The sequence below is a fragment of the Nicotiana tabacum genome, chromosome 14, assembly GCF_000715075.1.
Source record: "Nicotiana tabacum cultivar K326 chromosome 14, ASM71507v2, whole genome shotgun sequence".
Lineage (NCBI taxonomy): Eukaryota > Viridiplantae > Streptophyta > Magnoliopsida > Solanales > Solanaceae > Nicotiana > Nicotiana tabacum.
Genome location: NC_134093.1, coordinates 113,937,380 through 114,009,468, shown reverse-complemented (window position 1 = coordinate 114,009,468; position 72,089 = coordinate 113,937,380). Strand labels below are relative to the sequence as shown.

General features: G+C 38.0%; 1 long non-coding RNA gene across 8 annotated transcripts; it reads left to right on the top strand.

Annotated features, from left to right (window-relative positions):
* The first annotated feature begins 49,676 nt into the window (after window positions 1–49,676).
* Window positions 49,677–63,659, top strand: LOC107793613 (uncharacterized). 8 transcript variants are annotated; one of them, XR_012698844.1, is made up of 9 exons: window positions 49,914–50,137; window positions 50,866–50,971; window positions 51,564–52,089; window positions 52,227–52,318; window positions 52,541–52,683; window positions 52,938–52,994; window positions 53,884–54,538; window positions 54,781–54,878; window positions 63,474–63,659. It is a non-coding gene; the product is annotated as an uncharacterized LOC107793613 (long non-coding RNA). The 8 variants fall into 8 exon arrangements; XR_012698845.1 differs by lacking the exon at window positions 53,884–54,538 and having other exon boundaries at window positions 63,474–63,645; XR_001649765.2 differs by lacking the exon at window positions 63,474–63,659 and having other exon boundaries at window positions 54,781–55,169.
* The last annotated feature ends 8,430 nt before the right edge of the window (window positions 63,660–72,089 follow it).

The following is a 72,089-nucleotide window of genomic DNA, read 5'->3' as shown; positions in this document are numbered from 1 at the left end:
TCAAGAAAACTGTCTAGGAGATCAATCGTCGGGAAAAGTCTAATTTTTCTAATTTTTCATTTTTTTTTCCTTCACAAAAGCTACTACACTTAAGAATGAGTACTACAACTAAGCTAAAATAGCACAGAAACTTATCCAAACGATCTCCACACCCCACACTTAAAATTTTGCAATGTCCTCAATGCACATTATAAATAATAAGAGGGTAAACGAGACTCCCTGGTAGGCCAAAGGCCGAAGCAATAGCGGCTCACGAGGTACTCAGACTTCCCCCAGGCATCGTCCTTTGTGTGGGCACCCCACACTTAGTCCTCACCATCTAGCTCGCTTTTGCACTCTTCTAATGGCTTTGCTTCCTATGCTCATAATCCTACAAAACAAAAATAAATACTACAAAATAATAAAAATAAAATAAAATAAAAAGTAAACAAAAATAAAAGAAAGCAGTAACGCTGGGTTGCCTCCCAACAAGCGCCTGATTTAACGTAGCGGCACGACGTGAACCACTTTTTGCCTCCACCTCGAACTTATGAATTGAGCCCCTAACATGGCATCCAGTTTGCGGCTATGCTCCAGTGGTGGGGCTACAAAGATAACCAGGCCAAGTAATAAATTTTTCACTCTACACTTCTCGGCCTTTAGATGAGGAATGTATTTTTTGCTTTTTGGCATGACAAATTCAAAAATATAGGCATCATGTTCCTCTTCCATTGACTCCTCCAAAGGCTTAGATGACTCGATTTCCATGTCATCATCCAAATACAATGTCGAAAAATGTTTAGAATGAGGACCAACACGCCCCAACTTTAGAATTGTATTACTATTTATATCCTCATATGTGCACACATTAGAGTCTTCAAATATAACATTATCTGCTACCTCGCATGGCTCTAGTGTACTTTTCTCAACATGGGCATCATCAACAGAAATATGCTCGAATGATTGGCTCTCCACTTTTAGCTCCTCAATTTGGCGTATAAGCTCCTTTTCAGCTTCTGACAACTCATTACTATTTTGTTGGGCGATAGACGCAACAACCTTTGCATTTAATTTATCTTGCAAGTCGTGAATAGTAGTGACAAATTTATAGATCCCTTGTCCCAGTTTAGATCTTCCCTCTATAAAGTGTCTCATCCCATCAGTAAGTTCCTCATGTTGAGCTTCATATATTTCTAACTTTTCAGCCTGTTCTGCCAGCCAAGTTTGGCTCAAAATCTCCTCTTTTTCAAAAATTTTCTCTTGCTGGTACTCGCTCTCTTCATTCAATTCTTCCATATTGGCCTTCATTCTTGTGATTGCTGCCCTCATTCTTTTCATATCTTTTTTGAGTTCATCCTGTTGCTCTGCTACTTGCCTCAGAATATCCCTAATATATGCATCAGGCTCCATATCCTGCACTTCATTGCCCCTATCAAACTCAGAAATATCATTAGAAAGATCATAATAAGGGCTCAGAGAAGGATGAACAAAATTAGGACAACCATCCCAATGGCCATCTTGACCACCACACATATTACAAATATTCCACTCAAAGGATTGAGATTGTGCGCACAACTCGCTCCTGGGAACATTCTGACAATTTTTCCACCAGTGGGGTCCTCCACAATATGGACAAGGATCATCAAAATAAGAATAACCATCATTCGAATAATTTTTATTCCAAGATGCCATGCTAAAATAAATAAAAAATACTAACTAAAATAAAATAATAAAAAAAACATGAATAGATAAAAAAAATGTCTAATCTAGAAAAATAGCAAATTTCTAAGTCTCCGGCAACGGCGCCAAAAACTTGTTGCGACCAAACACACTCACGCAAGTATACGCGGTCGTCAAGTAATAAAGTGACTAAAAGTCGGATGTCGAACCCACGAGGACTTATGATTAACTATTAACTAAATTAGACTATCCCAATTATCTAAACAAGAATTAAATCCAAAAATATTTTATTCTAAACTAATTAAATAAGAAAAATATAAATAATAAACTTTGAACAGAGAAAGAGCAGATTTTAATGATATCAATGTAATGAAAACGATCTAGGGTTATGGGCTATCTAACAATCCTATTGTATTCTTCAATTGAATTGACCGACTAATTTATCTAGCTTATTGGTTGACAGGGTTAATGCTCATAAGAATCTGTCGAGTTCTTACTCGCCTATTCAAGCTAACCTAACGCCTATATGTCTATGGAGTTAGAATCAACAAGAACGCATTTATAATTCCTGTAAATCAACCAAGCAAGGCAATTAGGTATATGTCTATCCTAACCACGAATCCGTTCCCCGATGCCCGAGTTCAAGAACTTGCCCTACTCAATCCTATATGCAATATAGAATTCCCACTTTCGAGTTCAATTCTAGATTCGTAGATAATATTCAATTGGTGATCAAGCAATTAAATAATTAAGTGCAAGATTGAATAAATACACTAATATGATAAATCAAGAAGTCAAAATCAATATCCGAATAACAATAGTCATGAAAGAACCACAACCCTAGAACGTGAAGTTTAGCTCCATATAGACATGGTAGCCAAACAACAAATCATACAAAGAAACATAAAAATTACTAAGTTTGGTGGGAGAAAGATGAAACTTGATGAATTCCGGCCTCCACAGCTTTGTCGTTACTTTTTCCCTCTTCCCAATATGTTAGATGACCTAAAAGAGGCGTTTTTGGCTTATATATTGCGTACAAAAGTCGTGGGCCAAAGCTCTCCTATTCCTAGTCCAAATCGGCTTCAGGGGTTGATGCTAAGGTGGATGCGACGCATCCACCTTGTCCTCCATTTCAATTTTTTGCCTGCGAAGGTGGATGCGACGCATCCACCTTGTCCTCTATTTCTCAGCTTGCATGCGATGGTGGACGCGACGCATCCAGCTTCACTTCTACTTCCCAGTTTCGCACGCGATGGCAGACGCGATGGCCCAACTTCACTGCTAAGGTTGCATGCATGATGATGTTTTCCTAGGTTGGATGCGACGCATCCAACCCTTCTTCCTCTAGCTAAACCACCTTTTCTTCATATTTTGCACTCCGAACACCTTAAATCGTCACACATAACTTAATTAGTCATCAAACCAATAATTACACCATGTTGGGTGTTTTAAAGATTAAATAACATCAAAAAGTGGTTAAAGCATGGGCAAAGTAACATCAACACATATCGAAATATGCCAAACATCACGGATTATCCGTTAAGAAAATTGAATAATCCGCCCCCAAACCGATAAGTCGTTAATAAAAAAATTTCAATCCGTTCCCCGTCCGTTAAACCGTTAACCCGATACCAATAAGCCATTAAGTTTCGGTTTCGGTTCGGTTTTCGATTTCGGTTTGGTTTTGAACACCCCTAGACTTTCAACCATGCGCTGAGCCTTCAAATATGAAAATCACCCTACTTGGTACATAATCTACAGAACTGCTCCACTCAACCCTCTGAATTCCCGGCATAGCCAACGTCACCGTCTTAGCGTGACAATCTAGAACAACATGACATGGAGATAACCAATCCGTACCCAATATCACATCAAAGTCAACCATACTGAGCAACAATAGATCTACTCGGGTCTCCAGACCCCCAATTGTCACCACACATGACCGATATACGCGGTCCATAATAATAGTATCGCCCACAGGAGTAGATACATATACAGATAAAACTAAGGACTCACGGGGCATATCCAGAAAATGGGTGAAATACGAGGAAACAAATGAATACGTGGAACCAGGGTCAAATAATACTGAGGCATCTCTGTGGCAAACTGAGACAATACCTGTAATCACAGCATCTGAAGCAATAACATCTGGTCTGGCAGGGAGAGCATAGAAATGGGCCTGACCACCCCCTGATCTGCCTCCCCCTCTAGGGCGACCCCCTAGCTGACTAACCTCCACCCCGAGCTGATTGGGCGGATGGTGAGGTAGCTGGTGCTGTAGTCGGAGGCTGACTCCTCTGCTGAGATAGACCTCCATGACGACGAGGACACTACCTCCACATATGCCCAACCTCCCCACACTCAAAACAACTCCCTGGTGTTGGCGGCGGAAACTGAAGGGAACCCCTAGCACCGTGATGACTGGTAGAAGAACCTGGCATGGAAGAGCCCTGAACAGGTGGAGCACGGGACGAACTCTGAACTAGAAGGGCACTAAGTGATGAGTGGACCTGATGAGAACTGTGAGAAACATGGCCAGATGATGCACCCCGATGAAATGGCCGAGCTGACTGAGCCTGTCTGAAATGACGAACTCTACCGTGCTGGAACTGACCCCCAAAAGGAGCACCGCTGAATCCACCCTGACCACGAGGCCTCTTGGCCTCCCGCTCAACCCTCTCCTGATCGCGAACCATCTCAATCTGCCAAGAAATGTCGACAACCTCATCAAAGGTACTACCCGAAACCCGCTCCCTGGTCATGAGCAACTGTAGCTAATAAGTGAGGCCATCAATAAACCTCATGATCCTCTCTCTGTCAGTGGGAACCAATCAGATAGCATGACAGGCCAACTCGGAGAACCGCATCTCATACTGCATCACAGACATATCACCCTGGCGGAGCTGCTCAAACTGTCTACGCAGCTCCTCCCTGTGGGATTGAGGCACGAACTTCATCAAAAAAACCACGGAGAACTGCTGCCAAGTAAGGGGTTCTGCGCCAACAGGCCTACGCCTCTCGTAAGTCTCCCACCATCTAAGTGCAGCCCCAAAAAACTGAAAGGTAGTGAATGAGACCCCACAAGTCTCCAAAATGCCAGCAGTACGGAGTATCCTCTGACACCTGTCCAAAAAGTCCTGAGCATCCTCTCTCTCTGTGCCACTGAAAGGTTATGGCTAAAGTCTCCCAAACCTCTCCAACCTACGCTGATCATCCTCAGGCATAGAAGGAACCACATAATCCTGAGCAACAGGAACCGACTGGGCTGGTGGTGCCTATGGTGTCTGAAGTCCCTGAATAACCTGCTCGGGTGTGCGAGCGAAGGGAGTCTGAGTGCCTCCCCTGGCCAGAGAAGTAGTTGCGGCCGTCGAAATAGAGACCGCCTGAGCAAGGCCAGTACACACTGTCAGAATCTGAGCTAGGGCCTCCTGAAGGCCTGGAATCACAATAGGCACATGTGGTGCCTGAGCTGGTGCATCAACAACTGGAACTTGGTCCTGATCTGGGACCAAGTTGTACAGGCTGTTGTACAGGCTGCACCTCTACCCCTACCACAGCCGTTAACGTGGCCTCGGCCTCTCGCGGCCCTGGCTGGTGGTACTGGTGGCTGGCCCTCCTGTCCGGTAGTACAAGTCCTCACCATCTGTGAGAGAATGAAACAACAGATGTTTAGCTACTAGAATAAACAGATTCGCACGACAAGAATTCAAGAATGTGGAGTTTCCTAAAGGTTCTGAAGCCTCCTGAAGATAAGTACAGACGTCTCCGTACCGATCCGCAAGACTCTACTAAACCCGCTCATGACTCATGAGACCTATGTAACCTAGGCTCTGATACCAATCTGTCACGACCCAAAACTAACCCCTGTCGTGATGATGCCTATCGTGGAACTAGGCAAGCCGACTCATTTCCAAAACAAGATGATATTTTCATTTCAAAGATACTTTCAAGGTTATTTAACATAAAACCTCCATTTAAAGAGTTCAAATCAAAAAAAAATAAAAGTGAGGAAAAGAAAAGCCCGACATCGGGGTGTCACTAGTCATGAGCATCTGCTACAAATATGTCTAACAATATCAAGGCTAACTCAGCCTGAAAAATAGCTTAATACAACTAGAGGAAGATAAGATGGAGAAGAGTAGGGGCTGCGATCGCCAAACAGCTACCTTGCTATCTCCAAGAGAATCTGCAACCAGAACACTCAATAACCGCTACCGTGTCCAGCTATACATGGATCTGCACACAAGGTGCAGGGAGTAACGCGAGTACACCAACTCAGTAAGTAACAACAAAAAATAAAGACTGAGCAGTAAAGACGAGCAATAAAGCATATAACGTTCATATCAGAAAATCTCAGTAAAATACCCCATGCTTTAAAAATCACGATTTGAATCAAACATCTCGTTTAAACCCAGTTCCAGTAAAAATTATTTAAAGATATTTTTTCAACAGTTTTTCAAACGAAGGCTCAATGCAAAAGTGAGAAAAAATGATGAAATCATAACAACCCCTCGAGCAAAACATCATTCATATACAGCCCCTCGGGGAAACCTCATAATCACTCTTGCCACTCGGGCATACCTCATAATCACTCATGCCTCCCAGTTACTCAGCACTCGGCACTCAGAACTCAACACTCGACACTCGGCACTCGCACTCAGTAGGTACTTGCGCTCACTGGGGGTGTGTACAGACTCCGGAAGGGCTCCTTCAGCCCAAGCGATATAATCTGCACGGACAACTCACGTGCGATAATAATAAAGTATGATGCAGGCGGGCAGCCCCGATCCACACTCATCCTCACAAATCAGGCCCTCGGCCTCACTCAGTCATAAAGTATGCTGCATGCGGGCAGCCCCGATCCACACTCATCCTCACAAATCAAGCCACTCGGGCATTTCAGTAAAACAGGGCATTCGGCCCAAAACATTTATATGCATTAAAATAGAGTCATAAAACATAGTTATGTGGTAAACAAGTATAAACATGACTGAGTATAGATTTTCAATCAAAAATAGTGAGAGGATGGTAAGAAACAGCCCCTAAGGGTCCAAACAGCATTGGCGCAAGGCCCAAACATGGCATTCAGCCCAATTTACAGAAATTCTTTCTAAAACATATAAGTATCAAATGATTTCAACCAAGGATGCAACTTTACAGTTGCTACGGGACAGACCAAGTCATAAATTCCCAATAGTGCACGCTTACACGCCCGTCACCTAGCATGTGCGTCACTTCAAAATAGTAGAATGATACGAAATACGGGGTTTCATACCCTCAGGACTAGATTTACAATCGTTACTTACCTCAAACCGGTCAAATCTCTAACCCGTAATGATCTTGCCTCTGGACTCGGCCTCTAAATGCTCAGAATCTATTCACAATCAGTACAATACCATCAATACACGTTAATGGAATGAATTCCACAAGAAAAACTACAAAAATTAGACCAATACCCGAAATTGGCTCAAACTCGGACCCCCAGGCCCACGTCTCAAAATCCGACAAAATTCATAAAACTAGAAAGCTCATTCACTCACGAGTCTAACCATACCAAATTCATCAAAATCCGACATCGTTTGGTCCTTCAAATCCTTAAATTACCCTCCAAAAATTCCAAGCCCTAACCCCTCATTTTCACAAATTACCATGATTAAAACAATGGGAAATCACCATATATACAAGTATTATGACTTAAGTAACTTACCTCAATGAAATCCCCTTGATTCCCTCTTCAAACCTCTCCCAAAAGCTCCAAAAACCAAGTTGAAATTGTGAAGAATGACCAAAATTCGCGAAGGGTTCTATTTATGATTTCTGCCTAGGTTTTTCGCACCTGCGGCTATTTTCTCGCACCCGTGCGACCGCACCTGCGGTCCAAGAAGCCGCACCCGCGCAACTCACTTAATTACCTAGATTTTGCACCTGCGGACCCCTTCCTCGCACCTGTGGACTCGCATCTGCGGTCCCAGGTGCGCATCTGCGAAACCAGTCCAAACTTCTCATCTCTGCATCTTCGCTCAAAGCCTCGCACCTGCAGACTCGCAGATGCGGCCAATTCTTTGCGCCTGCATTCTTAGCCTTGGCCCATCGTCTCCCGCACCTGCGTACTCCCCACACGCACCAGCGGCCTCGCACCTGCGACCCTTTCTTCTGCAGGTGCGAAAATAGCAGAAGCAGCAGCTCCAGCTGCAATTTTCCAACTTCAACAAATCCGTTAACCACCCGGAATTACCCCGAGGCCCTCAGGACCTCAACCAAAAATACCAACAAGTCATATATCAACATACCAACTTAGTCGAACCTTCAAATTACTCAAAACAACATCAAATCATCAAATTACCGTCGGATTTAAGCCTAAGAACTTCTAAATTCCCAAATTCGGCAACCGATACCAAAACTAACCAAACCACGTCCGAATGACCTCAAATTTTGCACACACGTCACAAATGACACTACGAACCTACTCCAACTTTCGAAATTCCATTCCGACCCCGATATCAAATTTTCTACTGCCGACTGAAATCGTTAAATTTTTAATTTTGCCAATTCAAGCCTAATTCTATCACGGACCTCCAAATCACATTCCAGACGCACTCCTAAGTCCAAAATCACCTAACGGGGCTAACGGAACCATCAGAATTCAAATCCGAGATCGTTTACACATAGGTCAATATCCGAATGACTTTTCCAACTTAAGTTTCTACTTAAGAGACTAGGTGTCTCAATTCACTCCGAGTTCCTTCCGGACCCGAACCAACTAATCCGATATAACATAATATAGCTGAATAACATAAAAAGAATAGAAATGGGGAAAACGGGGCTATAACTCTCTAAACGACCGGCCGGGTCGTTACATTTTCAGTACTATTGTATACTGCTATATTACACAAATTATTTGACTAGTGAGTGTCTTGACTGTATCTCTTCACTACTCCACTGAAGTTAGTCTTGATACTTACTGGGTACCGACTGTGGTGTACTCATACTACACTTTTGCATATTTTTGTGCAGAGCCAGGTATTGAAGATATCGGATTCGGACAGAGATTAGAGTGTGATCGCAAGGATTCAAGGTAGGGCTGTTTGGTCGTCGCAGTCCCCAGAGTCTTTCCATTTTTATTGTACTGTCCGCTCTTATTCGAACAGTATTGTATATTCGATCCTTGGGGATCACTGCATGTACTCAGTTAGAGCTCGTGACTCAGTATTACCAGTCTTGAGAGGTTGTATTAAATTATATATATATATTTTTTAAAAAATTCTTGAAATGTAATTGTACTTGGCTTACCTAGTCTTAGATACTAAGTGTCATCACGACTCATGTGATGGGATTTTGGGTCTTGACATGCATCTTTACAAATAAAATGTTACAAATATCAAGTCTATCTTGTTGTCTTTTTCTTTTACTTTTTTTATTACTAAGCTCGGAGGTTCAAATCTCATGTCTTTTGTGTTTTCTAAAATTGGATCCACAAGTGGAGGATGAACACGTGTTGTGTCCCCTCTTGCCTTTATTAAAGTACTAATCTTTAGATTGTACGTGTGTCCCATATCAATATGTACAAACTTTCTAGAATGATGTAGATAATATTAAAACATATAAATAACGAGTAATTAAGAGTTTGAAAATAAAGTATAAGTTGAATCGAATAAATTAAGTATAACCTTTTTTATGTAGCTCTTACCAAATATTCATTAATTTTTGTACCAAATGATCTGGATAAAAAATTATTTAGCAATTCAAATGAGAAACATTATATTTTTTATGTGAGGATATGTTATTCATTTGTTAATTTGTTAAATAAGCATCCATAAATGAGTTCTTTCGTATTATATGCAATAATAAATTGTATTATTCCTATTTAACATGAGTTATATCACTACACCATTTTATATAAAGATGATACCAAGAAAATTTTTAGTATAACGTAACCTCTAGGCATGTACCAATTGGAAGTAATAAAGCTTTTCGTTGGCATAGAGTCCAGCACAAAGTCATGAACTATGTCAATGATGATTTCTGAATAACTTCATAGTATAAGTTATCTCATAAATACAAGTCCTTAGACAACACGTAAGCATAAATGAACTGGTCTAATAGATAAATAGATTTACCTGTTAAAATAGTGTTGAGCAAAATATACCATAGTAGTTATTTATGGGAGAGAACTTCTGACGGGGACAAGAAAAAAAAAAGATAGAAGTGATTTGACACCATATTGTGCTTTTATATAGTGCAACATAAATGTGAAAAGGCTACATTTATAATCGTTGGAAACTCAAAAGACAAAACAATTAAAGCAAAAATATGAAAAGGCCACAACGTTACTAAAAAATATTTCACCACTGCAACTTCCCTGGGAGATGAAATAATCCTCCATTAGTCCGATTCAATGTAGCCAAAATTGTCATTTAATAGAAGTCATTTTTTATGTGAAGAGGCAAAATTGTCATTCAATTTTTGACGGTTATTTTCGTCTTTCAAACTTTACTTTCGAACTTCACACTTATAATATAATATAATTTTTGTTTGGTTGGTTTATTTCTTTCAAAATCCCTAAGTGTAACATCTTGAAATCTCTATTCTCCTTCGGCCAGCATCGTTAAATTTTGAATATTAAACTGAATATATATATTTAAATTAGCAGAAGTGGAGGACGTAGCATAGAATCAATGGATTCGGATGATCAAAATATTTCCAGTACGGAGTATAAAGACATGTGAAAAATTGTTAAAATCGTGACATAAAATTAATTTTGAACCTACAACCTCAAAAGTGTGATGAGTTTATCATCAGTACCTAAAAGTTAAACCCGTCAAATATAAATTTTAGATCTACCTATTCATAATAATACATCAATCTTTTTGAAATCTTAGACATGTCTCTAGCTTAAAGGTCTATGTTGCCATAATTATAATATTCTCCATGTTACAAATATTATTTTACCTTATTAGAAATGCGTAGATTTAACACAATCAATCTTATCTTTTCAAGTTGTTTCCTCAAGTAAGTGTAGATGTAATAAAATGATTCAAAATCCTATTATATATATGCAATGTGAATACAAATCAAGATAGTGCTATCATGTCTAAGTTTGTAAAGCAAATATCTTGAAGACATCTATTTATCATAAAGATTTATCATGAGTTGGCAAGTTTTATGGCACTGCAATCCTCCTTCTTTATCCCGGCTCTGGATCGACCATGCGAGCAAGCTCACATAAGCGGAGTTATCGAAAGACTTGTGTGAGGCATCCTTTCTTCTTTATTAAGTTCTCTAAATAAAATTAATATTTCTCGTTTTTTTGAAACTTACACTTTCTTCCTTAAATTTATTTGACAACTCTAGTGCACTTTTTATTATGTTATTTTTGGAAAAAATACTCATTAATAAGTGTGTGCTTCGAGACTATTTATTCTTATAGTCATAAACTAAAAAAAATTCCTTATGTGTTGAGGAACTTTTGGTCCTTTTGTTTAATTTGCTATTGAAAAGTTCTCTTTTTGACCAAAAGTTTTCGGGGTCTTACCCCAATACAAAGTTCCAAATATTATTCTTTCTTCCTTGGTGGTGAAAAAGGATAAAAAAGGTGTGTGAGAAAAAATTCTAAAAGGAGAGAAGATCATCACCGGGCGGGATAGAGCGCTACCCCCCATAAAATATGATTAGCGAAAATTTACTATTGTTGATAGACATACACAATAGCTACTAATAGAATTTTCAAACAGTAAGGTCAAAATATAATATTGTATGTGTTTATGTAGCTATTGGGCAAAAAGCATCTTATGTAGCCCAGATAGTAGCTACTTTTCAGGCAAATATATTGTTCTCAACTTATTCTTTGAGAATATCCTTTAATGAAAGTAAAGACATTCTTTTTTTTTCCACAATAAAAAGTTTCTTGGAGAATAAATAAACGATGCAATAAAATGAAAAAGGAAAGGAACCAACATTTTTTTTGATATAATGTTTCACTTTGTATTATGCATAAAAAAAAAAGGGAGCCCATTTGAGCAATCAATAATATATTTAAAGTTAAAATTATCTAAAGAAAAAAGTATAATTGATAATTAAATTAAACAATAAGAAAAAATATATCTTCAAAATGCTAAAAATTAATATTACCAATAACAAAAAAAATCTACATCTATATAAAAGAGGGACATAAAGGAGCTATGTGGAATCTCTTATCAACGAGGAAGATAATTTATCTTTTTTGTCCTTTTTTTTTGCAGTTCCCTTCTATTTTCTTATTAAAATTAAAATTTACCTAACAGTCTCTTAAGAAACCATTCACGAAGAGTCGCAATTTGTAGACATAAGTCAGGCAACCGTTTCTAAAAACATCCGTAACAACCTCTCAGAGTTTGCAACCAACTAGGAATGGCAGGCGTTGTGTGTGCGGGACGAGTTTTGTCTAAACCCGTACAATTTCAAACCTGGTAGCATCATATATAGGCGTGCTTTGATGAACTTAAGCAGAGAAAATGTTAATATCTCAACTTTTCTGGCAATGTCTGGTATGTTATTTTCACAAGATTGTTTACCCTCAAAAGCTTATAACAATTAAATTTGTAAGTGATTTTAAGGATATGCGGGTTAATTTGATAAAAAGCGATAGATTAGGTCAAATTGAACAAACAAAAATAAAATGGATTCAAACCACACGAGGATGATAGTTCCAGCCTTAGTAAAATATTCATCCTCGATCTGGGCTCGCTATGACCAGCAATGATGAACAAGAGAAAAAGCTAATAACAGAGAAAATAATAATATATTGCTTTTGAATGCATGTTACAATGTGTTTAATGAATATTCCCGCCGCGATATTCGGCCGGTCAAGGATATAACGGCCCTCCGTTGGCCGTACTTGATTGCCCGACAATGTTCTTAGAAGTCGTTCAAGGCTAGGACCGATTTCGAACCATGACCCCGATATTCTCGAGGGCGGGCGTCATGCCCCGGGTTCTGACTCGATGAGACTTTTGCCTCGATTTCGGTCCTCTGTCATCATGTCTCGAGCTTGGCTTATTTTGTCGGAGACCGGAGTATACCATGAGCCCGGTTTTACCCGTATATAAAGATATAAAGGTTTCATGTATATATAATTAATCTTTTTGCATATTTTTCTTTCTTTTCACATAATGTATCCAGTTTCCTTCTTTTTTCCCGAGAACTAAAGAGGTTAGAACCAGCGCCATCAGAGAGAAAATTAAAATGGAATAAAAATTGTTGGCCTTTATACATTACTCGCATAAATAATATATTTATCTCTTCTCCTTTTTTTTCTTCTCTAAGGCCCTAATTGAAAATTTAAGGTACAAATTATATAAGTTCCTGCCAGGATTTGGTAAAGTAGGAACATTGAGTCCGAGCATGAGGTTTCCAATGAAGCTTCCCCACGAGCGATATGACATATAGTAAATAACCATAAGTGTGAAGATGAAGGGTGGAGAGAACTTTATTATAGAAAATATGACGGAGCACAAATAACCTACGATATTACTATTAATTAGTATGAATTTATAACTTCTGATGTTTTAACTTCAATACTACACAAAAGGGGTTATTTGTGTGGTGTCCAATTTTTCGTGTGCATAGATTATAGAAGGACCTAGTTCTTCTATGTGTTCCTTATACTACTGTTGCGGAATAATAAAATGCAGAAATTAAAGAACACAAGGATTTTTACGTGGAAAACACCTGGCTCAAAAGGTGAAAAAACCACGACCTACTTCCCAGTAGGATTTTTCCAAACTCTCTACTAAATCATAGAGACAAAAAACTGCATTTACAAAATACTTTTGTAAACCTAGGATTAACTCTAATCCCGTTGTGGCACACAGTCTCTAACTGTTGCGACAACTTCAAGTTAACTCTAACTTGAATACTCTGAGTACCTATTACAATTGTCTCTGGATAAAGATGAAAGGTACAATATGAAAATACCCACTACAATTGAACTAGAACAAAAGACAGACACTTGGAACTGGTTCTTCTATCTGATTCATGTAGCTTCAGGTTCGCACACTTGAATCACACACGGACTGCTTGCAAAATGCCTTGCTATTTTGCTCTCAATTCACGTTTAGCTTCTGCTTTTGTGTGTTGCCTGTAGAATGAGAACTTTCTACGATTTATAGAGTTAGTAGAGTAGAAAACAACTAGAGTTCTAATGCTACTCTTCCTTGGTGAAAGAGTTCTAGTTAATCTCAACTCCTAACTCCTCCCTTATCTTGGATAGTGTTCTCTTTGATTAATGAGTCATTTTCCTTATAAATTATGCAATCTTTTCGATCAGGAGATATCTATTATTATGCCAGATTTTATTTATCTCCTGCATGTGCATCTCACGTGCTTTGAATCTGCCTGTGTCTATGCCTACCAGTGATGGACTTGGCTCATCCCTGAGTTCCTTTGTCAATCTGCAAACTATCCTTTACTTGGGCTAACAAATTCCCCCTTTTTGATGATGACAAACTCTGTGCTTCCATAAGTGTCACGATCCCAACCGATGGGCCGTGACGAGTGCCCGAGTTCTACCTATCGAGCACCCCTAAGCATTCGTCTAAGATATAAACATGAAATAAGTGTAGGTCATGCATAACATATGAAAATAAACTACTAATTCATATGAATAACCTACGTGAGAAAACATGCCCAAAAGATATATATATATATATATATATATATATATATATATATATATATATATATACGAAATATGGTAGGGCGAGCCGACAAGGCCACATACTATATAACTATACATGACTGTTTACAGACCTCTATTAGAGTGTACAACTGTATAAAGGACGGGATTGTGCCCCGTCGTACCCATATATGTATGCAAACACATCGTACCAAAACTCAAAGCAGCTTCAGATCAAATGGAGCACACCAACTCTCGCTGATCAAGGATCCTAAGAAGGGGGACCGTCAGCTTCCTGTCTACCTGCACCTGCGGGCATGAAACGCAGCATCCCCAGGCAAAAAGGGACGTCAGTACGAATAATGTGCTGAGTATGTAAAGCATGAAAATCAGTACATAAAAGACATAGATGAAACATGGGGTAAAGAATTCCACCTGTGAGTCTAAATAACTTTGTGAATCCCAAAATATTTATAATGTCATGCACGTACGTGTAAATGTCGTATCATGTATAGGTATAGGTGTACATAACATTATCAAGCCTCTGAGGGCATCTCATCATATCATCTCGGCCACTGTGGAAAAAATCATCAACATATACCAGCTGATCAGGTGGTGGTGCGTATATAACGCCGTAACCTTTTTTCATATCCATATACATATAATATACGCGTATATAACGTCTTCTGGTCATGGGTCGATGTATATGTATAAATGCATGAAATGCATAAGAAATATATTAATAAGATTTCTCGACTATCATAAAATTATTAAGCCTTTCGGACAAACTTTATCAAATACGTATTTTTCTAAGACCCATGAATAGAGGATATAATAATAATTCACATAGGGAATCAAGAATATAGATACCCCTAGTATTTTTATGAATAGAGTCATTTATGAAAGTTGCGTATTTTGCTCGTTTCGTTTGTATCATTTGGATCATGCCAAAAAGAAAGAAGGGATAGCCTTAATATACCTCAAGTCGTCAATGCAACTTAACAACAAGCTTATGATAACTAGCGCGCCAACCCTATAACAAAGAAATGCGTGTACAATTTAGATGGCAGTAGTATATTACGTATCTCAAACGATAACTCGATTCTAAAATAAAACGGGTAGCATTTCCCCTGATTTTACTGCTCCCTCAAGCCTACTATAGGTGAGATACAAAAATAATACAATCAGCAACTCAAAACCAACCTAATTACAATTCGGGACCTTCAATACAACAAACCCCCCAAATATACCATAATACACCCAATCAACAAGTTATCAATTAGCCTGTGACTACAACGACGAGCGACAAACCTACTACCCTACCACATGTGGCGTTTCTCCATGCCCTTTTTATCCTTCTAAACTCCATAAATAAGCAACACAATAGACAGCCCAAAAACAATACGAAACAACCCACAAAACAGTCCACTACAAGTCAAATAACTCGAACTCACGGCTTCCGATCACCGTCCCGTGAGGTCTAACTATTAGGAAACGAATTTATCAACTTTTCTTGATATTTTAAAGCTTAAATACAGAAATTATGAATTTTTATTAACTATTAAATACATTCCAAAACTCAAACTACAAAGAAAAAGAGAGGCGATATAGCAATGCTTACGTCGTAGGGATCATTCTGATGTTATCGCTTCTCGATTTCGTACCCGGGATATTAGTATTATTTGAAGCACTATTAGAGAGCTCAAGGACTATTTTTATGGTGTTCTCTGGTCAGATTCTGTGTAAAACTGAAGAGAGAGAGAGAGAGAGAGAGAGAGAGAGAGAGAGAGAGAGAGAGAGAGAGAGAGAGAGAGAGAGAGAGACGAGTTAAAACATATATAACAACTTTTGAAAAGTCAAAAGGTGCTAGCTTGGTACCCTCTGATTCGCCAATCTTCCGATGCTTATATCTTTTTATCCGAATATCGTATGAACGAACGGTTAAGAGCGTTGGAAACTAAATTCCAAGACCTTCAATTTTGTATATAATATGTCCCAAAATACCTTATATAGCACACGAAATTTATTTCTCAAAAAGCTCTGTTATAGGGCAAATCCTTAGTTGGTTTTTCCGCAACTTTAATCCGATTTTCCCCCGAACTTTATATGTTTTATCCAAACATAATATATAGTCATATTATGACTTTAAACTCATTTAAATCATGATTAACAAGTCTCATATTCATTATACGTCACCTTGGGACGCACAGGGTGTAACAATCTTCCCCCCTTAGAAACATTTATCCTCGAATGTTAAACTCCCAGTTATTTATAGAAATTTTTGGCAGAGTCTCCTCTGTAATGGTGCCACTATCAATCTGTCAGACAAAAAACCCAACAATACAAAGCCACAGAGGGCCACAATCAACAATAACACAAATGGTCTCACAAGATCAATGATATTAACTAACATAAGAATCAAGTACCACATACTACCTAAGGCTATGATGTCTCAGTCCGATCCTCCTATGGAAGCGGAAACAAGTGAGGATACCTAGACTTCATGCCTTCTTCAGCTTCCTAAGTCACCTCCTCCATATTATTGTTCCTCCAAAGTACTTTAACTGAAGATACATCTTTAGTTCTCAATCTCCGAACCTGTTTATCTAGTATAGCAATTGGAGCTTCCTCATATGATATATGTTGTGTGACCTGAACATCGTCAACTGGAACGACTCTAGAAATATCTCCAATACACTTGCGGAGCATAGACATGTGAAAAACTGGATGTACTGACTCCAAGTTGGAAGGCAAGTCTAACTCATATGCTACCTGGCATACTCTGCGTATGATCTTATAAGGTCCGATGTACCGAGGGCTAAGCTTTCCTTTCTTACCGAATCTCATAACGCCTTTCATCGGTGATAGCTTTAGGAATACCAGTCATCTACCTGAAACTCCAAGTCCCGTCGTCGATTATCTGCATATGACTTCTGACGACTCTGAGCTGCTAATAGGCTTCCCCGTATAAGCTTAATCTTCTCAACTACCTGTTGTACCAACTCTGGTCCTACTAACTTAGTTTCCTAAACTTCAAACCATCCGATAGGTGACCTACACTTTCGTCCATAAAGAGCTTCGTATGGAGCCATCTGAATGCTGGAATGATAACTATTATTATATGCGAACTCAATAAGTGGAAGATGATCATCCCAGATACCCCTGAAGTCCATCACACAAGCCCGTAGCATATCTTCCAGTGTCTGAATAGTACGCTCAGCCTGACTGTCTGTCTGGGGATGAAATGATGTACTAAGACTCACATGAGTCCCCAATCCTTTTTGGAAGGACCTCCAAAAATTAGCTGTAAACTGAGCACCTCTATATGAGATAATAGATATAGGGACACCATGAAGTCGTACTATCTCCTTAATGTAAATCCTTGCATAATCCTCTGCTGAATACGTAGTCCTGATAGGCAAAAAATGAGCTGATTTTGTAAGTCTATCAATAATAACCCAAATAGAATCGAACTTTATGCTGGGTACGAGGTAAGACTATAATGAAATCCATGTTAATCACTTTCCATTTCCAAGTCGGAATCTCTATAGCCTGCAATAATCCACCTGGTTTCTGATGCTCAATCTTAACCTGCTGACAATTAGGGCACTGAGCAACAAACTCTGCTATATCCTTCTTCATTCTGTCCCACCAGTATATTCCCCTGATATCATGATACATCTTCGTCGCTCCTGGATGAATAGAATAACGAGAATAGTGAGCTTCTTCCATAACCTGCTGGCGCAACCCTGCTACATTAGGAACACATAATCGACCTCGATATTTGAGGACTCCATCTCTTGTAATCTCCAATGGTGTATTCTCCTTTTGAGGGGTTGTATCTCTGTAGTGAGCTAGCACAGGATCTTCATACTGGCGTTCCTTCACTTCAGTTACTAGAGAGGATGCTGCTGTGTCCTGAATGGTAACTCCAGTACCACCTGAATCTAATAATCGAACTCTAAGATTAGCTAGCCGATGAATATCACAAGATATCTCACTCTTCTATGGATGTAAATATGATAAGCTACCCATAGATCTACGGCTGAGGGCGTCGGCTACTACATTCGCCTTTCCTAGATGGTATAAAATATCAACATCATAGTCTTTTAGTAGCTCCAACCATCGCCTCTGACGTAAATTCAATTCCTTTTGCTTGAATATAGACTGAAGGCTCTTATGGTCCATATAGATATCAACATGAATGTCATACAAATAGTGTGTCCACATCTTTAGTGCATGAATCACCACGGCTAAATCTAAATCGTGGGTCGGGTAATTTTTCTCGTGGTTTCTTAATTGTCTAGAAGCATAAGCGATAACCTTACCATGTTGCATCAATACACAACCCAATCCAATGCCCAAAGCGTCACAATAGATATCATAACCATCAGTACCTTCTAGAAGTGTCAGAACCGGTGCTGAAGTCAATCTGTCCTTTAATGCCTGGAAACTCCACTCATAAGTATCAGTCCACTGAAACTTGGTTGCCTTCTGAGTCAACTTTGTCAATGGTGCTGAAAGGGAAAAAAAACCCTCTACAAACCTCCTGTAATAACCTGCCAAACCAGGAAGCTACGAACCTCTGTCAGTGTCGTGGGTCTAGGCCAAGTCTTCACTGCCTCAATCTTCTGTGTATCGACCCGGATACCCTCACCCAAAATAATATGACCAAGGAAGTCTACAGAATTCAACCAGAATTCACATTTAGAGAATTTTGCATACAACTTCCTTTCTTGTAGATCTCTGAGCACAGTACAAAAATGATCTGCATGCTCAACCTCTGAACGAGAATAAACCAAAATATCATCTATAAATACAACCACGAACAGATCTAGAAAGGTCCTGAACACACGGTTCATTTATTTGTCCTAATAACGTCAGAAGCCTATATTCTTGCAAGCATTGGAATGGCAATATGCTTATCTTGTGCTACAACACCACTATAGAAACATTAAGAAACTTTGAGTGTATTTTGCAGAAAATGCAAAAATAAAAAATAAAAAATAAATAGAATATTTGTACAAAAACTATGCAAACAAAGTTTATGTGGTGGGAATGAAAAACTTCTTGTAGAAAATGCTTTCGTTTTTATGGGTCTGACATGGTGCGAATCCGAATTAGTCAGAGCGTAATATAGATATCGAATATCGGGTGAAAAATAAATTTAAAAAAACTCCTAGCAAAGCAAATCACGCTAATATATTTGTTTACCCGAAAAATAGATAACAATTGAATTTGTACGTGTTTTAAGGATATGTGATATAGCTTGGTACGAATTGAGAAAATATAACTATAAGTATCGAAATTAGCTATAAACGAAATAAATGCAAACCGAATGAATCAATTAGCCTTGACCCTCATGTTTGATCACCCTCAAACTAAATGGAGGGTAAACTGATACAATAACAAAATGACTGAATATTGAAAACCAGAAGAAATGCAGTATATTGCTTTATATAGCATGAATGAATCCTCTCTACAAATGATTAGACTCCATTTATATAGTAGGGAAGTCCTACTCTTAATATAATTCTAAATACAATAAGGAATCCCATGATAGATTAATTAATTGGCCCCTCCTTGATGTGCACTGGAATTTTCGCCGAGATTCTCGTCCAGTTGCGGATATTCCGGCTTTCTATCTTTTGGCTCGATAAGCTTTCCTGGATCTTGGCCGATCTCGATCTTGATCGGTCTTTATTTTGTTTGATCTCGATCTTGATCGGTCTCTATTTTGCTCGATCTCGATCTCAGCCGATCTCGATCTTGATCGGTCTCTGGGTCATGAGCCCGGCAACCTAACTGTTGGCTCAAGTAAAGAATAGTTTTGAAGATTGACAAAGGAACTCACGGATGAACCAGGTCCATCACTGGTAGGCATAGACACGGGCAGATTCAAAGCACGTGAGATGCACATGCAGGAGATAAACGAAATCTGGCATAATAATAGATATCTCCTGATCGAAAAGATTGCATAATTAATAAGGAGAAGGACTCCTTACTCAACGAGAACATTATCCAAGATAAGGAAGGAGTTAGGAGTTGAGATTAACTATAACTCTTCCACCAAGGAAGAGTAGCATTAGAACTCTAGTTATTTTCTACTCTACTAATTCAATAAATCGCAGGATGTTCTCATTCCATAGGTAACACACAAAAGCAGAAGTTAAACGTGAATTGAGAGCAAAGTAGCAAGGCATTTTGCAAGCAGTTCGTGTGTGATTCAAGTGTGCGAACCTGAAGCTACTCAAGTCTATGAATATCGCTGGGGCATTGGTCAAGCCAAACGACATAACACGAAACTCAAAGTGCCCGTATCTGGCCCTGAATTCTGTCTTCAGAATATCTTTCTTTATAAACCTTACCTGATGGTACCCCGACCTCAAGTCTATCTTCGAGAAACACCTAGCACCCTGCAACTGATCAAATAAATCATCAATCCTCGGAAGCGGGTACTTATTCTTGATCGTCGCCTTATTCAACTGTCTGTAATCAATACACATCCGCAAGGAACCATATTTCTTTCTCACAAATAACACAGGTGTTCCCCACGGTGATGTACTAGGTCTGATAAAGCCCTTTTCAAGCAAATCCCTCAGTTGTTCTTTCAACTCTCTCAGTTCTACATGTGCCATTCTATAAGGAGGAATAGATATCGGCTGAGTATCTGGTAATGTGTCAATACGAAACTCAATCTCCCGCTCTGGCGGAAGGCCTGGAAGCTCATCGGGAAAAACATCGAGAAACTCATTAACCACCGGGATAGATTGAAGGGTCGATGACTCTGCTTTCACATCCTGTTTCCCGAACTAAGTGATAAATATATCTCTTTCTGATCATCTTCCTTTCCTTGAGATAGGAAATAAACTGCCTATCGGCGATGTAGTATTACCTTTCCACTCTAGAATTGGCTCCCCTGGAAACTGGAATCGAACCATCTTTGATCTACTATCAACGTTAGCATAACAAGAAGCCAATCAATCCATACCCATTATAATATCAAATTCCACCATATCTAACTCAATCAGGTATGCTACTATAGAACGACTATGAACTACTACTATACGGTCTTTATATACCTGTCTAGCTATCACTGGATCCCCAATAGGTGTAGACACCTCAAAAGGTTCAATCAACTCAGGTTCTATCCCAAACTTACTAGCAACCAACGGAGTGACGTACGATAAGGTGGAACATGGATCAATCAATGCATATACATCATATGAGGAGGTTGATAAGATACCTGTAACAACATCAGTGATGACTCATGATCCTGTCAACCCTTTAAGGCATAGATACGGTTCTGAGGATCGCTCGAGCTAGATGCTCCACTTTTGCCTCTACCAAGACCAGCCGGTGCCTGTGATCCTTGCCCAGGGGGCGTATTGATGATGACGAACCAGCTATAGATCCCGCTGGCTGAACTATACATGCACCACCTCTCGTCAGATAATCTCTCATAACGTGGCCTGGATAACCACAAGTATAACAAACACCCAACCCCACGAGGCACTGCCTGACATGCTGCTTACCACACTGAGCACATCGTGGCAAGGGTGGCCTCATCTGACTTGACTTACCCCTATACTGAGAATGAGAGGCCCTGGAACTTTGACTGGGCCCTGAATATGTGGAACGATCAAATCTCCTACCAGAAAACTGAGAGGGTGCACTAACTGATGGCTGAGCTGGATACCTCGGATACTGCTATCTCTGACCACCTCGAAACTCACCATAAGGACCTGAAGATCTTGCTCTCTTACTCTGGCCCCTATTATGCTCACGATCGGCCTTCTGCTTCTGCTTACGCTCCTCTATACCCTGAGCGTATGCCTGAATACGAGAAATATCAATGCCTGGATGAAGTGAGACCGACATACAGTCATTGAGCAGGTGTGGCTCCAATCCCATCACGAACCGGTGAACCCGATCCTCCATCTTAGCTATAATAGTGGGATCATACCTAGCCAAAGAATCAAACTGAAGGCTGTACTCTCGAACACTCATATTACCCTGTCGAAGGGTCAAGAACCTATCAACTCTGGCCTGTCTAAGCTCTGGTGGCAAATAATGACGAAGAAAAGCCTCTGTAAAATTCTGCCATACTGCTGGAAGGGCATCCTCACATCTGGACAACTCCCAAGACTCGTACCAATTAATTGCAACATCCCGAAGTCTATAGGAAGCTAGCTCAACTGACTCAGTCACAGTGGCCTTCATTACCCTTAAAGTTTTATGCATCTTATCAATAAATACCTGAGGGTCCTCATTTGGATCTGCTCCAGTGAATATCGGAGGGTCCAAATTAATGAAATCACTAACCCTCGCACTAATGGCCCTATCTGCATGACCAATACCTACCTCCTGGCGTCGAGCCTGTGCGGCCACTAATCGAGTCAATAGCTGAATATCATCTATCATCTCCTGACCCGATGCATCTGGATGAGGAGCTGGGGGTACTGGAGCGGGTGCTGGAGCTGGTGCCCCTCAGATCTCCTCTGGAAAGGGAAGGGTATATGAAGTATGAGATGGAGTCTCACTAAGCGACTATCCCCGAGACCTGGTAACTCGTGGCGCTCTACTTGTAGTCTCATCATCCACGGACTTACCCTTCTGGGTGGCTATAGCCTTCTTGGGCATCGCTGAAAACAAAACATGTCCTTAGGAAAAGGAATTCTTATATCGCACGATCTAAGATAAGAAAGAAAAGTAACCATCCTAAATATCTTGTAGCCTCCTGTCTATAAGTGTGGTGCACAACACACCGATAAACAAGACTCTACTAGACAGGGTCTGTAGACAACCCTAGGACAAAACTACTCTGATACCACTTTTGTCACGATCCAAATCGATGGGCCGTGACGAGTGCCCGAGTTCTACCTATCGAGCACCCCTAAGCATTCGTCTAAGATATAAACATGAAATAAGTGTAGGTCATGCATAACATCTGGGAATAAACTACTAATTCATATGAACAACCTATGTGAGAAAACATGCCCAAAAGACATATATATATATATATATATACAGAATACAGTAGGGCGAGCCGACAAGGCCACATATTATATAACTATACATGACTATCTACAGACCTCTATTAGAGTGTACAACTGTATAAAGGATGGGACTGGGCCCCATCGTACCCATATATGTATGCAAACAAATCGTACCAAAATTCAAAGCAGCTCCGGATCAAATGGAGCATACCAACTCTCACTGATCAAGGATCCTAAGAAGGGGGACCGTAAGCTTCCTGTCTACCTGCACCTGCGGGCATGAAACGTAGCATCCCCAGGCAAAAAGGGACATCAGTACGAATAATGTACTGAGTATGTAAAGCATAAAAATCAGTACATAAAAGTCATAAATGAAACATGGGGTAAAGAATTCCACCTGTGAGTCTAAATAACTTTGTGAATTCCGAAACATTTATAATGTCATGCATGTAAATGTCGTATCATGCATAGGTATAGGTGTACATAATATCATCAAGCCTCTGAGGGCATCCCATCATATCATCTCGGCCGTTGTGGGCAAAATCATCAACATATACCAGCTGATCAGGTGATGGTACGTATATAACGCCGTAACCTTTTCCCATATCCATATACATATAATATACGCGTATATAATGCCTTATAGTCATGGGTCAATGTACATGTATAAATGCATGAAATGCATAAGAAATACGTTAATAAGATTTCTCGACTATCATAAAATTAATAAGCCTTTCGGACAAACTTTATCAAATACGTATTTTTCTAAGACCATGAATAGATGATATAATAATAATTCACATAGGGAATCAAGAATATAGACACCCATAGTATTTTTATGAATAGAGTCATTTATGAAAGTTGCGTATTTTGCTCGTTTCGTTTGTATCATTTGGATGTCGAACAGAAAAAAGGGATAGCCTTAACATACCTCAAGTCATCACTGCAACTCAACAACAAGCTTATGACAACTAGCACGCCAACCCTATAACAAAGAAATGCGTGTATAATTTAGATGGCGGTAGTATATTACGTATCTCAAATGATAACTCGATTCTAAAATAAAACAGGCAGTATTTCCCCTGATTTTACTGCTCCCTCAAGCCTACTTTAGGTGAGATACAAACATAATACAATCAGCAACTCAAAACCAACCTAATTACAATTCTGAACCTTCAATACAACAAAACCCCCAAATATACTATAATACACCCAATCAACAAGTTATCAATTAGCTTATAACTACAACGACGAGCGACCAATCTACTACCCTACCACATGTGGCGTTTCTCCACACTCTTCTTGTCCTTCTAAACTCCATAAATCAGCATCACAATAGACAGCCCAAAAGCAATACGAAACAACCCACAAAACAGTCCACTACAAGTCAAATAACTCAAACTCACGGCTTCCGATCACCGTCCCGTGAGGTCTAACTATTAGGAAACAAATTTATCAACTTTTTTTGATATTTTAAAGCTTAAATACAGAAATTAGAAATTTTTTATTAACTATTAAATACATTCCAAAACTCAAACTACAAAAAGAAAGAGGCGATATAGCGATGTTAGTATTATTTGAAGCACTATTAGAGAGCTCAAGGACTATTTTATGGTGTTTTCTGGTCAGATTCTATATAAAACTGAAGAGAGAGAGACAAGTTAAAACATATATAACAACTTTTGAAAAGTCAAAAGGTACTAGCTTGGCACCCTCTGATTCGCCCATCTTTCGATGCTTATATCTTTTTATCGAAACAAACGGTTAAGAGCATTGGAAACTATATTCCAAGACCTTCAATTTGGTATATAATATGTCCCAAAAGACTTTATATAGCACACGGAATTTATTTCTCAAAAAGCTCTGTTATAGGGCAAATCCTTAGTTGGTTTTTCCCCAACTTTAATCCGATTTTCCCCCGAACTTTATATGTTTTATCCAAACATAATATATAGTCATATTATGACTTTAAACTCATTTAAATCATGATTAACAAGTCTCATATTCATTATAGTCACCTTGGGATGCACAAGGTGTAACAATAAGCTTAGGGCCTGTTTCAACTTAGCCCAGCATCAACATAATGTTAGAATAATTTTCACTTATCATCAAGGACCAGGTTTATCAGGTTATAAATATCACTGTTCAGAATACAAAGCACACTTTTTCCCCTTTTGACATTATCGAAAAGTTGCATAAAAATATATGAGATAACCAGATTTTAAAACTTACTCATGGCCACTGGGGCTACTTCAAATGCAATCGTGGATTAATCATCATAGATCAAGCTAAGAATTATAACCATCAAAGAAATATAAACAAACAGTTAGAGCAAAAGACAGTGAATTTCATTGATGATTGATAAGATTCTACCACGAAGCATAAGAAGAAATAAAAACACTGGAAACATGAGCAAAAGAACCAAAAAATCCCGAACTGGGTCACTTGTTAATCTACACTAGGCTAGGAGGCTTAAGGCTGGGAAGAACTAGGTGCTTGGTTTTTGGCTTAGAGGAGTTTCAGCATATCCTGAAGAATACCATCATTCTTCTCCTTTTCTCTTGCCAGCTCAGTTCTGAGAGCATCTCTCTCAGTCTCCACCTCTGCCAACCTCTTCTTTAGCCTCTCAATCTCAACATCCTTAGCCCCACTTTCTTGCACCAAGGCTCGCACCTTGTTATTCACTAGTACCTTCTTATATGAACCAGGTTCTTTAGGAGTGACATTTGCCCCAAAATGATCCTTGCTTGTACCAATCTCCCTTTCTTCTTTGGATTATAAATTTCAGTCACTCTCTTCAGTAGGTCTGCGAGGGTTTCCTGTTAAGATGAAATAGGTTCATCTATATTTTTCCCAAGTTGAACCAGTCCTTTAGCGGCTTCGCCTGACCCACTTTCCCCTATTTTCTTTACACTCTCCTCTACTCCAGCAGATTTTTCTCCCCAAACAACCATTTCACATGTGTCTTTGGCTAAACTCACAGGAGTGGGTGAAGAATCAACCACTCTTTTACCCTTTCCCCTCACAGCACTTCGAACACCCTTGCTCTCTTTTTCTTTTTCTTTTTTATTTTTACCACCAATTCTTCCAGACTCTGTAGTTTCAACAACTACTATAGACCCTACCAGCACAAACCTATTCTCCAAATTTGTATCAACTTCAGATATTGTCTCAGGAGTAATTTTAGGGCCAGAAGATACATATTCGATTTCAAAAAAACTGTTTCTTCCCCCTCAGTAGCAGATTTAAATGAGTCTTCAGATTTCCTTGGGTGGGGATGAAGGATTTTCAGGAGTGTTAGCCATTTTTGTTCTTGGGTATGGGAGAGAAGAGAATTGGATTGTGTTTGGAATATGGGAGTATTTAACGACAGCTCATGATCCAAATATTATTATTTCAAATTATGCAGAGTGTAGAAAACATATCAAGTAATCTTGATGAACCAGTGAAGCTCTTATGTAAGTCTAATATTGCCAAAATAGAGAAAATATTATTAGAGATTAATGAGTTATTTTAGCATATGGCTCAAGAGTATACTATTGAAAGTATGAGACTGAGCAAAATTTAATCTAATTACACACAATTTACAGATTTTCTAACCAATTTTTTTTTCAATAATTTTTTTTTCGTTGTGAATTCTGAACTGGTCCTGTTAGGTGATCTTATTCATCCTTAATTTTAACCTGTTCCTTTCAAAGTGATCTCTACTTAGGGCTTTTGTGAAGATGTCAGCTATTTGCTTGTCAGTAGCATAAAATTCCACAGTGATCAACCCCTTTTCATAGTTATCCCTCAAAAAGTGATGCCTAACATCTATCTGCTTAGTTCTCTTGTGATGAACCGAGTTCTTGGTCATAATAATTGCACTAGTGTTATCTCAAAAAATAAGGATACAACCAACATCAATTCCAAAGTCCATTAATTGTTGTTTGATCCACAACAATTGAGCACAACATGAAGCAACAACAACATACTCAGCTTCAGCAGTAGATAAGGCCACTGAATTTTGCATTTTGGTGGCTCAAGACACAAGACATGAACCAAGAAAGTGTGCCATACCTGAGGTGCTCTTTCTATCCACTAGAAACCTACATAATCAACATCAGCATATCCCATTAGATTGAAATAACTACCTTTTGGATATCATAGACAGAGATCAGTGGTGCTTTTTAGATATCTCAAAATTCTCTTGACAACAGTCAAGTAAGACTTCTTTGGATTTGCTTGAAATTTTACACAAAGGCCTACACTGAAAACAATGTCAGGTCTACTAACAGTGAGATACAATAATGAGCCAATCATTCCCTTACACAACTTCTGATCGACAGATGAACCAGGCTCATCTATATCTAACTTTGTAGCTATTGCAATAGGAGTGTCAATTTCTTTGGAATCTTCCATTTTAAACCTTTTAAGCAACTCTTTTACATACTTCTGTTGATGAATCATAGTTCCATTTGGATTTTGTTTAATTTGTAAGCCTAAAAATAAATTAAGCTCACCCATTATGCTCATTTCAAATTCACCCCCATTAGTTTAGCAAATTCTTTACTTAACTTATCAGTAGTTGCTCCAAAGATTATATCATCAACATATATCTGAAATACCAAGAGATCTTTACCTTTTTCTTTCAAGAACAAAGTATTGTCAATTTTACCTCTCTTGTAGCCATGCTCAAGCAAAATTTTTGATAATCTTTCATACTATGCTCTTGGAGCCTGCTTGAGCCCATAAAGTGCTTTTATCAAGTTTGTACACATGATCAAGACTCTCCTTGTTTTCAAACCCCGGAGGTTGCTTGACAAACACTTCTTTCTTTAGATAGCTATTGAGGAAGGCACTCTTGATATCTATCTGGTGAAGGGTGAATTCCATGTAAGCAGCAAAGGTTATGAGGAGTCTTATTGCTTCCAACCTTGCAACTGGAGCAAAGGTTTCATCATAGTCTGTGCCCTCTTCTTGGCTATATCCTTGAACCACCAATATTGCCTTGTTCCTTGTAACTATTCCATCCTCATCAAGCTTGTTTATGAAGACCCATTTTGTGCCAATTACTGATCTGTCCAAGGGTCTTGGTACCAGATGCCAAACTTGACTCCTTTCAAATTGGTTGAGTTCATCCTGCATTGTATTTACCCAGTCTGCATCCTGCAAAGCTTCAGCAACATTTTTAGGTTCAATAAGAGATAAGAAAGCATCAAAAGCACAAAGATTCTTTAATGAAGATCTGATTTTGATTTCAGAGGTTGGATCAGTAATTATGTTCTCAATGGGATGAGAACTTTGATACTTGTAAGGTTTCACAACTAACTAGTTTCCCCTTGATGTTCCTTCAGTGTTTTGTTATTGTGGAACAAGTTCATGGACAGGTTCCATTGAGGTTTGGGGATCTTTTCCTCTTTGTTTTGTTCCCCCTGTCATGTTGCTCTGGGTGGAAGAACCTGTTCCATCACCTGTTCCTTCTTCCAGTGCAGCTTCAGTCTGGGTTGTGGTTTTATTTAAGTTTCTTACCAGCCCAATTGCTTCATCATCATGTTCATGTCCCTCAGAAAGAATGTTAGTTTCATCAAAAATCACATGAATACTTTCTTCAACACACATAGTTCTTTTGTTATAGACTTTATAAGCTTTTCTATGTGAAGAATATCCCAATAATACTCCCTCATCGCTTCTGGGATCAAACTTGCCTAGGGAGTCTTTACCATTGTTGTGCACAAAGCACTTGCATCCGAATGCCCTAAGATGGGATATATTTGGTTTTCTCCCTTTAAGTAACTCATAGGGAGTCTTCTCTACAAGAGGTCTAGTCATGCACCTATTTATGATGTAGCATGCAGTATTTATAGCTTTTGCCTAGAAGCTATGAGGCAGTTTACTAGAAAGAAGCATAGTCCTAGCCATATCTTCAAGTGTCCTATTCTTTCTTTCAACTAATCCATTTTGTTGTGGAGTCCTAGGAGCAGAAAAATTATGATCTATGCCATGCTCATCACAAAATTTAGCAAATTTAGCATTTTCAAATTCAGTGCCATGATCAGACCTAATTGATGCAAGTTGATTACCTAGTTATTTTTGAGTTTTTCTAACAAAAGAAGTGAACATGTCAAATGCTTCATCTTTATATGTTAAAAACAATGTCCAAGTAAACCTAGAGTAATCATCAACAAGCGCCATCACGTATTTTTTTACCACATCTGCTTAATGTTCTCATTGGACCACAGAGATCCATATGGACCAGTTCCATCGTTCTGGTGGTACTTACCACTTTCTTGCATTTAAAGGAGGATCTTACCTTCTTCCCCCTTGCACAAGCCTCACAAACTTTATCTTCCTTAAACTTGATGTTAGGCAGTCCTATCATCAAGTCCTTAGAGTTTAATTTGTTGAGTTGACTCAGACTTGCATGTCCAAGTCTCTTGTGCCAAAGGAGGGGATCATTGTCCAACACACTTAAGCAAGTGAGTTCATTTTCTGACAGTATGGACAGATCTACAATATATATATTGTTCACTCTTTTTCCCTGCAAAACAATTTTATCAGTGGTAAGATTAATCACAAAGCATTTAGTTGTGGTGAATGCTATCAAGTTACCTCTATCACATAGTTATGATACACTAATTAGACTGTATTTCAGGCCGTCTATCAAATAGACATTCTCAATCGAGTGAGAGTCAGTCTTACCTACCTTACCAATCCCAATGATCTCACCTTTTTCCTATTTCCAAAGGAGACATTACCTCCTTTGAGGTCCTCAAGTGAAAGGAACTGGTTCTTGCTTCTTGTCATGTGCTTTGAGCAGCAATTGTCCACGTACCATATTTGGCTGCTCCCCTTCACTTGGACCTGCAAAAAGAAATCAGGGGTTAGTCTTAGGAACCCAAACTTGTTTGGGTCACTTTCTATAGGTAAAAGGATGAATCAAATTCTTTTTAGCCCAACTTGGCAGCCTATTTTTCCCCTGAACAAACTTTTTATTCTTTTGACTAGCCTTTTCTTTTGCAGTGCATTCACTTTTATAGTGACCAGTCTTACCACAGTGTGTGCAAATTTTGTTCTTAGGAAGTGTGAGATACTTGCTTTTGGGATCCCATTTAGGTGGCAGATTCCCAAAGCCAATTCCTCTTCTATTGCTACTATGATGTTCCTGTAGCCATGACAATGCATCTGAGGACTTGTTCCACTTACAAGTTCTGTCTAGTTCATGCTTGACCTTGCCTAGATCCTTTGTCAAAATTCTTACCTGCTCATTCTTCTTATACAACTCATCTTTTAGTTTACCTATATTTTCTTCTAGAGTGAGTTGTGTGCAATCAATTGTCTTCTTACTTGTTCCTAATTTCAGTTTTAGGTTTTCAGATCTAAGTTCTAGGACATTTGATTCAAATGCATGAACCTGGTTCTTTAGTGCAGTATTTTCACTTACAATCTTACTAACTCTAAGTTCCAGGTTTATACACTTTGCTTTTAAAATCACACATTCCTTAGACAGTTGTTTCTTTTCATTATTTATATCCTCAGTTTCATCAATGAAATCTAGAAGTAACTCAGATAGCCTTTCTTTAGACAAAAACTTAATCTTGTCTTTTATATGGATTATACTTACTTCAGATTCCTCATCAGATTCTCCAATTTCCATAAGTGCTCGTTCATCTCCATCTTCATCATCTAAGTCCTCATCTGAGCTTTCTCCCCAAGCAGCAACCATAGCCTTTGCTGATCCTTTGTTCTTCTTAGGATGAACCTGTTCCTTCTTTCTGTTTCTTCATTCAGCTCTTTCCTTCTTCCATTCAATTTCCCATTGAGGGCAGTTTTTGATGTGATGATCAGTCTTCCCACACTTGTAGCAGCCCTTATTGGTTTGTTTTTCAGGAACCCTTGGTTTGTTGTAGCCTCCACTTCTTGAAGAACCATGTCCTCTCATTAGGTACTTCTTGAAGTCCTTTGTGATCATAGCCATTTCATCATCTTCAAGATCAGAACCTTCAGTGATTCTGAGTGCCAGGTTCTTTTCCTTCTTGGGTACATATATCTTCATGGTTTGTCTTCTAAGTTCATAAGCAGTGAGATTTCCAATTAGCTTATCCAAATTAAGAGTGACAATGTTCTTTGATTCCTGAATAGCAGTGATTTTGCTCTCCCATGAGACTGGCAGAACCCTTGTCAAAATCTTCTCAACTTTGTCTTCTTCAAGAATAACCCTTCCGAGAGACTTAAGTTCATTTGTTAGTATGGTGAACCTTGTATACATCTCTTGGATGGTTTCCCCTTCCTTCATAGTGAAATTCTCATATTGAGAATATAGTAAAGTTCCTCTAGACCTCTTCACCTGAGGTGTTCCTTCATGAGCCACTTGCAAAGTGTCCCAAATTTCCTTAGCAATAGTACATCTTTGAATTCTGCTGTACTCGTCCGGACCAAGTCCACACACGAGCCATTTCTTGGCTTTAGCATTCTTCTCCCATTTTCTCAAGTCGTTAGTAGTGCAGTCAACTCTTATTTTTGGCACCTCTTCTCCTTCGACATTTATCATCATGGTAGCCAGTGGACCGTCTGTGACAATGTCCCATAGCTTATAGTTTTCTCTTATGATGTGATCTCTCATCCTGTTTTTCCACCAAGAGTAATACTGGCCATTGAAGAGTGGTGACCTAGCAGTGGATTGCCCTTCCCAGTTTCTAGGTGGTGCACTCATCTTGATCTTTTCCTCAGGTGTTAGCCTCTTCAAGGATAACCTGCTCTGATACCAATTGATGTTTTAACTTCAATACCACACGAGGGGGGGAGGTGATTTGTGTGGTGTCTAATTTTTCACGTGTACAGATTATAGAAGGACATGGTTCTTCTATGTGTTCCTTATACTACTGTTGCGGAATAATAAATGCAAAAATTAAAGAACACAAGGATTTTTACGTGGAAAATACCTGGCTCAAAAGGTGAAAAACTCACGACCTACTTCCCAGTAGGATTTTCCCAAACTCTCCACTAAATCACTGAGCCAAAAACTGCATTTACAAAACACTTTTGTAAACCTAGGATTAACTCTAATCCCGTTGTGGCACACAACCTCTAACTGTTGCGATAACTTCAAGTTAACTCTAACTTGAATACTCTGAGTACCTATTATAATTGCCTCTAGATAAAGCTGAAAGGTACAATATGAAAATATCTACTATAATTGAACTAGAATAAAAGACAGACACTTGGAACTGATTCTTCTATCTGGTTCATGTAGCTTCAGGTTCGTACACTTGAATCACACACGAACTACTTGCAAAATGCCTTGCTATTTTGCTCTCAATTCATGTTTAGCTTCTGCTTTTGTGCGTTGCCTGTAGAATGAGAACTTCCTGCGATTTATAGAGTTAGTAGAGTAGAAAACAACTAGAGTTCTAATGCTACTCTTCCTTGGTGGAAGAGTTCTAGTTAATCTCAACTCCTAACTCCTCCCTTATCTTGGATATTGTTCTCTTTGATTAAGGAGTCCTTCTCCTTATCAATTATGCAATCTTTTCGATCAAGAGATATCTATTATTATGCCAGATTTCGTTTATCTCCTGCATGTGCATCTCACGTGCTTTGAATCTGCCTGTGTCTATGCCTACCAGTGATGGACCTGGTTCATTCCTGAGTTCCTTTGTCAATCTTCAAAATTATCCTTTACTTGGGCTAACAACTTCTTTGATAGTTACTTTAGTATGCTAAATTCAGCAGTTTTGGAGTATTAATTTTGTTTTTTTCTTTTCCATCATGTCACGACCCCCGTTTTCCTCCGTAGGATGTCGTGACGGTACCTAGTCTCTAATACTAGGTAAGCCTAACACTTACTAAATTAATAGAAGAATTCAACAATCAAATGATAAACATGAAATAGAAATCTTTATACATAACTTACAATTCCCAAAATCGGTAATACAAGTCATAAGCTCTACTGAATTTGCAAGAAAAATCCCTAAAAACTACTGTTCGGAATAGAATTAAACAGTTCAAGTACAATATTAAAAGGTGACTCTGAGGCTTGCGACTGCGACGGTAGGTTTACCTTGAGTCTCCAGAACAATGCTCGACCAACTAACTAATAATCGACAATAACCGTGGCACTTGGATCTTGCCAAAAATGTGCAGAAGCGTAGTATGAGTACACCACAGTGGTACCCAGTAAGTATCAAGACTAACCTCGGTGGAGTAGTGACGAGGGACAGTCAAGACACCAACCAGACTAAACAACCTGAACAAGTGTGAATGTGAACTAACAGAGAAACAATATTAATATAAAGCTAAGCAGGATAAGGAATACAAAATAATGCTTGCAATGATACACTAGTAACAACAATATTTAACAGGAAGCAATTAGGTAATTGTGTTGTAGAATAAGCTGAACACAGCCTAAGTCCGGTGATACCAAATAAAGGAAAACCAACAACAACTCAATAAGGACAACCGCCTTCACACCAGATCTGTCAAGCATTTTCACAAGGTACCAATCCTCATAATCACAGCTCGCGGGTTCCAATTCATGAACTCTAATCACCTAGTATTTGTGCCCGCATTACAACTCATAACCGCACGAACAACTCACGTGCCAGGGGAACAACTCTCACACAAAAGGCAAGTAGACAAGAGTACATGTAATGGTTAATAGCGTCAGGATTGATCTTCTTAAATCGATATGGGTGATTCATCTATGTGTATGTTTGTGCTAGTATTCTACCACAATTCAAGTTAACAAATGAGAGTAGAGACAACGAATGAGACATAAGAAACCATGAAATGTACAGTGTAAGCAAGACAACAATGAAGTTGAAGCAACGACAAGCACAACAAGATTGGCTACATAGAACTAAGTAAATATTTCAACACGGAGGAAGACAATTAATAGTATGCTAAGGAAACAACAATAAAAAATAAGTACAAAAGAATGGGGAAATGACAACAAAATCCCTACCAAGGTACCGATTCATAGTCTCAAATGATAAAATGAATCATAACTTTTCTTATATCACCGTGGGAGCCTTTATATTCAGTTTTGAAAATATTTTTTTCCGAAAAAAGCATCCCGCGTTTTAACCCACCCTATCACACCGCATGGCTTCTAGTAGTTTTACTACTAGCCACGCGTTTCAAGCCTATATTATCTCACCCCATGCGTTTCAACACCCACACCTTATACCATCGCATGTGTATCAATAATAACAACAGCACGACAGAAAACCTTATGCAACACAATAACAACCGCACGACAGAAAGCTGGTGCAAACACAATAACAACCGCACGGTAGAAACCTCGTGCAAAACACAATAACAATCATTTCAACAATAACATGTGTGCCAAAACATAACAACTCAACAAAATGACTTTCATAATATGTGCCCATATGCCACAACATTTTCTCAAAATAGTTTCAATATCATAACCACGCATAGCCTTTGGCTCAACAACACTGAATACAACAACAACAACAACAACAACAACAACAACAACAATAATAACACGAGAATACGACAAGTAAATCAACATAAAAACTTCAAAACACAAAGAAACGAAAGAATGAACTCACAAAGAAAGACACAACAGGGAAATAATAGTGTCACGCCCCGACCTGGAAGCGAGACTGGCACCCGGTGTCTCAACTAACCTAGTGTACCAAATTGCGACTAAGGGACTCTGAACATATAATATCATAATTTGGCCAAGGGGCCACCTTGCAAGACAATTTGCGAAGCAAAATATAAAACTGAATGGAAACTAGCACCGACTAAACATCAATATAAAGTTGGGCCGACAAGGCCATCATAACTACTACAACTGACAAGCCACCAAAATATACATACCAGGCCTACAAGCCCAACATAATGCACTAACTGACATGATATGTCTACAAGCCTCTACTGATAGATATATTGTGATCGGAACAGGGCCCCGACCTACCCATAATATATATACATACATACAGAAGATGTACATGAAAACCTAGACCCGATAACTCCGAAGGATGTGGAGCTTACCGATCAGGCTAAACTCTGGAAACACCTACTGAGGAGGTATACCCGTCTGTCTATCTGAACCTGCATGCATGAAATGCAGCGTCCCCAGAAAAGGGACGTCAGTACAAAATAATGTACCGAGTATATAAGGCGATAACATAACTGAAAGTTGAAACTGAACTGATAATATAATAACTGAAAGTAATTGGGAGTCAAAGATGATCTAGAGATATACTTACCTGTTGATATTGACTCAACTCCTTCAATATAGTAAGTAAAATAAAGACAATTACTAGAACAAGACCAAATTCATTAAACTTGCCCTCAGAAAATTGGTAACTTTGGAACTTCATAAGAAGGAATGTACATCAGTGGAGAAAGTTGCAACATAGCAGTTTGACTATGCTGTCTTTCTTTGGCTTTCAGATTCCACATTAACTTCTAAAATAAAGTTGTTGACATTAGCAAGTTAACCCCTCTCTGTTTATTCCTTTTAGTCAATCATTTCATTATTCATATTCCGATTTAGTACGAAATCACCAAAACAAGCATACATGACGACAAGAGAAACTTCAAAAAGAAAAAGCCATCAAGAGAATATCAACTGAATGGATATCCAAACTCGAAATAAGGAACAATCCATTCAAAATTTCAAACCATGTGCGGAAGAGAGACAGACGGATCTTATTATAGTAAACTCTAAATATCGAAGAAATACCTGAAGGAGCAGATTGGAAATAAACCTACCTCTGGGTGCCGCTGTATTACCTACCCATTCAAGGACTGCCTCACCTGGAAAATGAAATCTAGCTGCCTTTGCTCGGCAATCAACTGTAGCATAGCAAGCTGACAACCAGTCCATGCCCATGATAGCATCAAAATCCATCATCTCTAACTCAACTAGGTCGGCTGAGGTCTGACGACTACAAACTGTCACCGTACAACCTCGGTAAACCCGTCTAGCAATAATCGATTCTCCGACCGGTGTAGATACCGCAAAAGGATCACTTAGTATTTCAGGCACTATACCAAATTTCCTCGCGACAAATGGGGTAATATATGATAAAGTAGATCCTGGGTCTATCAAGGCATAAGCATCGTGAGAGCAAATGGTCAATATACCTATCACAACGTCTGGTGAAGACTCCTGGTCATGTCGACCCGCTAAAGCATAAATACGGTTTTGATTAACACCTGAACTGGAACCTCTACCTCTGCCTCGACCTCTACCAGCCGAAGATTGAGACTCGCGCCCAGAAGGATGCACAGACATAGATGATCCTGTCGCTGAACTTGCTGGTTGTGCCATACCCCCAGAAATCTCTATTTGGGCAATCTCGCATCATATGCCCCGGACGCCCACATGTATAACAAGCATCAGAACCTGCTCGGCATTGGCCCAAGTGTCCTCTACCACAAATGTCATACCGCGACAGAAATGACCATGTCTGCCTTGAACCTCGTTGTCATTGCAAAACTGACGCCCGTGAGCTCTCACCTGGTCCTGACTGAGTATAGCGGTCATACTTGTAACCCTGCAACTGAGGTGGCGGAGGCCTAGGTGGCCGTCCGAAGTACTGGGGCCTATAACTACCCTGAGACTGCTCTTAAAACCTAGGAAATTGCATTCTCTTATGCTGCCCTTGCTCAGTCCTCTTTGTACCCTACTGTCGACGCCTACCCCTTTCTATATTTTGAGCAAATGCCTGAATCCGAGAGATATCCATATTATCATGCAATGCAACGGTGGCACATGCCTCGGTCAACTCTGGGGCTAACCCTGCTATAAACCTGTGGATCCTGTCACGCATAGTAGCAACTATGGATGGTGCATATCTGGCTAATGAGTCAAAACAGAGACTATACTCTCGAACACTCATATTGCCCTGCTTAAGGGCTAGAAACTGATCAACCCGAGCCTGTCGGATCTCTCGCGGTAAGTACTGGTCAATGAAAGCATCTGAAAAATTCTCCCAATTAGCTGGAGGTGCATCACGTGCCCTGGACCTCTCCCATCCCTCGTACCAAAGGATGGCTATATCTCGGAGTCGAAAAGTTGCTAGCTCAACTGCTTCTTTCTCTGTGGCATGCATAACCTGAAAGATCCTGTGAAGCTTATCTATGAAATCCTACGGGTCCTCCCTCTGATCTGACCCCGTAAACTTGGTTGAAACCATTCAACACTGCCAAGAACCTATCACCTCTAAAAAGATATGTATTTTTCTGCTAAGAACTGATATATCACTCATTCCTCTATCAAAATTCAGCTCTTTTATCTCCGTCTTCTAAGCATCTAATTTCTGTGCTCAATCTCATGCTTCCTTGAGAAATTAACATATATTTTTTAAAGCAAAAGAGGACGTATTCTGTCTGCTCTCTTATTGCACTGCTAAGATTGAGGAGTAATGATTATGTATTTATTAACACACTCAAATTTCCACCTGAATTTCTTGGTTTCCTTGACTCATCTAGTCACTTTTTGATACTCAAATTTAATTTGGAGATGGAGGATAGTTTTGTTTGTTTTTTGAGATATTATGGCATCAGAGCATCACAGAAGATGTATCCTATGCCAAAAGAGGAGAGAGATTCTGAGGGTTGGATATTTTCTCTTCTCTTGCTCTTGAAATTGTTAAGGTCATCAAGTCTGGATTAGACGGGTTACTTGGAAAATAAAAAGGTTCTTCTAGCTTTGACTTCACTTTTCTGTTTTCCGTAGGTATTGTTGGATAGTTATGAGGCCCTAGGATACCCAAAATTTTGGTGCTTGGCCAAACAATATCAGCAGAGAGCGGGTGAAAAATAATTTTAACCTTTACACGACCCCCCCCCCCCCAAAACCCAAAAAAAAATTCAATAGATGGGTGAAGTAAGAACTTCGGTTGGCATGTTTAACTGCAGATCTAGCTTTAAATATCTTCAAAGTCTTCCGAACTAGGTTTTTACTTGTCTTGCTTTTGATGTAGGGTATTGATATTTAGTCCTTTGGGTGCGTCCTCCTGGAGTTGTTAACGCTGCAACTTCCTTACTCAGAGTTATCTGAATTAGATATCCACAATTCTCTTCAGGTATTGCCTTGATCGATCTAACCATTAATGTTGTAATATTCTAAATAGCATGATGAGTACCTAATCTGCTGCAAGTACTATTTTATGATGATTCCCCTCACATTTTTTATTACTGCCTGCCTTGTTTGCTAAAACTCAATGCTTACGGTTCTAGTACCTCCCCGGTCATTGGATATTTCATGCGTGTCATAGTTTTCCTTTTGCTATTGCTTTCGATCATGAGAAATGCCTGCATAAGATCTTTTGCATATTTATAGTGGTTTGTTGGAATTGCTTAAAATGGTATGAAAACAAATGTAACTTCTTGACGCACACAGGTAGGTAATCAGACACAACTACCTGAAGAACTAGAGGTAATGGCCACATCCTCCAAAGCGGAGCTGGAGGATCTAGCAAAGTCTTGTTCTGGCTCCGACCTAGACAAGCAACAATCTGAATCTCATATCCTGAGATTTCTCGTTTCTATTTACCGTTGGTGTACCGAGAAGGATCCAGACGACCGCCCCACAGCAGAGAACCTCGACAATGTCTTGCTTACCTGTGCTAACTCTCTCCCTCTACAGAGTCACTTATCCCAAAGATTTGCTTGAAAAACCGATGAAAAATCGCTCAAATCCGAGGTCTACAACACAAGATATGATATAAATGGCCACCCTCGATTTGGAAAATATATTCTGCTACCCAGGTATTTGCACATCGCGATCGCAGAAACATACATGCGATCACGAAGAAGAAACAATGACTGCCTAAAAATGCACTACGCGATCGCGAATGGCTCCATGCAATCGTGAAGAAGAATAGAACATTGCCCCACGAAAAGGTACCACGCGAACATTGAAGGCCAAATGCGAACGCGAAGAGGAAGTCACTCACACACACTCGATCGCGGACTGACCATGCAAACGCGAAGAAGAAAATATGGCAATTCAACAAATACACTATGCGATCGCGAAGGAGGTTATCAGACGCCAGAACTTCAGCATTCCAAAACATAAGAAAATGGCCCGTAGCCCATCTGAATCATGCCCGGGGCCCGTCAAAATATACCAACAAGTTCCATAACGTAACACGGAACCCGCTCGAGGTCTAAAATCACATCAAACAACGTCGAAACTACGAATCGCACCACGAATTGAGCTCATGAACTTTCAAATCTTCCAACTTCTAAAACTCGCGCTGAAACATATCAAATCAACCCGGAACAACGTCAAATTTTGCATGCAAGTCCCAAATGACATAACAGAGCTAATCCAACTCTCGGAATCAAAATCCGACCCCGATATTACTAAAGTCAACTCTCGGTCAAACCTCTTAACCTTCCAAAAACTTCAACTTTCCAATTTTCGCCGAAATGCTTCAAATTACCCTATGGACCTCCAAATCCGAATCCGGACACACACCTAAGTCCAAAATCACCATACGAAGCTATTGGAATCATCAAAATGCCATTTCGGAGTCGTCTACATAAAAGTTAAAATTTCGGTCAACTCTTACCGCTTAAGCTTCTAAAACAAGAATCCTTCTTCCAAATTAACCTTGAATTATCTGAAAACAGGAACAGATAATACGAAGTTGCTCGATATCTTAAGCCACCGAACGGGACGCTAATTCTCAAAATGACCGATTGGGTCATTACACATCACAATGTGCATTTTGATGGAGTAAAAAGATTTTGAATATGGTGAAATAAACATTTAGTTGTGTGTATTAGTGGGATATTTTTGAAGTTTATGTCTATTGACAGTGGGTCTGCACAATTGATTATGAGTTTGTACACCATGTCAAGCAAAACGAGGCTGTTGGAAGTTTTCTATGTTTCTAATATTATTCTTGGAATTCTTAAACTTTTGAAGGTCCACCGATAACTACTCTTATCTTCTGATACTCCTTTTTCCATAAATACTATTTTTTTGCACGTGCATGACAGTAAACTCTATTGTTATTCGTATTCATATTTGGAGCATCTCAGTGAATATTTTACACATGTTCTTATAATTCATTTTGGTATCAGCATTGTGCTATTTTCTATTATTAGTAGTGTGAAAATGGTATAATATTTTTATTAGATTTGTATGCTAAATATTTTATGGACATTGTTATAGATGTTTCATTAGCATTATTGTAACTAACATTGCTCCTCTATTTTCTTGACATCTGGCAACAAGGTGATCTGATAAGAAACCTTAAGAACCCCGTATCATTGTGGAAATCTAATCCTAATGATTGTTGTATATACCTCTACTAGGATTTTGGAGAACCCTGAAGATGTTTTATGTATTGGGCACTATAAGAAATCTCCTATTTTCCTTTGTGAAAGTGCGCGGGGTGAATTGTAATTTTTCTTATCTTTTTCGAGATAGTCGACTAATTTGAGTTCTAGCCGACTGGACATTTCAGGAATAGAATGTAAAAGATAAATTACAGAAAGTAAATGATACAATATATTTTTATACTGGTTCAGATTTAGAGTGAATCCTACGTCTAGTCTCCTAGGGTTGCAAGGGTGATCTCTTTCAAGTATGAAGTGGCTTAGTACAGATGAGTTGGTGTTGTTATATACCAACAACTTATGTCACTCGTTCTTCTCTTTATAATTGATACAAAGCCTCACCAGTGTTCTTTTCTCTCTCTCTCTCTCTCTCTCTCTCTCTCTCTCTCTCTCTCTCTCTCTCCTCTTCTTTGTTACACAAGGAATCTAAAGCAGAATATAGTGTTTTATTTGAAGTAGAACAAAAAGATTGAAGTTGGTTTGATCAAAGTATATCATTCCAAATCTAGTGCAATAGGTATTTATACTTCTCGAGGCCTTCAAGTCTTGTATATCTTTTCGAGAGATTGCAAACCCAAGGGAGTTGTATTAAGACGGATTCGTAGATTGATTCTTTACGAAATTGATTCTTCTGCTGACTTGTCTTGACTCACGGGCTTGAGTGATTTCTTCCTTAAATGAGAGAATATTCTCGTTGCCAAATCCCTTGATTGTTGCCTTCGATTGACGTCATTATGTGGGAGAATCTTTAATGGATGATTTCGTGCCCGTAATCTCCTTTGATTTATATCCTTCCTATAATCACTATTTTAATTGATTTTGCTATCTTCTTTGATTGATTTGTCTGCTTCTCTTTCCTTTTTCGTTGGATTCATTTCCTCCATTTTATTGCTCAGAATCTTTTCCTGCACATAGGCAGTAATTGATTATTTTGCATCATTGAATTTTACTGAGATCTAACAATCTCCCCCCTTTTTGATGATGACAAAACAACAATGAAAATACTTCCTTCTCATTTAACAACGCCTTGAGTGTGTTGTAGTCAACTCTACTTTAATCCGCGTTTCTTGGTAGATGTGTCTAGTCGACTCCTCCTCAGCTGGACATTCTGTTGTGCCTCATTCCCCTCATTTGTAGTCGACTCCCCCTCAGTTGTATGCCGTATGATGTACCCACAAGTGGAAAACAGAGCACAAAACACAGAACACAGAAGTAGGAAATACATATAACTGCATGGTTTAAGCTTGCTTACTATTTCTCCCCATTTGTCATCAACAAAAACAAAATAAAGGCAGGGAAATAAAAAGCATTTGTCCTAAGAGTACACCCCATGACTGAAACATGAGTCGCAAAAACAAGGCAAAAAGAAGATTGTCTTAAACAACCAAACATCATCGATGCAAAAAGTAGGTAAGGGTATTTCAAACTACCTCCTTGAGGCGATCAAAGCTAGCATTCACTGTGATAGAGACCCCATCTATTCTGTTGTGCATCTCTTTGAAGGCCATTACTTCTTTTTCTGCAGTCTTGATAATCTGTACTCGAATCTTGGACACATCGGACCCTATCTCATTTTCCATTCCATGGATATCTTCAATCTGGCTTTGCATAGAGGTTAAGGAGTTCTTGATGACAGACATTGTTTCATTGATGGAGACAAGCTTTTCTGAGAGGTCAGAATCACTTGTACTGGGGTGAGACACATGAGCTTTTGCCTTGGAATCGGAGGGGACATTCTTGGTTTCATCTTCTTGTATCTTCACCCAGACACCCTTTAAAGAAATATAACCCATGCTAGCAAATCTCCTTGAATTGTAAGACTTGGTGACAATGATGTAAGGATGGTCAACAAGGGATATGTTGTTGGCTTATAGCAGATGGGTGATAACCATACCATAAGGAAGACTTGTGGGATCATCAACACTTTCTATCATGAAATTGATGACCCAAGAGGACAACTTGACCTTGTGCTTGGTCAGAAAACCAAGAAAGTATCACACTGAGAGAAGGATCATGTTCTTGGAAGAAGAGTGGTTGCTACAATATGTGCTAAGACACGAGTTTCAAAACAAACATCACTGGTCCTAGTTGACTAGGGAGAGAGTTCGAGGGTGATTGAGCTATATACCTTTTAGCTTGATCAAAAGATATTTCAAAATCTTCATGCCAGGTATTCTTAAAGAGCATAGAAAAACCAGAACAACTATATTGAAAAATAGTATCAAACAGAGCACAATCTCGAACAATGCGTTTGCCAAGAACCAAGGTTTCTAATTTATCAAGTTTGATAGAGTGAAGATTGGCATAGAACATTCTAACAAGGGGTTCATATAACTTTGGAGGAGGCAAGGTGAGAAAATTTTTCCAACCCTAGAAGTCGAAGAGTTCCTTCACTTTGCAGTTGAGGTTGTCCTTGACATTTAAATCGACAACTCTGCCATGAGCGACATGCTTGTCTTTGAAAGCAATGAAGGCATCCCTGTTTGGAGTATCCTAGAAATTCAGGTCAGACTCAAGAGAACTAAAGGGATCAATTTTGGGCTTTTTGGGAGTGAAGGTTTCAGGAAGGTTTGCCATGGGTCATTTTCCTAGGGCCTTCTCGTTGAGACTGCGAGAATCATCTCAGAGATCTTGAGAGGAGGCAAAGTCCTCGGAGTGGTCTGATCCTAGATTGACTGGTTCAGGAGGTTGAGAAAAGGGTTTTGCCCTAAAGAGAGTGCTTTTGCAGGTGGAAGCAGAGGGATTTTTAAAGTGCTTTGCCATGGTAGGGTTTGGAACAGGGTATTGGAGATACAAATAATTTGATAGAGACAAAGAAGCTTTGAACTTAAAACAGGTGATAAACGGCGGTTGAGTACAAACGAAAATACGTTAGAGATTTGACGCAATAATTGACCGGTCTCTGAAAGGGCGTGAAAAGGTGTGAAAAAGGAAAAGTAATAGACACACAATTAATGCATCTTACACACTTAAGGAAATAATTAAACTAAGATACAATAATAATTAAAAAATACCACAAATGCCCTAAAGTTATGAGTTTATGGAAATAATGCCAAGAGAGTCCCGTAATGCACAAAATATGTCTTCTAGTAAGGGTTTTGTAAAAATGTATGCTGATTGATCAGTGGAACTGACAAATAGTAGTTTTATGTTGCCTTTAAGAACATGATCTCTAATAAAACGGTGCTTAATATCTATATGCTTAGCTCTAGAATGATGCACATGATTCTTTGATAGACAAATAGCACTAGAATTATCACCTAATATTTGAACATGCTTAAAAAATAATTCATAGTCACCCAAGTGATGAGACATCCATAGAAATTGAGCACAACATTGTCCAATTGCAATGTACTCTGCTTCAGTTATGGAAAGCGCCACTGATCCATGTTTCTTATTATTCCAGGAGATTAGTGTTTTTTCAAGTAATTGACAAGTCCCACTTGTGCTTTTTCTGTCCTCATTGCCACCTGCAAGATCGGCATCTGAAAAACCCTCAAGTTTAAAATTGTTAGAGTGAGGATACCAAAGTCCGTAAGAGGTGGTTCCAATGAGATAGCAAAAAATTCGCTTTACTGCTGTTAAGTGAGACTCTTTAGGAGCTGACTAAAACTTGGCACATTTACAAACACTGAACATTATATCTGGTCGACTAGCCGTAAGATATAGTAGAGACCCAATCATTTTACCATACTTGGTTTCGTCTACTGATTTTCCATGTTCATCCTTGTCTAAACTTGTAGACGGACTCGTAGGAGTTCCAATTGATTTGGCATTGCTCTTTCCAAATTTTTGAATAAATTCCTTTGTATACTTGGTTTGGCAGATAAATATTCCACTTTCTGATTGATGGATTTGTAGTCCAAGGAAAAATGCCAGCTCTCCTATCATACTCATTTCGAACTCACTTTGCATGAGATTTGAAAAATCCTTGCACAAAAGAATATTAGTACTACCAAATAAGATATCATTTACATAGATTTGAATAATGAGATTACCTTCAACCGATCTCTTGATAAATAAAGTAGTATCCACCTTACCTCTGGTGAACCCATGATTCGTTAAAAAGGAACTCAATCTTTCATACCAAGCTCGAAGAGCTTGTTTGAGTCCATAAAGAGCTTTAGCTAGCTTGTATACATGATAAGGAAATTGTGAGTTTTCAAAACCAGGAGGTTGTTTTACATATACCTCCTCATCAATAAAATCGTTTAGAAAAGCACTTTTGACATCCATTTGAAATAGTTTAAAACCTTTGAAAGATACATAGGCAAGCAATATACGAATTGATTCTAACCATGCTACCGATGCAAAGGTTTCATCATAGTCAACTCCTTCCTGCTATGAGTAGCCTTGAGCTACTAGTATGGCTTTGTTTCTTACTACCTTCCCTTATTCATTTAGATTGTTTCGAAATATCTACTTTGTTCCGATTACAATAGCGTTTGCAGGCTTAGGAACTAATTCCCAAACCTGGTTTTTGTTGAATTGATCAAGTTCGTCCTGCATGGCTTGTATTCGGCTGCAGTCCTTTAGGGCTTCATCAACTTTCTTTGATTCTACTTGAGAGATGAGTGCAATATTTGCTTTCTTTTTTGAGAGACCCTCTGGTTTTCATCCCTTCGCTTGGATCCCCTATGATGAATTTTTGAGGATATTCAGGTTCACTTCTCCATTCATTCAGTCGGGTTCCAACTGTAGAAGTAGTCGACTCCTTTTGTGGTTCAGCAGGATTGATCACAGGTTCAGTAGTCGACTATGTGACTATAGCTGGGATATCAGTCGACTTCTATGATTTATTTGTATGTGATACTTCTTGGCTGGTATCTTCATCATCTGCAATGATTCCTTTCTTGGCCACATAGTTATTTTCATCGAATATAACATGCACTGATTCTTCTAGAGATAATGTACGTTTGTTGTAAACTCTAAATGATCTACTGTTAATAGAGTAACCAAGAAAAATACCTTCATCACTCCCTAGGTCAAATTTTCCAAGGTTATCCTTACCATTGTTGTGAATGAAACACTTACTTCCGAACGGGTGAAAGTAGACAATATTTGGCTTCTTACCTTTCCATAATTCATATGGAGTCTTCTTCAAAATAGGTCTTATGAGGCACCTGTTGAGAATATGATATGTTGTACTAACTGCTTCTGCCCAGAAGTGATTTGGCAGTGAATGTTCTAATATCATTGTTCTTGCCATACCTTGTAGAGTTCTATTCTTGCGTTCAACTACTCCATTTTTTTGAGGTGATCTTGGGGATGAGAAGTTATGTGTATACCCTTGATCATTACAAAATTCTTCAAAGGATCTGTTTTCAAACTCTCCTCCATGACCGCTTTGGATGGTTGTGATCAGATCCCCTTTTTCTCTTTCAATTCTTTTGAAGAAAATCTCAAAATATTTTAGAGCTTCATCTTTATGAGATAAGAAAATTACCCATGTAAAACGTGAGTAATCATCAACAATAACAAAAGCATAACGTTTACCTCCAATGCTGGTAGTTCTAGTAGGTCCAAATAAGTCCATATGAAGTAATTGCAATGGCTTAGTAGTGGACACAATATCCTTAGTTTTAAAAATGTTTCTAGTTTGTTTACCAATCTGACATGCATCACATACATGATTTCTAGAAAAGTTGAGTTTGGGAAGACCAATAACTAAATCATGCATGGACAGTTTTTCAATAAGATGTATGCTTGCATGACCAAGTTTTTTATGCCAAAGCCATGGATCGTCAGGGATGTTAGACAAATATGACTGTCTAGATTTTCAATGCCATCAAGAATATAGACATTTCCATACTTTTTTCCCGGAAGAATAATTTTACCCGTTTTATCCTCAATGGCACACCCTGTTTTCTTGAATTTTACTTCATATCCCGAATTACATAGCTGACTTATGCTCAGAAGATTGTAGTTGAGTCGATCTACAAGATATACCTCTGTAGTATCACAATTATTTTCGAATGGAACTGTACCGGTACCAACTATCTTTCCTTTTGAATCATCACAAATTTTGACATTTTCACAATTTATTTTTGTGACTTCTTTGAATATATTTTTGTCACCCGTCATGTGACTAGAATACACATTGTCATTTTCCTTTACATCTCTTTTTATGGCGTTCCTATAAAATAGAATTGCCACCTTCTTTTAGGTACCCAAGCTTTCTTGGGCCCTTGTTGGTTAGTTCTACTAGGATCAAGATTGTTTTGGGTTTCCAAATCCATCCTGAAATATTAGATTTACGAAATCGACAAAATGAATATTTGTGTCCAATTTTGCTACAGTAATGACACATAGGGCTTGATCCGGTTTTTGATCTACCCCTTGTGTTAGTACCTGTGCACTCAGCTCTAGCCAATTCTTTTTCAGTTGACTTGTAAGTCGCCTGGTTAGACTTGACTGAACTGTGACTGGTGGATTTGCGCATGCCATTTAGTTGCAATTGCAATTCCTTAACTTCATCTTGAAATACATCTCTTTCGATTTCACAGACTTCAAGCTTAAGTTCCCAGTCTTTCTTTTCCCTATTGAGTCTCTTTAATTCATTCAACATTTTTTGAGACTCTTTTAGAGTAAGGTCAAGAATGTCCTGCAATTAATTGCATCTATCACATTTATAAGATCTTACCTTGCCTGTTTCACCTCATGCCATGAAACAGTTTTCAGTATTTTCCTTGCATTCATCGTCTGATATATCTTCATCAGTCCAGCAGTCAGAGTATTTGTTCATGTCATTTTTCAGGATGGTCATGAAGCATAGATTTGCTAGTTCTTCGTGTTCTGAACTATCTTCATCACTCCAACTTCCGACGGATTTGTTTTTGCTGAACCCTCTGGAGACTTTTCTTTTAAGATCTGGGCATTTAGCATGAACATGCCCATACCTTCCACACTCATAACACTTTCCATCATTCTTGTCTTGTTCATTGTATTGTCTGGTTCGCCTAGATGGCATCCTTCCCTTTCTTGTATTTCTATACCTTCTCATTATCCCATCCATATTTCTTGATACCATAGAAATTTCTTCTTCAAGGGCTTCTGCATCGTCATCAATATCATTTTCAGGTCCGTCAGTTGTAGATTTTGAAGGCAACAGTTTTCTTCTTTTCTTCCTGACTTGTCTTCTTGAGATGGATTTTCTCGAATGCTATAAGATCTCCTCTGAGTTCATTATTTTCAGGTTCGTTTGTGTATTCATCTATATCTTCAGGATCAACGGGTGGTTGAGCTACTACTGGTAGTGGATAGTTTCCCTTTTTGATAACACGCCGTACTTTCATATCATAAGATTTTGCATAGATTTCCATTCGAACTTTCCAGTGAGAAAAGTGTTGTCCATTGAAGTATGGTGGTGTCACTTGAGACATTACCTCTTGAAAGAGTGCTCCAATAGTTATTTGATTGGCCATGATCTTTTCTCACAAGCGGTTAAACAAAAGTATGAGACCTGCTCTGATACCAATTGACAGTGCAATAGGGGGTGAATTGTAATTTTTCTTTTCTTTTTCGAGGTAGTTGACTTATTTGAGTGCTAGTCGACTGGACTTTTCAGGAATAGAATGTAAAAGATAAATTACAGAAAGTAAATGACACAGTATGATTTTATACTGGTTCAGATTTAGAGTGAATCCTGCGTCCAGTCTTCTAGGGTTGCAAGGGTGATCTCTTTCTAGTATGAAGTGGCTTAGTACAGATGAGTTGATGTTGTTATATACCACAACTTATGTCACTCGTTCTTCTCTCTATAATTGATACAAAGCCTCACCAGCGTTCTTTTCTCTCTCTCTCTGTCTCTTCTCTTCTTTGTTACACAAGGAATCTAAAGCAGAATATATTGTTTTGTTTGAAGTAGAACAAAAAGATTGAAGATGGTTTGGTCAAAGTATATCATTCCAAAGCTAGTGCAGTAGGTATTTATACTTCTCGAGGCCTTCAAGTCTTGTACATCTTTTCGAGAGATTGCGAACCCAAGGGAGTTGTATTAAGATGGATTCGTAGATTGATTCTTTCCGAGATTGATTCTTCCGCTGACTTGTCTTGACTCACGGGCTTGAGTGATTTCTTCCTTAAATAAGAGAATATTCTCGCTGCCAAATCCCTTGATTGATGCCTTCGATTGACGTCATTATGTGGGAGAATCTTTAGCGGATGATTTCGTGCCCGTAATCACCTTTGATTTAGATCCTTCCAATAATAACTCTTTTAATTGATTTTGCTATCTTCTTTGATTGATTTGTCCGATTCTCTTTCCTTTTTCGTTGGATTCATTTCCTCCATTTTATTGCTCAGAATCTTTTCCTGCACACATGGAGTAATTGGTTATTTTGCATCATTGAAATTTACAGAGATCTAACACTTTGCACTTAAATTAGAACGAGGAGGTATTAAATGATTCAAGGCTTGCATGGTAAGAGTTTCAATACATAAGTATCCCATATTCACATAGAGTTCGGGAAAAGACTGCACCCATGCATCACTCGCTAAAAGCACTGCTACTGACCTTTATTGATTCTCATGCAATTACGAATTAGATACAGATTAGTTCTGCATATGAGCTGCCTTGAGAAAAAGTTACTGGTGCCATATGTTTGATTCCTGTTAGGAGTAATTTTTCTTTGCTAGAGATGTTGTAACTATTAGTTTTATTATTAATTATTAATTAGATTTAGATTCCTCAATAAATGTTCATTTCTATCGTTGGTTCTTACTGAATATAGTCCACCAGATGTCCAAAGTCATCTTCGTAATTAAAAGAAACTAAATATTGCTTTTCATGATGATATATTAACAAAAACATTGATACAATGCTCATCAAGTTATTTTCCTATGTAAACAAGTGTTCTATTGCACTAAGACCTACATAAATTGCTTACTCCATATTGTACTAATTTAACCCTTTTTGCAGCAAGTACAACAATGTAATAGTCTATCGCACAAAACAACATGATTTGAAAGCTAAGAGAAATTTAAAAACATATATAAGTAACAGTTATTGAGAACCATGCAATGCTACACGGAAACCTTATCTTTACAATAGTCACGACCGGAACTATTTCTACAACAAATTTAGTTTGCGAACTGCTAATAAGGATTAGTGCTCAAACAATTTTAGTTTTCGGAAGAATTAACATTTTGAGGTTATTTTGATACTCAGGATTTAGAAAAGAGATCATTTCGTAAAATCAATAAGGTTTTTTATGACGGCGCGAAACGCGGGTAAATTTACTAGTTTATTAATCAATCAAGGCCACTCTGTATTCATGCATTAATAATTCCATAGATAATTATTTTGATTAGGCCCAAATTATTTCGCTCTCATTTGATTAGTATCTAATCAAATGACTCTATCTATGGTTTTCTCTATCTATTCATCTTTTTTGGTTTTCTCTGTCTGCGTTCTGGTTCATCCTCTGATTTCTGCTTTGTTTCAACTTTCAACTCACTGATGAATTTGTTATCGTTGTAACCTCTGAGTTTGTTCAGAATTATTGTAAGCTCTTTCTTCTTTTGATGGCAATTTGGTCTCTACTTTAGATTTTAAAAACCCATTTATGTTTTGTTTGCCGTATTTGTAGTGCTTTGGATATTCCATTTGTTTCTTACCACTGTGATTCTAGGGCAGAGGAAAATATCAACACTTCTCATGAGAATCTTTGACGGTTGTTCTTATCTTAGGGGTTTTGACATATTCGTACGATAAGATTCAACAGTATAAAAGGACTTGCAAACAAGAGAGAATGATTTTTTTGTGAATTGGGTTGTCATTAGAAAAATAAGAATTGAAAAGACAATTTCTTTAAAGGGAAGATCAAAGTGCTTGTTGAAATTGGATTCTGAAATTGGTTTTCGCTTCTTCATTCCACCTTCACTTTTGTAAATCCATTTTGGGGTACTGGGTGCTGGGAATTTTGGGTATTTTATCACGTTATTTTGGTAGTACACGCAGCGCGACGACATATCTGCTTACTGCTAAATGGTATATTGGTCATTTCATATTACTCCTAAATTACGATCTCAAGGGAACATTCTTCGTAAACTACAAGCCCCATTCTGATCTTCCTTCCGCTGTTGAGAAATATATGAACAAGGAACTTGAATTGGAGTTTCTCTGTTTCTTCCAGCATCCATCCTTCTCCCAAAAGATTAGCTTTTTCTTTTGTTTCTGCATATGTCTATCTGAGTTTGCTTCATCTTTGTTTTTTCCCTTTCGTTTTGTAGGTTGATGACCATTTTTCTGAATACTGGACGATCTTGTGCTCCTTCTTGGGGAAACCTAGGAATATTTCAGTTTTTTGCTAAACTTGCCAACTATTTGCTGAAACTGGTACATGTCAAATAATTTTCTTACTATTTAATCAATATCTATAGTTCCCTTTGCGGCTGATACTTTTCTCTGTTTAATGCGCCCGGCTCTTGATAATGGGACTTTGGTGGGTATATGTTAGTTTTTCTATTCTATTGGATAATTCATGTCAGTAATTGTCTCTAATTTACATATGCATGCTAGGTAACTAAACCTAGGTTCATGATTTTGGATATTTGCTGGATGCAAGTACTATATTTTTTTTAGGGGCAATCAAACTTAATACTTTTTCATTCCTTTTTAATTATGAAAATGCAACTGTTTACACACCAAATTTTATGGTTCATTTCTGTTTCACTTTGTCAATCGTTCAAGGGATCCTTTTTTTTTTAACTAACTATCCAGTTGCATTCGTTCAAGGGATCCTTTTTTTTTTAACTAACTATCCAGTTGCATTCGTTCAAGGGATCCTTTTTTGACCGAGCATCCAGTAGCAATGTTTCCATTTCTTGGTATTGCAATCAAACGTAGAGCAATTGGGAGAAAAACCTACATTCAAAAAGTTATTGTTAATGGTGTTTCAAGAACATTGACGTAAGATAAACCATTTCAGGCTAAATCAAAAAATTATGCTCCTCTGGCTCTGTAAATTACAGAAGTTTGGCATGGATAGAAGTGGCTGGGATCACAACTATAGCCTGTGCTGATTGGCGCAACTTCAGCATAGCAAAAAATTTGATTGCAGGAGAGAAATATCGTGAAGAATAGGGAGCACGCCATTGAAAAATTAAAAAAACATGAAAGGAATGAAGGTGTAATCAAGTAATGTATGTCACTGAGCTTTAGGCTATTCTGGATAAAAGATTCCATTATTATCTTCAACTAATATTGATATAACAAGTGATGTTTTTGCTTTCTGAGTGTGGAAAAGACAATACTATTTCACTGCTACTTTGTAGCATTACAAAGCTCATGAACGTGTTGAACATGTATGGAAAGAATATGGAACCAAAGTCACTCTTCTCCATCAGCCGCGAGGAAGCATTGACCATATTGGTGCTCCTAATATCTTGTTATGATGTCCTAGACATCCCATTCTATTGTGGTTTGTTTTGCATCTGTTAGTCATACAGATAAAGGTGAGTTTATTTGTTATTAACCTGTGAGCGTGAATTAAGTATTTTGTATATTTGCCATTTGTAGCCATAGGCATACAATAGCAATTTTGTCTAAATATGATTTGGTTCGAATGGTACCTAAAACTATCCCTTTGCAGGTTGGCAAAGGTTTAATACCTTTTATCTTATCTTGCAAAGTTAGCATCAGTCGAATGAAAAGATCTTCTGACCATTCTTACTTCTGTAGAAGGTAAAATGAGACTTAGCTTTTGGTAGCATCCTGTTGAAAAGACGTTCCCCGTTATTTTTACGTCTGTGAGTCCTCCAGCAATAATCAGATGTGCAATCGATTATAAAGATCTACATGATGTCCACTTTTAAGATTTCTCTTTTGTGATTTAGAAGTACTTGTGGCATGCTAAACTAACACCATAAGTTAAACTTAAATATTCATTCTGCAATCTTGTTACAGAAAATCAGTCATAATAATAACAAAGATGCTGCTGATAGAAGAGTTGATAGAAACAACCTAAAATTTGAGATCTCAGAATTGCAGGGCGTGAGCAATGACTGAAGCTTTTCTTTTTGGATATAGTCTTACAGACAGTAAAAAAGGTATTGTAGTTTCACTTTTTGATTCTTGTAGTATCTCTTATTTTTTACAAGCTTGATAGGTCATTCATCCAGGTTATTTGTGCAGCCTTTTCATAGCTTTTGACTTAACACAATATTATCTTTTATTAATTTTCTAAAAAAATACTTACTTGGTAGTAATTTATTGTACAACATGTTACACTTCTCTATTTGTAGTAAATTCATTTTAAGTATTGAACGAATTATCCTGCTTGGCTACATCATTTAAATGACAGGTTCTGATATATTCGTCAGGGAGTTAGAAAAAAGGAAGCTCGTGATATCATAACCGGGTAACGTGATCAATCTTCAGAAATAGCTAGATAGTTGTAGTGCAGATACCATCAAGCTTAATTTTGTATTTTCTTTACATATGACTTTAAGTAGCCATGCTTTACTGGGTTTTATTATGTGTTTGTCACCTAATGCTTTAAGTAGATATAGTTTACTAGGTATAAAAAATATGATAGTTTTGTCAAGTTCACTAATTTGTGTATGGGCAGCTAGCATGAAGGTTTTGCTGAAATGCATGAAGATTTTGCTGAAATGGTGTCCTAGATTCCAACTAAACAAAAAGTACATAGGATGCCTGCTAATATCTAAATGTATTGTAACCGCAAAATCAGAGTATTTTCATTCGATTTGTGCCCTCATTTTAGATTATCGCTTATGTGGTCCTTCAATGCTGCGTATTGTGGTTAACTTCCATTTAAGATTATCGCTTATTTGATGTTTGTGGACTGTGATCAATGGCGTCGGCATATCATGGTATCAGATGGACTACTCCGTGAATCATAGAAAATATAATGTGATCTCACTTTTTTTTTAACAGAAGCCTCGAGTTGCATTTATAGCAAATTACTTATATGGAGTAGTTTCTTTCATGCATTACGTTTTCGTTAGAAAAACCATAGATGAAGACACATTGTCAAAATCTAAAGGAACTGTGAGCTCCTCTCTACATGCCTAAAAGCTTCGGAATATTCTCCTAGAGTTGAGACCACTCAAGCATGCCAAACTTTCTTTTTACTTCTTGGCGTAATGTGTATTTTTTATCATTTTTATTTTGTAGCCGGGGCCTTTAATCCCCACATAAATAGACACAGATCGACCTTTTAAGTAAATTGAATTAAATTTTTGTTGGATTATCTTTTAAGAGTATAGAATTATTCTATTTCAAAGGTGATGTGTTCCCTATGGAGTCCATTGGGTGATGCCTGGAAGTATGGAGCAAGTTTTAAATTGTTGGCATGGACAGAAATAGAGAAAAGATGGACATAAGTGTATGGAAAACAATTCAGATATGCATTTATGGATTATTTTATTAGAAAAGAATAATAGGATCTTTGAGGGAACTATAGAATGTATTCCTCATATAACATTTATTTGCATTGAGAATTTGGACTGTTGGAGCAAAATAAATGTATCATTTGATATTTCTAGATATCCTGGAATTTATGGACTCCTTGCAGGTGTAGGATGGGTATATCATGTACAAGAGGATCTTTTCTACAATTTAGTACCTTTTCATGGAAGATAAAGAACGTATTTCTTTGCAACACACAATGTTCTAAATGTAGATATTTGATCAGTAACTTTTTAAGATAAAAATTAATTACATCAGCGGAGCTAACTGGTATATTTTTGGACATATTGAAAAGGTATGGTGAATGCTTTAATCTACTTTGTTTGTTATTGAGTAATTAGATTCTCAAAATGATATGTAATTCAAGAGCTTCACATGTATGGTCCTGTCCTTGAATGCATTATCACAATTAGTGAAGAATTACCATAGCAAAAGAGGTTGCTCAACTGCTTTCAAAAGGCAAATATTTGGGTAACATTCCTCCTTCCTCTCTTCCCCTTTGGCCCTCTTCCTTTCTTGTATACCCTTCTCGCTATTAGCATTTTACCTACTCTTAACATCCTCCATTGTTCCACCACTTCTCACTTTATTCTAAGAAATGAATCCTCCTGGTTTTTTCATCTTAATTAGAAAAACTTCATATACAATTAATTAGCTTTCTCTGAATTTGCTCAAAGGGATTAGATACATTTATTTGATTCTTTTCTTTATAGGTCCTCTTCATGGGATTCTGTATGGTCTGAAGGACATTATTGGCTTCCAAATCTTTCAAGGATCAAGTTCTTGATGTTGAAGCTTGGGTTTATAAGAGGTATTGTTAATTAATGAATGTAGAGACCGCAACCAGAAGCAACCCTGTACATGTGGTTGACAACACACCAATAAGGACTCTATTAGACATGGCTCCGAGACATCCTATGACACTTTAAAATCTTACGCTTTGATACCAAGTTTGTCACGCCCCGAACTCGGGGAGCGCGACCGGCGCTCAACCGAGTGAACTCGGCTGAGCAAGCCTATTAGATTTTCTTCTACCCAAGTTCATCCATGAATAAAGAGGAGATTTACTCCATTAATAAAATATTGAAAAGATTTAATTAACAACTCACATTTCATTTTCATTAGCAGCTTCATTCATAATTTTTAAAATATTACAAGTTTATAGATGTAATGAAAAATATGTTTGCCAAATATCAACATTTCTAGTTCAATTTCCAACATCGAATACCACTCCCAACCTGTCTACGGAGCTTCTAAATACAATAGAGGTGAAGAATGGAAGTGCTGGTGAAAAGGCTCCGGCTATACCTCATAGTACAAAATACAACGTCAGATGACATAAATTTCGGAATATAGTAGGGCTCACCAAAACCTGGTGAATAAAGAGTGACTGCTAATGAGGACCAAAGTTGCCCCGCTGATGAACCACCTGCATCGATTGAAGATGCAGCGCCCCCGGCAAAAGAGACGTTAGAACATATGGAATATACTAGTATGTAAAATTAATTGTCCTCTTTCAAAATAGAATCCCAACATAAAATGGAAAACCATGAAAATAACAATCAATGATATCCAATTTTCAAGTTAAAACATAATAATTTTCAAAATACGAAGATAATATTATTTTTGGTTGGGAGATATTTAGCATCGATATACCACCATTCACAATACCAGAACCACCGTACTTTTAGCACGAAGTCCGATCACGACCCGATCGGCTAGGCCGTCTCACCCGAGACATCAACCACAATCACAATTTCAATTACAATTTTCAGCATAATCACCATCATGTGTGCGGCATGGTGTCCGATCACGAAGCGATCGGCTAGGCCATCTCACCACAATGCCGTGTGGATCGACATCATCCATTTCTATAAATCATCTCATCCCAATAAAGGGGAATAACTTTATCACATCAATCTCATCTCAAATAAGGGGAATAATCACAATCCACTCCTACACTGGCACGTGTAGTTTCGAGGTTAGGTTATTTCAACCTACCCTTCCTCGGTGACTATCGATACTCCCAAAAATATTATTTTTTGTTTTTGCACACAAAGTTAACATAGGTACAAATGCATTTACATCATAACCTTTCATACTGTATATAGCCTCATTGGCACTTTCAACAATTTTCAACATCATTATTTCATTGGCTCTCTTGGCCATACATACAGTTCTTCATTCATGGCACATTGGCCGTATTTCATATTCCACACTTTCATTTCTTCTCTTTCATGGATCATCATTATAAATATCAACAAATATAATATTCCGGAAACCACAACCTTAGGTTCATTAGTAATAAAGACTTTAAACACAGTGGATTTCTTTCCAAGAACTGGAGTAAAATGATTGGCAATAGAAGCACAAGTTAAAATCATAAACAAGTAACACATCATTTATTCTTGAAATATTTTTTCCCAAAAAGGGCAATACATAATTTCAACTCACGAATATGTAAGAACACAAAACACATCGAAACTATTTACAAAGCATATCATTAGTCAAAACAGCCACATACGGGCATCACTTGAGTTCATAAGCTTTTAGGCAATTCTATTTTCGAAGTCAGTTTCGAAACAGTTGAATCAAAGCTCATTTCATAATCTTTCTCACATCATCTCATTTCATTGGCACCATTGGCCACAAGTATAACTTTCACTCTTGGCACATTGGCCACACTTTATTTCCCCAATTCACTTATTTCACTTCCAACCATCTTTATAGATTATCAACAATAAGACATTTTCAATCAAGACTTTAGGTACACATATGAACAATTAAGAGTCTTAAGCATATTGAGATTTTTTATTTCCCCAATTCACTTATTTCACTTCCAACCATCTTTATAGATTATCAACAATAAGACATTTCCAATCAAGACTTTAGGTACACATATGAACAATTAAGAGTCTTAAACATATTGAGATTTTCTCACACAATTTGGCATCTCTTAAGCATATTGAGATTTTCTCACACAATTTGGCATCATAACCTTTATTTGAAACACGACTCAAAGACATAGCATTTTAATAACATAAATCATTCTTGAACACATTCCCAAAGCATAACATAATGTGATAGGAACATTTGGAACACTTTTTGAATACATAATTCTCGACACTTTTCTTATTCGGGACAATCGAATTTATTGGGAACAACTCGGAACATAGAATAAGAAACTTGAGATAACCATACTTGAAACTTACGAGAAAATCATGGAATTCAATTCTAAGAGAATAGTTAAGCCAACATACCTCACTTTGATCTTTCTTTAAATTACTACAACGTTTCAAAAATTCTACCAATTCCTATCTATTTTGAGACATAACAAAATTGAACACAAATTAGATGAGTATTTTATCAAACACTAGGTGTGCAAATTAAACTACAAAGTTCTTCTACAAGATTTTCTTCACTCCACCACCAAATCCTTACTTATTTGAAGTCAAAAATCTTCCCACAAACCTTATTAGTACAAGCATGTATAAATAATACTCTTACACCCAAGAATCATACTCCCCACCACCCATCTTTTACCCCAAACTCGAAATTAAAGACTAGGGTATGGAACCTTACCTCTTAGATGAAGATCTTGTGATTGGCTTCCTTGATTCTTGAAGATTGGTGCAAGATTGGATGATTAGAATGTTAGGCTTCCTACTTCTCTCTCTAAAATGCTCTTACATATCTCTAAAATCCTCAGAAAATCGCCCCAAAATAAGCCCAAAGGCTATTTATCAAAATGGGGTCGAGTTATGAAAATTAAAAAATTAACCCTCAGAACTAAGGTATGCGGCCGCATAATGGACCGCAGAATAGGTATGCGGGTCACACAATGGACCACAAAGTTGGGCTGCACTGGTCAATTCTGCGGTCGAAGAAAATCACATTCTGCCAGCCATTGGTAATTTGGTCATAACTTCTTGTAGGAGTGTCCGGGCTGCACTGGTCAATTCTGCGGTCGAAGAACTGGCCGTGGAATCACATTCTGCCAGCCATTGGTAATTTGGTCATAACTTCTTGTATAAATATCCAAATTACAAATGGTTTGAAGATTTAGAAACTAAACTCGAAGATATTTAATTTGATAGGTTGTACACCATATAACTCTTTATATATCCCGAGATATGAGCTTCTAAAGTCGGCTCTATGAAATCCGAAAATTCTGGAGAAACTGCTCCACCAGTCATCTTCAATCAATCATAACGTTCTCTATGCCTCGTACACTTATTATCAAATTCAATTTAAATCCATTATATTAATAGTTTTCGGCTGCGCACAAAATAATATAATTAGCACATACCAACTTTCTTACTAGCACTTAAGTATTTTGAAATTTTTTGGGGTGTCACAACCGGTTTAACTACTGTCCGCTTGTAGCTATGTATGTCATTTAATGGTTTATGATAAATGATTAAATAGTTCAATTATGTTATTAAATCAGCATGTGTTAGGCTTAAAGACTAGGTGCCATCACGACATCCTAAGGTTGGAAATTTGGGCTGTGACAAGTTGGTATCAGAGTTTTAGGTTCATAGGTGCTACGAGTCATAAGAAAGTTTAGTAGAGTCTTGCAGATCAGTACAGAGACGTCTGTACTTATCTTAGAGAAGCTACGAAACTATTAGGAACCACCCCTTTCATTCCTTATCGTGCGTCATTGATTCAGCTTGAAATATATATCTTATATCCTTTTACATCCACTTATATATGATGTTGCGCGCTCGGTATCAACTATGCTCGACCATTTGTAATGTTGTGTATGGGATACAAGGGGGCCATAAATGCTCGATCATTGTCTCGAGGTATTGTCCAGACTAAGGACGCGGACGTGGTTGTAGGTCTTCAGTTGTTCTAGTGTGGGATGCAACTGGTTCGTGTATCTGATTGGTGTTGTACGAGCTTATGAAGGTTGGTAATATGGATCATCGGATGTTGTGCCCTATGACTCTGCGCTAAGTTGGGGAGTCTACTATCAACGATCATATTGCATGTGTATTGCAAGTGTCATATCAGTCTTGGGTCTGAGGTATATATGTAGTGTTGAGGGGTTTCCCCATAATTGTACATGACTAAGATCTGAGATTTTCATGGGATGGTGCTGGAACTTGCGGTATATCTGTATCATTGCTAAATCTACATTCCAGGATCAAAGAGGTTAGAGAAACATCTTCAGATTCACAGAGGGTCTCTTAAGAGTGGGTATCTCGGTTGCAGCATTGTTGGGTGCTCTAGAGGAAATACAATGGTTTATGGGTTTTCGGGCAACATGGTTCGTGCTAGGGTCTTCCGCAACGAGCTTTGACTTAGGATCATTGTGTACCCATAAGGGAAAGTGTTAATCTGAAGACAAGTCGAGGAGGATTAGATGAAATGGGTCAGCTCGATGGTGTTGGGTCAGCATAGCAACAAAGGTAACTGGTCTTTTGGTATGGTAATGTTTTACTAGCGTTCTGTGGCAATACTTTTGGGTTTGACGACTTGCGTGACTTGGTTGAGTTGGAGAAGTTCAGTTCTGATGTCTTGGTGATGTTCGGATTGGCCTCAAAGAGTTCTTGATAATGTCGACCACAACTTGAGCTAGATGTCTGCTACCGACATAAGGAACATGTTGCGTGTTATAATTTTCACCTAAATGGGCTCACGAGTTCTAGACAACATGAACGATTTTAGATGTTTAGAAGAATACAGGCGCACTGTGTTTCGACTCACGGATGCTTGACTGGTATTATGGTAATCGCTTGGTTGATCGACTGCTGATGTCTAGATTTTGCTTTGTGGCACGAAAGAATTATAAAAGTACTTCTCGTGTGCTGACTGTGTGTGAGAAATGTGTTAGTTATTTGAGTAGTGTAGTTGTGATCAGATATGGAGATTCTAGTATTCTAGGGATTTGAAGACTAAAAGGGTTCTCGAGGCAGATTGTTCCATGGTTGTGAATGGTGAAGGTATGTTAAGAGGTTGGCAACTGATGGTATGTACTATAGATATGTTGTTGTGGGCTTTTCGGGGGATATTTACCTACTTCAGAAGGATCAGAATATATTTAGAGGCTTCTAGTAGGTCTAATAAGGATGTGTGTTCTAAATCGGGTCAGACTTATCTACTCAACACAATTATTGTGGAGGGGTATGTTATCGGTTAGGGTGGATTACATTCGTATTCTAATATGTCCCATGTGTTACTCTTCTATGCTGCGATGAGTTGTGATATGTTGGTTATCTGCACACAGATGCGGTTATGTTTGGGCTTTGTAGCAAAATTCGAGCGAGACTGCTCTTGGGGTGTTGAATGGTTGATTGCGCCTTGCTTATGGTCTTCCTGTATCTGGTATATAGTGATATCCATATCTCTATAGTTATGGTCATGTGCTTCGTGAGTTTGATGTTGATTTGCTTAAGGTTGTTGATTGTGAGTATCATGGCTCGACGTATTCCAGGTGGACCAGTGTCGGATTAGGTCATGTATCGCAGCATCGTTGTAATGACCCGACCGATCGTTTTGAGCATTTGCACTTCGCTCGGTAGTTTGAGGTCATGAGTAGCTCTGTATGATGTACTATGACTTACGTGAATCGTCGGTTTTGGTTTCAGGTTATTCGGAATCGATTTGGAAGAATGAACTCCATGATTGAAGCTTTAAGTTGGAAGAGTTGACCAAGTTTGACTTTTTAGTATTTGACCTCAGACTGGAGTTTTGACGGTTCCATTAGGTCCGGATGGTGATTTTGGGTTCAAGCATATGTTCCTATTTGCATTTGGATATTTCTAGAAGGTTTCAGCGCTAAATGGCGAAAGTTGAAAATTTAAAGGTTTGAAAAGTTTTTAAAGGTTTGAAAAGTTTATAAGTTTGACCGAGAGTTGACTTTGAGGATATCGGATTTGGATTGTGGTTCCGGTAATTGGAATAGCTTCGTTATGTTATTTGAGTCTTGTTTGAAAAATTTGGGTTCATTCTGGGTTGATTTGATAAATTTCGGCACGAGATTTAGAAGTTGAAAATTTAGAGTTCATTAAGTTTGAATTGATATACGATTTGTCGTTTTGATGTTGTTATGCGTGATTTCAGGCTTTGAATAAGTCCGTATTATGTTATAGAACTTGTTGGTATATTTGGACAGGGTCCCGAGTGGGTTGGTGAGTTTCACACGAGGTTTGGATCATTTCAGATTATTATGCTAAACTGGTTTGGCAGATTCTGGTGCGACCGCACCTATGATGGGTTTGGACGCAGGTGCGTGACCACTGACGTGAAGGGAGCATTGCATAAGCTGTTTTGGTTGGACTGACGCTGGGTCGCAAATGCGATACATTTTGCATAGAAGCGCGTCTGCAGAAGTGGAATTATGGATCGCAGAAGCGAAGGCACGCGTAGAAGCATAAGCCTTGTACATACCTGCGTTTGCCCAGAAGCAAAGATTTTCCGCAGGTGCGATGGTCTGGTTGTTAGTGCTCTTCCGTAGGAGCAAGAGTTTTTTCATACATGCGAGTCCGTAGGAGCAGAAATTGGTTTGCACGAGCGGAAATTGGTTCGCAAATGCGAACGACGCTAGGCAGAAGCTATATTTTCGAGGGTTGGTCGTTTTATTCTCAATTTTGAGACTTGGAGCTCGGTTTTGGGCGTCATTGGAGAGGAATTTCACCACACGAATTGAGGTAAGAATTCTTAACTCGGTTTTGATTATATTTCATTAATCTATACTCGTTTTTGACATTTGGTTGATGTTCAAAAGAGAAATTGGGGGGTTTTGTCTAAAGTTTCATAGAGTGAATTTTTGAGCTTTGAATATCGATTCGGAGTCGGATTTGAGTGAAACTTATATGGTTGGACTCGTAATTGAATGGGTTGTCAGATTTTATGAGTTTCATCGTGTGATCTCGGGTTTGACTTTTTGGTTGACTTTGGGCTTTTGATTAAAGATTCGACCTTTATCATTTGGAATTATTTTCTTAGGCATTATTTGATGTATTTGAGTTGCTTTTGGCTAGTTTCGAGCCGTTCGGAGGTCGATACACGCTGGATGGTATTTTTGGAGTATCATTTGGCTTGCTCGGTATTTAATTTGGCTTGTTCGAGGTAAGTAACACTTTTAAACTTGGTGATGAGGGTATGAACCCCTGAATCTACATGATATGTGTTTGGTGTTGAGGTGATGCACATGCTAGGTGATGGATGTGTGGGCGTGCACCGTGTGAAATATAACTCGATTGATTCTGTGGTACTGTGTAGTCACCTAATCTTGTTTCTATTCATGAAATTTCTACATGCTAGAGTAATTGAGCTGTGATCCATGTTAGAAACCATGTCTAGGCTATATGCTTATCCTGTTGAGACCCACTGAGGTCATTTCTGCTGTCTAGTCATTTGCTTATATTACAATTACATACTGAGTCATACTCAGTCATTTGCATATCATATCTCAGACTCTGTTGCTATTTATTGATACATCATATCATCATTTTGGGCTGATTTTCATGACATTGTGAGCTCGAGAGACTAGAGAGATTAATGATTGAGTTGGGGCCTGAGGGCCGGATTGTGAGTGGTATTGATGGGATTGGGGTGCACGCCGGAGAAGAATTTATTATTCTTGAGCTGGATCTGCCATGTATTATTGATTCATGATGGGATCGGGATGCACCCCGTAGTAGGCTTTATTGATTCATGCCATGATTGGCTTATTATAGCGCTTGGGCTGGATCTGCCGTTCAGGAGTCTACACACCCACAGTGAGCGCAGTTGTTATTGATTCATTTGAGCTGGATCTGCCCTGTACAGTGCTGAATGACTGAGAGTGTTGAGGGCTGGATCTGACCTGCCAGTGCTGAGTGACTGAGTGTGTTGAGTGATTGAGCATGATGAGTGGAAAGTGTGAGACAGTGAGATTGAGTACTCTAAGAGTATGCATATGGTTTTATCACTGAGTTGCATTGCATTTGACATGCACACTTGGTATACAGGCATATAGATGCATTTTCCTCATGTTGTACGGTATTACGCCATTCATGACTTCTCATACACATTGACATGCAGGCATAGAGATATACTTTTCTCATGCCATCTGATAATGAAACATTTACCTGTTACAAGTTTTTTGGGAAAAATCAAAGTTTTCAAACTTACTCATATTTTTTGTGTTTCCGGTGAAAGATTTGAGATTTACTATTATACTTGAAAAGCATGCCCATTTTTCATAACTGTGAACGAGATAAGCATCATATCACTGAGTTATTTCTTGTACCATTGTTATTATATTGTTATGAATTGTTGTTGGTTATTGGAGTTAGACTCTGACCATTGTTCCAGCTCTTCACTACTTTTAATCTAAGATTAGGTTTGTTACTTATTAAGTACGTGGGATCGGTTGTACTCATACTATACTTCTGCACCTTGCGTGCAGATTTTGGATGTTGATGTTGCTGTGTATGGCGGGAGCTAGCATTGAAGACATACCTGCGTTCCAGTTTTAGCTGCCTCTTGCTCATGGTAGTTTTAGACTTATGAAAATTTGTTTATATACATTTCAAACAGATGATGTATTTTATTTCATACCAGTTTTGTAAATTCTAAATCTTAGAAGCTCATGATTTGTACTAGCAGTGCTTGAAAATTCTTTATATTATAGTTCAGTTGTATTACCATTTTTTCTCTTAATGAATCTCATTTGAATTGGTTTATTGTTAACTGGCTTACCTACCGGGTTGGGTTAGGTGCCATTAAGGCTAGTTGGATTTTGGGTCTTGTAAGAAATCCTAGATGTTGGAAATTGGGTTCTAAGTTTTACGGACTAAGATTAAGGTAATAATCTTCAATTATGTTATGTTTTCAGGCCTATATAGAATAGGGTGGCGTGGAACCACCCCCTGATATATGCGTGGTAAGGTAGAACAGTGATTTAAGGGTTTAGGAACAACTCTTGGCACGTTGAAGATGAACGTATGTTGAAGTGGGGGAGAATGTAACAACAAGACTTGTCGTTTTGAACATTTACGCTCATTTCAACTATTTTAAGTCTTAAATAGCTTCATATGATGTATTATGACGTGTGTGAATCGTCGATTTTGATTTTTAGGTGTTTCGGGATTAGTTCGAAAGAATGATTTTCATGTTGGAAGCTTAAATGAAAAGGGTTGATCGAAGTTTGACTTTTGTGCAAACGACTCCGGAATGGAGTTTGGATGGTTCCAATAGCTCTGTATGGTGATTTCGAACTTAGGAGTGTGTCTGAATATTTATTTTGAAATCCGTAATTGAATTTGGCTTGAAATGACGAAAGTAAGAAATTGAAGGTTTGAAAGTTTGACCGGAAGTTGACTTTTATGATATCGAGTCCGGATTGTGATTCCGGAAATTTCAGTAGTTTCGTTATATCATTTATGACTTCTACGCAAAATTTGAGTTCATTCCGGATTGATTTGATATGTTTTGGCGCGAGATTCAGAAGTTGAAAGATTTAAAGTTCATTAAGTTTGAATTGAGGTGCAATTACTCGTTTTGATGTTGTTATATGTGATTTGAGGCCTCGAGTAATTCCGTAATATATTTTGAGACTTGTTGGTATGTTCGGACGGGGTCCCGAGAGGCTCGGGTGAGTTTCAGACCATTTCTAGGCCATTTTTAGTTGTTGGTTTTTGGCTACAGAGGTGTACAATGCGATACCGTGGACCTGACCGCGATAGCGAAGAGAAAAATAGGAAAAAATGGAACTGTGCATCGCGATCGCGGAAGCCTTCACGCGATCGCATAGAATAAAATCTCTGCTGCACTGACACGACTTTGGAAGCTTATATCTCGCAATCTATAAGGAATTTGGAGATGATTCAAAAATAAAAGTTGTAGTCCTTGGTGTCTAGTTTTCAGAAAATTAAACCATTTGTTATTTAGAGTTTTTTACAAAAACTTATGACCATTATACTAGAGATTGGCCGGAAGAGTTGGACAAGGCTGTTGGAAATTTGTTCATCGCGATCGCGGGGGAATGGCCGCGATCGCATAGAGTAAAAATGTGCTGAAAAATTTTGTACTTCGTGATCGCGAAGCATTTTCCGCGATCGCATAGGATAAATGACTGGGCAACAGAACTTAAGTTTTGTTCGTCTCATTTTTCATTTTTTCGGATTTTGGAGCTCGGTTTGGGCGACCTTGGAGAGGAATTTCACCACACAACTTGGGGTAAGTGTTTTTGATTCCCTTGAGATTATATTTCATGAATTAATCTTCGTTTTCGGCGTTAGATTATTGATTTTTCAAGAGAAATCGGAAGAAATTTTTTATAATTTCTTAAAATGAATTTTCGAGTTTTGAACATCGATTCAGAGTCTGATTTGAGTAAAATTAGTATGGTTAGACTCGTAATTGAATGGGTTGTCAAATTTTATGAGTTTCGTCGGATTTCGATATTTGGTCCCCACTGTCGACTTTTCGAGCGAAGTTGAGAATTTTTATAATTATTAAATTATAAGAATTGGAGTATATTGTGATTAATTTGCACGTGGTTTGAATAGGTACAAATCGTTTGGCTTGAATTGAGGAGATAGGAAGGCGTTTGGAGGTTGATACGCGCGGACTGGAAATTTCTAGGCATTGTTTATCTTGCTCGGCATTGGATTGACTTGTTTGAGGTAAGTGTTTTGCCTAACTTTGTTGAGAAAATTTTTTCTACTAATTGTCATTGTTTGTTACACGCGCGGTGATACATATATAAGTTGACGAGCATATATGCATGTGCCAGGGTTAATCATGATCGGGTGTAGAATTATGTGACACTCTTGTTTCATGTCTTCTTTGACTTCTAGATTTCTACGAATATGACATTAAATGCTAGAAACCCTAATTTGGCTTATTATAATTTGATTAAAAATCTGACGGACTTTTGTGAAAATTATTGATGTGCTAAATCCGGTCGTTATTATACCTAATCACAAATACGAGTTTGCGACCGTTATTCTTGAGATTTTGAATTCTATACATGAGTTGAAGATCATTTTTGAGACTTATTGAAATACTTGGATAATAAAGTACTTGAAGTTTATTGAATTGTTATTGACCTGAAAGCCGTGATTGATGTTCAATTGGAATATTCGTTTAAACACTCTCATTGTTGTTATTTATGCTTCCTACCTTGCTTGTTAATGATATACATAAGCTTGGTAAGGAAAGAGTGTAAAGCACGAAGGGTGATGCCGTATCATTTCATATATATTATCATGTGAGGGAGAGTGTAAAGCACGAAGGGTGAAGCCGTGCCAGTCGTGTACATTATTATGCACGAAGAATAATACCGTGCAATTTCATTTACATTATCATGTGAGGATGAGAGTAAAAGCACGAAGTGTGATGTCGTGTCAGTCATGAACATTATTATGCACGAAGGATAATACCGTGCCATTTCATTTACATTATCATGTGAGGATGAGAGTAAAAGCACGAAGGGTGATGTCGTGCCGTTATTTTTATATTATCATATGTTCATGGCACGAAGGGTGTTTTCGTGCAGGCGAGGACAAGAGACATACATTATATTGTGATATCTTTTCGTTGTGTATACATTAATGCCTTTATTTTGAGCTATTATTGTTCACCTATGTTTTCTATGTGACTTATAGTCGTTGTTCTTTCCGTGTCTTCTACCCCAAGTGTTGATGTGTGCCTCCTACCTTATTTCTTTTTATTGTTATTGGCTTTTCTCCCACCTAGTTGGTACGTACTGCTATATGTATGCTCGGTGAGAAAGAGATAAATATATATATATATATATATATATATATATATATATATATATATATATATATATATATATATATATATATATATATATATATATATATATATATATATATATATATATATATATATATATATATATATATATATATATATTGCACAGAGGTGTTACCGTGCTATTTGATAGGATATCTTGAATATATTTCTCACACCAGGAAAACTATGAATTTGCTATTTGATTTCTCCTAGTAATCTCTTTCTGCCTCGCATAGTTGTTTCATTGTTCCCTTATTTGTTCTGTTCTATAATTGTTAGTATACTGTACAAGTTATAACAGTGAGTATCTTTTTACTAAAAATCCTCGTCACTACTTCGACGAGGTTAAACAAAATACTTACCGAGTACATATGGTCGATTGTACTCATACTACACGTCTGCACCTTGTGTGCAGATTTTGGATGCTGATTGTCAGGCCCTAAACTCGGGGAGCGTGACCGGCGCTCAACTGAGTGAACCCGGCCGAGCAAGCCTGTCAGATATTCCTTCTACCCAAACTCATTCATGAAATAAGAGGAGATGTATTCCATTAATCAAACACTGAAAATATATTAACAATTCCCATTTCATTTTCATTAGCAGCTTCATTCATGATTTCCAAAATATTACAAGTTTATAGATATAATGAAAAATATGTTTTTCCAAATACCAATATTTCTAGTTCAATTCCAATATTCGACTACCACCCACAACCTGTCTACGGAGCCTCTAAGTACAACACAAGAGTAGTATGGAAGTGCCGGCAACAAGGCCCCCGGCTATACCTCAAGACACAAAGTGTAACATCAAGTGACATCGGGCCCAGAATAGAGTAGGGCTCACCAAAACCTATTGAATAAGGAGTAACTGCTAATGAGGACCAAAGTTGTACCGCTGATGAATCACCTGTATCCATTGAAGATGCAGCGCTTCCGGCAAAAGGGACATTAGTACATATAGAATAGTACTAGTATGTAAAGCTAACTGTCCTCTTTCAAAATAGAATACCAATGTAAGAAAGGGAAATCCATAGAAATAACACTCAACAATCAATGATATTCAAATGCCAAGTTAAAATATAATAATTTCCAAAATATGAAGATAACATTGTAAAGTGATAATCAAAATATGATAATAATATTATTTTTTGTTGGGAGATCTTTAGCATCGATATATCACTGTTCATAATTTCACCTTTTACAATACTAATATTCACAATACCAATACCACCATTCACCAATACCAATATTCACAATAGCAATACCACCGTAATTTTAGCACGGAGTCCGATCACGACCCGATCGGCTAGGCTATCTCATTAGAGACATCAACCACAATCACTATCAATACCAATACCACCGTACTTTTAGCACGGAATTCGATCATGACCCGATCAGCTAGGCCATCTTATTTGAAGACATCAATCACAATCTCTGTGCAAATATACCTCCGTGAATCTAGCACAGAGTCCGATCACAACCAGATCGGTTAGGCTGTCTTACTTGATTACATCAACCAAAATCACAATTTAAATTATAATTTTCAGCACAATCACCACCATGTGTGCGGTATGGTGTCCGATTACGACCCGATCGGCTAGGTTGTCTTATTCGAGACATTAACCTTTTTATATCAATCAATCTTATCCCAATTAAGAGGAATAATTTTATCACATCAACCTCATCCCAAATAAAAGGAATAATTTTATCATATCAATCTCATCCCAAATAAGGGGGATAATTCACAAAAATAACATAGGTGCAAATGTATTTACATCATCTTCCACATTGTATAAATCTCCATTAGTATTTTCAACCAATAACAACAACAATATTTCCTTGGCTCTTTTGGCCATTCACAAGATTCTTTATTCAAGGCACGATGGCCATATTTTTTATTCCACACTTTCATTTCTTCCCTCTCATGTATCATCATCATAAATATCAACATACATATAATATTCCGAAAATTACAACTTTAAGTTCATTAGAAATGAACAATTTAAGCACAATAGATTTCTTTTCGAGAAATGGAGTAAAATAATTGGTAATTGATGCGCAAGTTAAAATCATCAACAAATAACACACCATTTATTCTTGACATATTTTTCCCCCAAAAAGGGCAATACACAATTTTACTCACGAATATGTAAGAACACAAAACACATTGAAAATACTCATAAATCATAGTATCTGTTAAAACAGCCACATATAGGCATGACTTAAGTTTATAAGCTTTTAGGCAATCTATTTTCAAAGTCAATTCGGAATGGTTGAATCAAGATTCATTTCATAACATTTCTCACATCATTTCATTTCATTGGCACCATTGGCCACAAGTATAACTTTTACTTATATCAATCATCGTATTTCATACTTCTTTCACATCTTTTAATTCCATTGGCGCCATTGGCCACAAGTATAACTTTCACTCTTGCACATTGGCCACACTTTATATTCCAATTCATTTATTTCACTTCCAACCATCTTTATAAGTTATCAATAGTAAGACATTTCCAATCAAGACTTTAGGTACACATATGAGCAATTAAGAGTCTTAAGCATATTGAGTTTTCTCATACAATTTGGCATCATATCATTCATTTGAAACATATCTCAAAGACAGAGAATTTTAATACACATATCATTCTTGAACACATACCCAAAGGATAACATAATATGATAGGAACATTCGTAACACGTTTTGAATACATAATTCTCGACACTTTGCTTATTTGGGATGATCGAATTTATTGGGAACATCTCGGAACATAGAATAAGGAACTTGAGACAACCATACCTGAAACTTATGGGAACATCATGGAATTCAATTCTAAGAGAGTAGTTTAGCCAACATACCTTGCTTTGAGCTTTCCTTAAATTACTACAACATTCCGAAATTTTTAGCAATCCCAATCTATTTTGAGACATAATAAAATTGAATCATAATTAGGAAGATATTCATGGTCTCAGCTCATTTGAGCATTTTATCAAACACTAGGTGTGCAAATTTAACTACAAGGTTATTCTACAAGATTTCCTTCACTCCACAACCCAATCTTACTTATTTGAGCTCAACAATCTTCCCACAAACCTTATTAGTACAAACATGTCTAAATAATACTCTTACACCCAAAAATCATACTCCCAATCACCAATCTTTTACCCAAACTCGAAATTGAAGACTAGGGGTTTGAATCTTACCTCTTAGATGAAGATCTTGTGAGATTTCCTTATTGGATTTCAAAGCTTGGGCAAGATCTTGATGAACAAAACATTTCATATACTTTCTCTCTCTAGAACACTCTCACTTCTCTCTAAAAAATCTCAGATGATTGCCCCAAAATAAGCTCTAAAGCCTATTTATCAAAATGGGATCGGGTTATGAAAATAGAAAATTTAACCCTCCGAAATCAGGTATGCGGTCGCATAACGGACCGCAGAATGGCTATGCGGGTCGCAAAATGTACCGCAAAATCAGTGCCAAAATTGGGCTGTACTGGTCCATTCTGCGACCAGTTTGCGGTCGCATAACCACTTCTGCGATCGCATAATTGTCGCAGAATCGCTTTCTGCTAGCCTTTGGCAATTTGGTCATAATTTCTTGTAGGAATGTCCAAATGACAAACGGTTTGAAGCTTTAGAAACTAGACACATAGGACTGTCTTGTGATAGGTAATACACCATATAAATCTTCATATCATCAGAGTTATTCTCGTTGGAAGTTAGGTCTTGTGCGAACTCACTTGAAATTTTAGTCTATTATGAAATTTCCAACTTGACTTGGACTTAGGGCTCTCCTTAGAACCCACATCACTTATAATATGCCTCGTACACTTATTATCATATCCAATTGATATCCATTGTATTAATAGTCCTTGTGTGCACACAAAATAATATAATGAGCGCACACCAACTTTCTTACTAGCGCTCAAGTACTTCAATTTTTTTTTCCGGGGTGTTACACTGATGTTGCGGTGTATGGCGGGAGCTGGCATTGAAGATGTTTTCGCAATCCGGTCATAGCTATCTCTTGTTCTTGGTAGCTTTAGAATCATTAATTTGTTCATGTATATTTCAAATAGATGATGTATTTTATTTCACAACAGCTTTGCAAATTCTAAATCTTAGAAGCTCATGAGTTGTACTACCAGTCCTTGGGGAGTGTATTAGAGTCAGTTAAATATTAATTAAATCGGATTGTTGTTATTTGGCTTACCTAGCGAGTGAAGTTAGGTGTCATCACGGCTAGTTAGATTTTGGGTCGTGACATATAAGGTAGGATAAGATGTAAGATAAAATTTATACCTTGTTTAGTTGGAGGTATAAATTTATCACGGGATAAATTTATACCGCCAACCAAACAAGGTATAAATTTAATCTCAGACTTAATTCAGAATTCCCATCTTATCCCACCTTATCCTATCAAATGTGAGATTATTTTATTTCATCTGTCATGTAGTATAAATTAGTACCAAGATAATTTAGTCTGCGTACCAAACGACCCCTAGAAGCACAGAAAGGATAGAACTTTAAGTGTAAGGGAGGAGATAAAAGGATTAAGAAAAGTTGGCATGTACCTATTATACTATTGAAAAACAAGTGGCTGGAAACAAAGTTTGTGATAAAAAAAGAAGAAGGCAGAATGGCCTAAATGGCACATATACTTGTGCCACTTTGTCATGCTGGTCCCCAAACTTAATAATTTGTCAATTGAACACTTACACTCCTTCAAACCGTGTATAATAAACGCTTATGACAGGAGTCTATCAGTGCGTGTAATACAATCTCCTCCACGTTGGCTGCCACGTCAAAAAATAATAATGTGTAGATGCCATATCACGTGTTATATTAAAAATAATGAAAACAAAAAATAAAAATAAAAATAAAATTCAAACATAAAAATCATCTATTCCAATCGATGCTTTTCCCGTTTCCTCTTATCCTTACCCCATTGTCTTCTTATTTTATGTTTCTACTATCATATGGGTTTTAGATCTGGAACTTTGGCCGAAATTTTCGCCGACAATGACTCTTATATAGCCGGCGATGTTCAATGAAGCTAACTCCAGCGACTTGTTGAGCTTTTTAGTCGTTGTTCGGTATCATTGCCGTTGGAGCAACACCACTAACCACGCCTCTATACCGCCACTTTCAACAACCTCCGCCAGAGACTACCTCTAACCACCAGGAATTCTCGTCGGTGATTTCTTTCTCATCTCCAATTACCTGGTGCCTTCTCTTGCCTGTGTATGCCC